The 69248-nt window shown below is 34.5% G+C and overlaps 4 non-coding genes across 4 annotated transcripts; 2 read left to right on the top strand and 2 right to left on the bottom strand.

The window, feature by feature from the left end:
- The first annotated feature begins 8171 nt into the window (after positions 1–8171).
- On the top strand, positions 8172–8244 carry TRNAA-AGC. The gene has a single exon. It is a non-coding gene; the product is annotated as a tRNA-Ala (tRNA).
- Positions 8245–26043: 17799 nt separating this feature from the next.
- On the bottom strand, positions 26044–26183 carry LOC111471730. The gene has a single exon (XR_002715242.1). It is a non-coding gene; the product is annotated as a small nucleolar RNA Z247 (small nucleolar RNA).
- Positions 26184–34164: 7981 nt separating this feature from the next.
- TRNAP-AGG lies at positions 34165–34236 on the top strand. Its single transcript has one exon. It is a non-coding gene; the product is annotated as a tRNA-Pro (tRNA).
- A 34821-nt stretch (positions 34237–69057) lies between these two features.
- On the bottom strand, positions 69058–69129 carry TRNAQ-UUG. The gene has a single exon. It is a non-coding gene; the product is annotated as a tRNA-Gln (tRNA).
- Positions 69130–69248: the final 119 nt, after the last annotated feature.

Consider the following 69248-nt stretch of genomic DNA (forward strand, 5'->3'; position numbering starts at 1 on the left):
ATAAGAGTAGTTTTTCTACCGTTGTGAGTAAAAGAGTATCGATTTGCATACCCATCATACATTACCCGACGATCAAATTGCCAAGGCCTCCCCAGTAGTAAATATCCGACATGCATGGATACAACATCACATAAAACATCATCAACATATTTTCCAATAGTAAAGGAAACAAGAGTTTGTTGAGTTACCCGTACTTCCCCACAATCATTCAACCATTGAAGCTTGTAGGGTCTTGGATGTGGTTGTGTCTTTAAATTAAGTCTTTTGACCAGAATGGAACTCACAAAATTGGTGCAACTACCGCTATCAATTACAACACTACATGGTACAGATTGAACAAGACACCGAGTTTGAAACAAGTTCTCCCTTTGGTCTAGGCCGTCCTCCTTAATGTGGGTGTTTAGAGCTCGTCGAGTAACCAAAGATATATGTGTAGGGTCCTCTTCACTAAACTCCTCACTCTCATCAGTTTCCTCATTTATGTCGTCATGTGCCTCGTCATCCGTAACAATTTCTCCCTCCTTGATGGTCATAATTCTTGCATTTGGGCAATCTCTACTATAGTGTCCTACCCCTTGACATCTCCAACACTTTAAATCTCTATTTCGAACATTAGACTTTTCTACTTTTTCTTTCCCTGTTCTAGAACTCTCCCCTTTCTCAAATTTAGCTTGAGGCTTCACATTAATCTCTTGATTTCTATGCGTATAATCAATGTTCTTACTATCCCTTTTCCATGTAGAAGTAGAATTGGGAAAAGTTTTAGAAGAATACCGTTGAGACCTTCGTTGGATTTGTCTCTCGATCTTAATTGCAATGTGCAACAACTCCTCAATATTAGAATAAGGCTGTAAATCAGTCTTGTCCGCAATTTCTGTGTTTAACCCATTAAGAAACCGCGCCATGAGAGCCTCCATGTCCTCATCGAGTTCAAGTCGATCCATCAATGTATTCATCTCCTTGTAATAATCCTCCACAGATTTCCGTCCTTGTTTCAATGCTTGAAGCTTTTGCGCCATGTCTCGGTGAAAATATTGTGGAACAAAACGCTTCCTCATGGACTCTTTGAACTCGACCCATGAATCAATTGGTGCTTCAAGATTTCTTCTCCTACTTGACATCAATTTATCCCACCAAATTTGAGCATATTGTTTGAATTGAGCAATGCATAACAGTACCTTCTTTTCATCACTAAAATTATGACAGTTGAACACCGACTCCACCGTTTTCTCCCATTGAAGGTACTCCTCTGGATCGGTTTTGCCATAAAACTTGGGAAGTTTTAATTTGATGCTCCCCACGTTACGATCAATTCTATCATCATAAGGAACTCGTTGTTGTAAATTATGATACCTTCTTCCATGGTCTCTCCCTTGCATCAAGCCATGACCAACCACATGTGGATTATCCTCGTGGTGATCAGAATTGTCGCCCTCATATGTATCGGTTGAGGGCGTAGGTAGTGGAATCCTCTGTCGAGCTTGATTTTGAATCTCCAATCTGCCTATTCGATCAGTCAACTCTTCTATTCCTCGAATTAGTCTTTCCATGGTTCGTTGTTGGGCTTCTCTCAATCGTGCATCAGTAATGTTAGTATTGTCCTCTGGATTTTCCATGCTACAAAAAAAAAAAGGTAAAAGAAAGAGAAAAAAAAAAGGACCTCACAAGCACTCCCTCACGTGTATTCACTCGTAAATGTAGTTCACTCGTGTTTAGCACTCAACACTCGAATCAATGTGTCACTCCCTTACAAACTCACCCTCACAATTGAGCACACACAAATCACACTCCCAAAAACAAATTGGGATGTGAGACAAGCTATGTTATAGAGCTAAGTGCAATTCAAAGTGAATAGACAGCACACTCAAGACATACACAAGGGTATTGAAGGAGCAATCCGAATAACGACAAAGAAACGAATTAAAGAAAGAAAATGATTAAGGACTAATGTAGACGTAGTAACATATGAGAGTTACATATAATAATCAAGAGGAAAAAAAAAAGACATTTAACATCAATATGCTTTCTTTCTTTCAATGATTTTTTTTTTTTTCTTCTGATTGGTAAAATATAATCAATTTACCAACAAGAAAATTGATTTAGAAGATCTTAAAGAAGAACAAAGTGTTGATAAGATCCAGATCTAACACTTTAAAGAACATAAGATTTTTTTTTTTTTTTTTTTTGTTATATATTTTTGTGATAGAACATGAACATTCTACACAAACTGAGAAAAAAAAAATATAAGAGAATTAAAAGAGATAAGCACAATGAAACATATATCCGATCTTGAGCCTGAAGCTCTGATACCAAATGATATGGAAAATCAACCCAAGGGAAAGTATGGAACGGATTACCTTGATGATCAAGATCAAGAGTAAAGAAAACTCGTTTCTAAACTCGTGATTCGAATCACTCCACAAGAGGTTTGATCAATACCACTTGAATGACTCTACATGCAAGTTCTAAACACAAGAATTTGCAAAGAAAGTTTAGCTCTCAACAAAGCTAAAATAGAAATTCTTTTCTTAATTCCAAAATCTGATGTCTAATCAAAGAAAAGAAGGCTTTATATAGCCCTTACAACCTTAACCTATGGATATATAACTCCCAAATTAAATGGGCTAGTTAATGGTGGAATATAGTAACCTATGTGGGTTACAATATAACCTTAACTCCTATATTTAAAACTAGCTTAAATATGACAAACAAATATTTAAACTATAATAAAATAATACAATTAATAAAATGTGCTTATTGACTCATCCTTGGACTAGCTTCATAAATTCAGTGGAGTTCATTAAATGCAACTTAAAGTGCATTTAATTCATCTCTTTCTTGAAGCTCAACTTTGCACAACATATAAGGGAGGTCTCCAGCGTCTTCTAGAATTTCCTTTGATGAGCTCACCATAGCTTGAATATAACTGTATAAGGTTTGTTGTAGCTTCTTAGCTCTCGTCCTTGTAATTGGACCTTCAGGTATGGAAATTCCTTGGTCGTGGTTCATATCACCGCCTTTCTTATCTAGTGTGATTCAATCTTTCAGCTCAAACTTTTCTCTCGTCCGACAGAAAAGGTAGGAGTACGACTACCTTTTCCTTTTCTTGCCCGAGCCAAGGGATCATTCAGTTTCTACCAAAAAGTTCGTTATCTATTAGTTATCGTAATCGAATGTATTTCTCATTTCATGTTAGATCCTCCAAGAGCTTCCTAGTCCGTAGTAGACGAAACCTTGGACTTCTATTTGACTTATAGCATTGTTTGGTGAGCTCGCCATTAAGGGTTGGCCTTACAGGAGATCGAGCAGCCTTTCTTTCCTTTCCTGGTATGCTTTCCCGCTTGTCGTGTAACTAGCCAACTAGCCAAACTGAGAGGGAGAGGGATCATGTCAATCAATTTTTATGTGCATTTTGTCCGTCCTGTACTTGCCTACTTAGCTTTCTTAGCCAACATCTCCGGTTTCCCCCGAACCAAGAGGTTCGCTTATCCATATCCAACAGTCACACTTTCAGCTCAAAGACTTATTTTTTTTCATAAAGTCGGTTCATAGATCAAGAAAGAATGAAGCTGCTTACAAGGACGGTTACGCGATACGTCTTTTCATACTCGCCTTTTCTTTAACCCTACTATCAACCGAGCCATTCTCGTTTGTTGCTTTAAGGGGTCTCCCCATTGTAGATTACTCGGATTGGTTCTCGCATCCCTGTGCCAAAAAGTATGGGCGAGTTTGGTTTGAGCGTTCATCGATTGGGTGGATCCATATGCTCCGGAGGGGTGAGACGTGGTGTAGCGCATCTGTTTTGGGTATGTTGTCCGCAAAAGGTTTTAGGAAATGGGTACAAATTTTCTACATAGGTCATCTGTGGTCACAATCCTTTTAAGGAAGATGCTCCCAAATAATCGGTGAACAATAGCCTTTAAAAAAGTTTCAGAGAGCAAGAAGAGATAGAACAGAGAATAGAAGTGAGTCGTGCAAGGAAGAAGGAACTAGTAGGTTTAATTTGGGTTCGTTTGAACTAAAACACGAACCAAAATTTTTCAAACAAACCCAAATTTAAGACTCTCTAGCCCAAAGTCCATATGTGGTAAAAAAAAAAAACTTTCCGTGGCCCAACCCTTATTCGCAGTCCACATCCAACCATTTCTTTTTCAACCTACACATTTGCTCCATGCCAAACTCACGTAACTAGTCAGAAGATGTGGCCCACAATTGAAAGGAAGACAAGTGTCACAATCGCACTCTTACATGACGTTCAACATCATCAAAGAGAAGACGACATCGGGCCTATTGAAGGTGTTGTCAAATATGTACGAAAATACGTCGACTATGAACAAGGTGTATTTGATGCAGAGGTTGTTCAATCTACAAATGTCGATATGTTGTAAATCATATAAATTAGTTCAACATGATTGTAAGTCAATTGAGTTGGGTGGAAATTATGTTAAAAAATGAAATTAAAGCATTGATTTTTGTGTAATCTTTACTCGAGTCGTGGTATACTGTTGTTGCTGCAATCAACAGTTCACGAGGATCTAATAAATTGAAATTTAATGAAATTCAAGATGTCAGCGAAAGCCCAAACGAGAAATTGAAGATTCATCAGACAATGCTCTCATTGTTGATCGAAGGGGAAAAAGTAAATCAAAGAGCCCAAACAAACATGGGCGATCAAAATTAAGAAACCGTGAAAAATCTCCAAACAAACAAAACGAAAAGAGTTGAAATTGTGGAGAAAAATAACACTTTCGGACAGATTGTACAAAATTGAAGAAAAGAAACATCACAAATTTGAAGATAACAATAATTCCATATGTTCAGCAGAAGATACTGAGAATACTTTAATCCTTAGCGTGAATAGCTCAATTGAATTTTGGATTTTAGATTCAGTTGCATCGTTTCATTCGTCTCCAAGTAAGGAATTTTTTCAAAACTTAGAATAAGGAAATGTTAGGAAGGTGTATATTGCCGACAACAAAGCATTGGAAATTGAAGGGAAGAGAGATGTCTACATATAAACTCTAACAGAAAATGAGTGAGTGGACATTATAGAATGTCATAAATATTTCAGATCTCAAGAAGAATCTGATCTCTATTGGTCAGTTGAATAGCATAGGTTATGCAGCCGAGTTTGGAAAGAGTTTGGGAAAGATTGTGAAGGGTGTCATGGTGGTAGCATGACCTAAAATATGGAACCCTATACACCAACTAGAGTGTATAAAAAAGGTTGTTGTTGCTAAGAGTGTTTCCAATTCAAGTAACACCAACAACAACCAAGTTTTTACACCCTACAACAGTGTCAATAGACTTGCACATATGAGCATCAAAGAAATGAAGATGATGGGTGCAAATTTAGTTTTAGAAGGCCTAAAATCTATCGATATGGGTGTTTGTGAGAGCTGCGTTATGAAAAAATATAAACGAGTTAGTTTCACAAAAGCTGCTAGAGAATCAAAGAAAGTGCGATTGGAAATGGTCCATACAGACGTTTGGGGACCATCTCTAGTTTCTTCATTTATAGTACCAAAATTTCACGGATTAGATGTCTCGCACTCTGCAACGAAAACTCTCTGTTTTCCTAAGGCNTCAACTAAATCCATATTATGCAAAGAAACAAGTTTACGACTCATAAAAACAGCTACCTAAATTATGTACTAAAAATTTGAAAACATAAGTTATAGTTGATAATTACACAAAAATTTCCCTAAATTCATGAATTCGTGTCCAATTAGTTAATCCTAAAGATAGTAACTAGCATATAGTAATTGAAACTCCACATGAAGTAATTTAAATTTCCCCAAAGTTTATCTCATCTTTAATGAAGCATGAATTGCATTGAAGTTCATGAAATACTTATAGACTCCAACTCTGAGTACTATTAATGTGTTTCATTGAGTTTGTCATGAATGAAACTAAGGTGCATTCAATACAACTTTATTTTCTTGTCATACGAGACAAAATGGAAAAATTAAATCAAACAAACGGATGAACTGAACCGAATCAATCCAACCCAAATTGATTTAGTTTTTTTTTTTTTTTTTTTTTGTTGGGTTGTTGGTTTATTTGATAACCCCTTTATATTATAACAATGCGCTCCAACTACTAAGAGAAAATATATTTGAGTAAAAGCTAAAAATATTTGATGTTCAAGAAAAGGCATTTGGTTTAGTGGTGTGATTCTCATTTGGGGTGCAAGAGGTTATGAGTTTAATTCTTGAAATGCCCCTATGTCTAAATCTTTTCTTATCAAAGGACTTCATATTCGACATCAACCTAACTTCATATTCGACATTTTATACTTACCATCATGCTCTTAATACTCATAGTCTTTCTTAACATCCCATCTCTCGGCTTTATTCTCCAAGACACATTATTTTATACTTACCATCACGCTCTTAGTACTCATAGTCTTTCTTAACATCTCATCCCAAGGCTTTATTCTCCAAAACACATCATTTTATGCTTACCATCATGCTCTTAATACTCATAGTCTTTCTTAACATCCCATCCCAAGGCTTTATTCTCCAAGACACATCATTTTATACTTACCATCATGCTCTTAATACTGAAAGTCTTTCTTAACATCCCATCCCAAGGTTTTATTCTCCCAGACACATTCTACATCTAAGGACTTCATGTGTTTCCTGCAATAAAACAAAATACGACCTTAATACCTAGGCCTAAGGCTTCATACATACGTTTCAAGTGGTAAAACAAGGGTATTTGGTCTAGTGGTATGATTCTTGCTTTGGGTGTGAGCGGTCTCGAGTTTGATTGTAGTACGAATTGTGGGGATGTAGCTCAGATAGTAGAGCGCTCACTTCTAATGTGGAAAGTTACGGGGTTGATACCTAGCATCTCCAAAATGAATCAATCACTAAATATATTATTTCTTTTCAATTCTTTCTCATTTACGACATAATGAGCCGGAATAGTTTTTCATGTCACTATTTTGAAAATTACTTCTTTTCAATTTTTCCTTATTCATGACATGTTGAGTAGCGATATTTGTTCATTTTCTCTATTATTGATGATGGAAAATTTAGGGTTTTGTGATGCAAGAATTGTAGGGATGTAGCTTCGCTTAGCAAGCGAGAGGTACGGCTTAGCATACGAGAGGTACGGGGATCGATACCTCGCATCTAGGGGCATTTAGGGTGTTCATTTCCCATGTGGAAAGTATGGGGATCAATACCTTGCATCTTCAATTGAATCGATTACTAAATATATTATTTATGTTCAATTTTTTCTTATCTTTTCAATTTTTTTCTTATTTAGGACATAATGAGCTGGGATAGTTTTTCATTTTCACTATTACTGATGACGAGGTGCTTAAGACTTTATGATGTAAGAATTGTGGGGATACAGCTTAGATGGTAAAGCCCTTGCTTTGCATGCAAGAGATATGGGGATCGATACCCTGCATTTCTAGATTTTCTTCATTTTCACTATTATTGATGATGGGAAATTTAGGGTTCTATGATGTAATATTTTATTTCTATTCGCTCATTTAGCATGCGAGAGGTACAGGGATTGGATCGATACCCCATATCTCCAAATGAAACTATTCGCTATTACTATTTTATTTCTATTCAATTTTTTCTTATTTATGACATAATGAGTAGCGATATTTTTTCATTTTCACTATTATTCATGACGAGACATTTATGTTTTTGTGACGTAAAAATTGTGAAGGAGACATTTATGTTTTTGTGATGTAAAAATTGTGAAGATGTAGCTTAGACGGTAGAGCGCTCGCTTTGCATGCGAGTTGTACGAAGATTGATAACCTGCATCTCCAAAAGAAAGTATTTAATTTGTTATAATATTTTTTCATTTTCACAATTATCGATGCCCCTCATCACCAAAACAAACTATTTGTTATTAATATTTTGATATTTTTTTATTTTCACTATTATTGATGATGGGACATTTAGGGTTTTAAGATGTAAGAATCATGGGGATGTAGCTCAAATGGTAGAGTGCTCGCTTTGCATGTGAGAGGTATAGGGATTGATACCCTGCATCTCCAAAAAATAAGACTATCTATTATTATTAAATAATATTGTTTCTTTTCAATTTTTCCTTATTGACCTGTTGTGTAGCAATATTTCTTCATTTTCACTATTATTGATCACGAAAAATTTAGGGTTTTGTGATGCAAAAATTGTGGGGATGTAGCTCAGATGGTAGAGCGCTCGCTTAGCATGTGAGAGGTACGGGGATCGATACCCTGCATCTCCAAAAGAAAGAAATATTTTTTTTAAGTATGAGTTAATTTAACATGTAATGTATAAGGTGGGTACGAGAAAAAAAGAAAACATACTTTTATAAGGATTAATTTAACATGTTATGTATAAGGTGGGTACGAGAGAAAAAGAAAACATACTTATATAAGGATTATTATATCATTATGGCTATGCCATTTTTATAGATGAAAGAGAGTAATGTCCCACAAGCACATATAGAGAGAGGACTTATTGGCTATGCCATTTTTATAGATAAAAGAGAGTAATGTCCCACAAGCACATATAGAGAGAGGACTTATTGTAAGTAAAGAAATAAATCTAGTAGTTATACTGCTACTTGTGGAGAGGGAATTTGATGACTTCCACAAATGATAAGAGCTTATAGGATGGCGGTAGCGTCCAATGCATATGACGGAACTTCTTAACAATTGCAATATCTTACCAATGAATATAATTGTCATTTATAGCTTCCATCACAACAATATAAAATTTGGGGTCAAAGCCTATTTGGAACTGAAAAGATCGTTCACCACAAGCTTGTAAATTAAATTATATCTACCACCTTTGAAATTTTCCACGGCAAACCTTCCAACAGCTTGCACTTCATTGTTGACATCCTTAATTGGAACTAGATTTGAAGGCAAATCTTCTCCACAACTCACTTTGGAACACTTTTATAGATAGTTTCAACAAACTTCTTTGCTCGTGAATACTTTGGAGTTCGATATTTATAGTTGTGGAGAACGCTATTTAAATTGATATGATCGAATCTTACAACAAAGTCTAATTGAGCCTCCCTCTATTAGGAGATAGCTTCGAATCAAATTCTTTAGTTTGGACAATGATTGCATTGTTTTAGTCAAACAACCGAGACTAGTGTATTACCAATAGTATAAATATTTTGTACGTGTATTTTCTTACATATTAACAATTGTATACAAATAATAACTAAATTTATGAGTAGAAGTTTGGATGGAGTTTTATTAAATAGGTAATCTTAAATTATATCTAAAAATATATAAGGTTTTTTTTTTATACATTTACTAAAACAAAACAAAGATTCAAGAAGATGTCATTCATGCCATGTTTTAATTTTTATTGTTTCTTATTTCTCAAAGATTAAAAAAAAAGAAAGTTATCCTCTCTCGCATATGGTTCGTTATTTGATTATTTTCTCTTGAGTGAATTTTAAGTGAAACACATTCTCTACCCAAGTAATTGCAAGATGCAAGCTTCACACTAAGAGGAATCAAAGTCCCTATCAACGTCCTTAAGTGTCAATTTTTATTCTCCATCTCAACATAAATTAAACTTATTTTCGTGAAGATATCTATTTATAAAAGCAAAATATCTCAGAGTCACAAAAATAAAAATGAGATATAGATACGAGACATAAATATGATACCAAATATATATGGTAACATGTCATTTGTCAAAAACTAGGACACCAATGTGACAATGATACATTAATTAAAAAGAGTTATTTCAAAAAATTTATCAATTTTATATTAGAAAAAATTCATATAAATAAGTTTATATGTTTGTATACTTAAAAAAAAGCTTAAGGTACGTTTCACTCTCAAAATATATTCAAAGTCAAGGGTATGATACAAAATGCTGGATTATAAATTTGTAATGCATCCATTATATTAACAAGTGTTCAGTACATGCCCAACACGTGTCAGATTAGTGAAACTAAGTTATTCTCATGCTTTCTTTACACCAATTTAAAGTAGTTTGAAAACTAGCTAGTCAAATATTATTATTGACTAACTACAACTTTAATTTTGTCCTTTAAGGATGGTTTTGACCAAAGAGAAATAAAATCCTTAATTTAGTGCATGATTGCAAAGATGGACATGAGAATGAGTTATTCTCATATGGAAAGAGATTTAACCATAAGTTATATCTCATATCCTCTCTTAACCAATTATTTAGTTTTATTTAGTATGTTTCAGAAAGATAGGTCCATCAATAGCAAACAAATAAAATAAAATAAATAGAATAGATTATATTAGCCAAAAGTAATGGCTAACATAATTTTAAAAAAAACATAAAGGAAGAATTGATTAAATTGGCTAATTGCTAACATAATTAAAAAAAAAAATGTAACAAAAACACACAAGGAAGATTAGGAACACAAGTAAAAAAAAAAAAAAAAAATACAAACCGCCAAAATTCAAATTTGAAAAATGTTAAACAGTTTTGATATATAGACATTTCAAGACTTTACTGCTGCAATATTCCCATGAAATCTAACACTAAAGCATCATAAAATTTAGAGAAACGATCGAAATGATGAATGGGTCCTTGACGATAGGAATGGAAATGGTGAATGGGTCCTTGACGATAGTCGACCGCTATACTCTGGTTTTGGATGTAAGTGATGATTATCGGCAATATGAGTTGTGTCAATACCACACCGTTATCAAGAGGAAGTAAAGTAGAGTATAATAGATCAAGCAATCCATTTGTTGAGAGTACTGTAAGAGGCACACAAGTAAGAATGTTGGATATAACTACTCTTTCACATCAGAGGAATGAGTCTCATAGATCCAACTACAATATTAAAGAAACTTCGGGTGGTAGTGATTGCTTACATTGGTGTCTCCGTGGTATCTCAGAAACATATAACATGATGTATTTTTTAGAATCTTCGGGTGGTAGTGATTGCAGCCTCTAGTGAAGATGATCACTCTGAGGTGGGTTTGTTAGTGAATATGCAATTATATAATCAGGGTTTTATATCAATGGTTCCATTTATATCTATAAATGGAATTTGTGGTGTATTTTTTAGAAATTCAACAATAATCATATGTTATTTGGTTACCATTTTAAAGAAATTCAACTTTTGACCTTTTGTGAATGCTCAAAGCTACTTGCAAAGTATTGTCGATTATGATCCATAATACTCACCGGCTCGAAATTGAGGTTTGTTCATGTTTGAAATTGTGACAAACCAAAAGACAAATGCTTATTAATATTGTTTGTGATTGTTGTTGTGAATTCTTCATCTTTGAATACATATTTTGGTTGGCTCATGAATTTTTCCATCTTTTAAAAATATTATTTTTTTAGTTGGAGCCTAATTTCATAATAGGTGATTGAATCACAATATTGCAATATTTGAAGTTACTTTTAAGATTAAAGGTCGATGAATAAACTAATTACTGCAAGTTCTTTTTATGCATTTTATTTTGATCTAGCACATAAAGTAATTACTGAGTTTGACAAAATTGAAATAAAATCAAATAAAATCATTCAAACAAATCAATAAAATTGAAAAAAAATTTAGCCTTATGACACTTCCTTCAACTCGAAGGGGCCGTAAACCAAGGATTCCTTCGCCCAAGACCCATGATCTAACTCCCAACATGAAAATGATAAGCTATAGAATCATTCCAAGAACCTCAATGGATGGGTTACAAACTCACATTACCAATCTCGACAACTGGACGTGTCACCGGCGTTAGAAGAACGACTGCATCAGAGAAAGTCATGGGGATAGAAGATCCTGTTGAAGGATGATAGACCAACCGTAATCTCCAGCCCAACGAGCAAAGCTTTTGTAGAAGCAAGAACCCTTGTATTAAAGAAATTAACACCTTCTTATACAAAATTTGGATAAACCAAGAGATAAAGGTAGAATTAAATTATGAGATTCAAGAGTGAGAAGCAAGATTTGGAACCTTTTTCAAAATTGAGTCACTCCACAATCGAACTTGATCAAGGCTTGACTGAATAACTCAGATGCAATCTACCACAAGAATTGCATCAAACTTAAAAACGACAAAGATATAATCAGATTTCTATAAGGGAGAACGTCTCAACTTAAGAGATCAATTTCATTGATCACAAATATGCTTTTACATAATAATTTGGTGGTATTTATAGTCTCCCCACAAAAAAAAGTTAGTGCCCGTGATTTAATCTCGATCCCTTTAAATCTCTACAGAAGACGAAGTCAATTTGAGCATTACAAACTTTATGAAATTAAAATAATAAATAAAGTTTTCTAACCACTCATGAAATGATGCTTGCAACTTCATCCGCTACTTCAACCGTGCAAATATTTACTTATGAAATGACGGTTGAACCTAGCCTATCCAATTTTGTAGATGATGTATGAATGCTTGTTGAATCTTCTTGGCCTTGGGTTGTGTAATAGGTCCAGTTGGAACACCGTGATTCTTATCATCATCCCCCTCTTCCAAAGGATTCGTCCTCGAATTAGAAAAATCATCATTTACATCAAAAGAACTCAACTCATTAATATTGAAAGTAGAATGTACACCGTGATTCTTATCATCATCCTCCTCGTCAGGATTCATGCCCGAATCAGAAAAATCATCACCTACATCAAAGGAACTCAACTTAGCAACATTGAAAGTATAATGTATTGACAATTCTATGGGAAGATCAATTTTATTGTTCCATGCAATCAAATGAGTCATTTTACTAAATGTCTTATAGAGCATTTATAGTCAAATAAAGAATTAGGAATCCACGCTATCTTTCGATCTACAGACTCACTCCGAGTTGAATTGAGCTATCTATGTTTAACATTATAATGAAAGTTCATGAGTAAAATTATTTAAGCTAAATCATTGAAATTTTAAAAAGAAATCATCTCTAAATTTAGATAAGATAGTAAGTTATACTACTTGAATCAGATGTGGTGAAGGTAAGATAGTAAGTTATACTACTTGAATCAGATGTGGTGAAGGTCGAACAAACACGTGACCTTCAAATCTTCAATATTAGGCTCTCCCAACTAAGCTATCCCCTGTAACATTGAAAATGAAAATTCGGAAATTTTAAAAATAAATAATCACTAATTTTAGATTGAATATTCACGTTATGGAAGTTGAATTAGGTGTGGTGAACGTGGATCGAACACGTGACCTTCAGATTTTTAGTCTGACGCTCTCAAAACTAAGTTAGCCACACTAATATTTGAAAAAAAAAATCATAAGTAAAGGTATTTCCGCTAATTCATTATATTTTAAAAACAAATAATCACTAATTTTAGATTGAAGAAAGTTATGCAACTTAATAGATTTATGCAACGTAAACCAAGTGTGGTGAACGTGGATTAAACATGTAACCTTCAGATATTCATTCCCAACTGAGCTATCCCCTCTAACATTAAAAATCAAAATTCACGTGTAAGGGTATTTCCGCTAATTCATTATTCATTGAAATTTTAAAAATAAATAATAACTAATTTTTGATTGAATAGTTAGCTAATGTAAATGGAAACTAGTGCGGTGAACGTGAAGATTAAACATGTGACCTTCAAATCTTTAGTTTGACACTCTCACAACTGAGCTATCCCTGCTAAGATTAAAAATAAAAATTCATAAGTAAACTATTTCCACTAATTCATTATATTTTAAGAAGAATTTATAATCAACTAAACTATAAGATACAATGAATGTCGATCAAACACAAGACCTTCCAATATTCAATCTGATGCTCTCCCAACTAAGCCATCCGAGATAACATAAAAAAATGAATAATCACATGTTTTAGATTGAATAGTCAAGTTGTGCAACTTAGTCAACTTATGCCAGTTGGATAAAAAACGTGACAGATCTTCCTCTAATTCATTGAGATTGAGATTTTAAAAAGAAATAATCGCTAATGCAATGAACGTGGATCAAACACGTTACCTTTAAATCTTCAGTATGACGCTCTCCTCACTAATATTAAAATTGAAATTTCAAAAAGTACAGGTAAACTTATGCAGTTGGATAAAAAACGTGACAGATCTTCCTCTAATTCATTGAGATTGAGATTTTAAAAACAAATAATCGCTAATGCATTGAACGTGGATCAAACACACGTTACCTTTAAATTTTTAATATGACACTCTCCTCACTAATATTAAAATTGAAAATTCATATAGTAAAGGTAAAATTATGCCAGTTGGATAAAAAAAGTGACAGGTCAATATTATGCCAACTTGAACAAAAAAAAAGTGAGATCTTCCTCTAATTCATTGAGATTCGCTAATGCCACTAATTTTCAATATTATGCCAACTTGAACAAAAAAAAAAGTGAGATCTTCCTCTAATTCATTGAGATTCGCTAATGCCACTAATTTTCAATATTATGCCAACTTGAACAAAAAAAAAAGTGAGATCTTCCTCTAATTCATTGAGATTCGCTAATGCCACTAATTTTCAATATTATGCCAACTTGAACAAAAAAAAAAGTGAGATCTTCCTCTAATTCATTGAGATTCGCTAATGCCACTAATTTTCAATATTATGCCAACTTGAACAAAAAAAAAAGTGAGATCTTCCTCTAATTCATTGAGATTCGCTAATGCCACTAATTTTAGAGTCAAAATATTATGCAACTTGAACAAAGTGCGGTGAACGGATCGAACACGTGACTTTTAGATCTTCAGTCTGACGCTCTCCCAACTGAGCTATCCCCCGCACGTGGATCGAACACGTGACTTTTAGATCTTCAGTCTGACGCTCTCCCAACTGAGCTATCCCCACAATCATTCGAAATAAAAGTTCATTAGTAAAGGTATAATGACTAATTTCCTATTGAATAGTCAGGTTATGCGAAATAGATGTGGTGAATATGGAGATCGAACACGTGACCTTCAAATCTTAAATTTAATGCTCTCCAAACTGAGCTATCCCTGCTAACATTAAAAATGAAAATTTTTAAGTAAAAGTATTTACGCTAATTAATTGAAATTTTAGAAAGAAATAATCAGTAATTTTAAATTGAATAGTCAAATTATGCAAGATCGAACATGAGACCTTTAGATCTTCAATCGAATGCTCTCTCAACTGAGCTGTCCACACTAACATTAAAAATGAAAATTCATCAGCTAATTCATTTTAATTTTAAATAGAAATAATCACTAATTTTTAATAAGATATTCAAGTTATCCAACTTGTATAAGGTGAGGTGAACTAGAACACGTTAGGTATTTCCGATAATTCATTGAGATTTCAGAAAGGAATAATGACTAATTTTAGATTGTATAGTCGAGTTATGCAACTAGAATAAGGTGCAGTGAACGTGGAGATCAAACACGTGACCTTCAAATCTTCAGTCTGATGCTCTCGCAATTCATTATATTTAAAAAAGAAAATTCATAAGTAAAGGTACTTCCGCTAATTCATTATATTTAAAAAAGAAATAATCACTAATTTTAGATTGAATAAGCAAGTTGGGTTTTTAGATTCTATAGTCAGGTAATAAACTTGTATTAGGTGCGTTGAACGTGGATAAAACATGTGTGACCATCAAATCTTCCGTCTAACAATCTCCCAACTGAGCTTCTCTTGCTAACATTAAAAATGAATATTTATCAGTAAAGGTATTGGGTACGCTTCTGGAAATTCAACAAAAGGCAATAGTATTAGACCGAGATGCCAGATTTAAATCACGCTTCTGGAAAATTCAACAAAAGCCATTGGGTACGCAGTTATAGTACGACATTCCACCCATAAACAGATGGTCAAACTGAAATGCTCAAGCAAATATTGGAAGACATGTTGTGGGCATATGTGATGGATTTAGTAGGAAGCTGGGATAAGTACATACCCCTTATGAAATTCGCTTATAATAATAGTTGCCAAGCAACCATAAAAATGGCCACATATGAGGTTCTCTACGGACGAAGATTTTGATCCCCTATCTTATGGGAAGAAGGACGGCAAACGAAAACTATTGGGCCAGAGCTATGCAAATTACCAACGCCGCAATCCAGAAGATTAAAGCTAGGATACAAACTGCACAAAGCCGAGAGAAAAGCTATTCAGACCGAAGGTGCAAGGACATGGAATTGTTGGTAGGGGATCATATATTCCTAAAGGTATCACCCCATGAGAGGGGTGCTCAGGTAGGGTAAAGAGGGGAAGCGAAGCCCTAGGTTTATCCGTCCCTTCGAGACATTAGAAAGGATTGGATCTAGAATCGGGCAATGCCCAAATTTGTCTGCAAAACGTAATATCTTTCATGTATCCATACTACGGAAGTATACCTTAGATCCTTCGCACATACTGGCTCATGAAACTCTCTTCTTGAGAGATGACCTAACGTATAAAGAAGACACGATTCAAATAATAGACAAGAAAGTCAAAAGATTGCGAAACAAGGAAATCGCTCATGTTAAGGTCCTATGGAAGAATCATAGAGTAGAAGAGCCACTTGGGAAACAGAAGGCAAATAAGAACCTTGTACCCTGGCCTATTTTAGAATAAGCACTCTCGATGACCGAAAGTTTTCAAAGGAGAGGAGAATTTGCAACACTCAAGGTCTCCAATAAAAGACCGTATATAATCCCTACTAAGTTGTATCTAGAAGCAAAGAACAAGTAGAATTGAAAAAACATTGAGAAAATGGTACTTTTTCTAATTTTTATAAACTTCCCGAATCATTAAATTTTTTATAGAATAATAATTACAAGGGGCTTAAAAAACGAAGGCTCCGATCGGAGAAGACTTTTATGGCAGATGATTCAAAAAAATCAAGAATGAAATTATAGAAATTCTAGATGTTTCAATGGTAGTGGAAAATCCGTCTATAAATTATGAATTAGGGTAGACTATTAGGGGCAAGAAGCAAGCTTAATCGGGTACCCAATCGAGAGATACAAGTTTTTTGTTTTGGGGTATCGTGTTCATGGGTTTACCTCGAATTCGAGAACTATAGACCACTATTCATTTCCAAACTTGTTCCTGCACCTTCTAAATAAGTTTACCATAAGTTTGGTGAAGAAAAGAGGTCCTCAAAGTGCTAGTTGGTTTTCACACAAATCAGTCCATGTTAGGTTACCCTCTAATGTTTTCCTAAGCTAAAACCTCAACTCCTAAAGCCTATCCCAAGACATTATGTATAAACCTAGGTTCATCAATAATCCATGTACCAAGTACCTAGAACTATGTGAATAACATGCTAAATAAGTTGCTAGGATCCATACCCATAAGTAACCATTATCTGCCATTATGATGTGTACTGAAAGGCCCCTATTCCTCTTTAGGTAGGATGTCCTGCAATATGTATCATGTGCTGGATGTTATGATAGGCCAACCTTTCCCATCAACTAAACGAGATGTCCTGCACCATGATTTACCAGTAGGATTACATGATTATGACGACACCACTCATGTGTTCATGGGGAGAAAATTGAAGGTTATTTTAGGGGAAGGTTTTCAGGATCAGTATATGATACATGACACGATGACCTCTTAGTTCTAAGATCCTGAAAAGATAACAAGAAGTAATATCCTAGCTTAAGGTCGCGATTAAGACCCTATTAGTAGGCTACTTACTAAGTTTTACTCACTCCATGTTTATCATTTTTTTTTCTTCAAGTAACTAAGAGTTGGCCGTGGATAAGAGCAGACTTTGGAGTGTTGAACATGGACTAACCTCTGTTTTTAAAATAGTATTTTTTGTTCTTCTTTTGAGTCTGCTTCTTATTTTGTGTTTGTAAGGATTATGTATATGTAACACCCTAAACATGAAGAAAATTAGCTCCCATAAGAAAAAGCCACTCATGAAAGACCAAGGATAGAAAGAAAAAAAATTAAAGTTTTAAGCAAGAACAAAGGACTTAGTCAATGAGTACCCTAACAAGTGATTTCAAGAAGTTAAAAGTCCTTTTAAAAAGGATTGGAAAGGAAAAAGTAAATGAAAAGGGGAAAAAAGTCATTTTATCAATTATAAAAAATCTTTCCAGATTTGCAATTCTCTATCTAGAAGAAATCTCACGATTCAAAATAAGGGGGAAGTGATAAAAAAAAAAATGAGGAATTTGTAGAAAAATTATGGATTTTTCGAGAAAAATACTAATAAAATATTCGAAAAGTGGCAAATTACCAAAATACCCCTGAAAGAATGAATAATTATAGAAATGCCACTCTAATTAGAATCAGAGCTCTCAATGTCGGTTTAAGCTCCTCCTATAAAGAATGAAGTAGGAGCAACAATACGGAATAAGAATCGAGAAAGGTTGATCCCCCAATCGAATGCATTAAGCGTTTAGATTATGGGTCTCCTACTCTCGGATTTCTTTCAAATTCGAGAGCAATCCTCCACCATTTCTCTTCAAACTTCTAAATAATGAAGATTCTGGAGCTCTTAATGTCGGTTTAAGCATCTCCTATAAAGTCTGAAGTAAGAACAACAATACAGAATAAGAATCGAGAAAGGTCGATCTCCCAATCGAAGGCAATGAGCGTTTAGATTATGGGTCTCCTACTCTCAAATTTTTTCCAAATTCGAGAGAAATCCTCCACCATTTCTCTTCAAACTTATTCCTACAGTTTCTCAACAAGATTACCCAAGTTCTATGAATAAATAGTTTGTGCACCTCCAAGGAATGCTTCCATAGAAGACCACAAGGAAAAATAACCTCGAGAGCGTGCCGAATTGAAGGAAATAGGTTTCAAAATTAAATTGGGGATAAGAGTCGAATTCCTATCTACGATCTCTTTTCCTTCAAATTAAGGATTCTTCTAGCTTCTGAGGAAGAAGTTGAGTAAACTTGATGAAGGAATCGAGAGCTGAAACATCGTAGAACAAGCTATCCAAGAGATCGAAAATCTGGCGTTTCGAGTGAGTTGCATACTGGGAACGATTTTTTGAAATTAAGGTCCTTGACTCAAAGACATTCCTCGAAACCAATTCCTTTAGCTTGAAGAAAGGATATGGAAGAGGTTCAATGAAGAAATAGGGTCTTAAATCCCCTAGAATCGGCTACCCAATAAAAAATCCTTTGGTTTGTCTCCATCGATAAATCAGATTTTGGATGAACTTTGGAAGTGAAATAAGCCACTATATGAGCTCCGCTGAGATTTAAGTAACGTTAAAATAAACCACTATATGAGCTCCGCTGCCTATCAAATTTTAATACTGAGCATATTATAGTATGTTAAGGTTAGATATGAAGTTTGGTGGTCATTGGATCAGGATGAGTAGGTAAACCAAGAAATTGTGTAAAATGACCACAATGCCCCGAAGGTAATTTACCTTCGGCTCATGACCTAGATGACCTTCAAATGCCATGAAATTCATTAGTAGATCTTATTTTATGAAATGTTATACGAATTCTTATCCCAAGAGGTTATATAAGGTAATGAAGTTTGGGAGTTATTGGAAAACTTTAGTTAGCGAAACCAAGGTATGGGAGAAAATGCTATCCATATGACTTTTGCCATGAAGCACGATGTTTATAAGTTTTGTAGTCAATGTTGCCAATGTTTGCTGCACACACAAAAAAGATAGGGATGTTAAATTTTTAAGTCACTTTTGTAAAGTATGGTAGATAAATTAGGTACCAAATTTGTTTTCAACTGCATGTCATCCTCAGACTCATGAGAAAACTTAGGTGGTTAATAAAATATTATGAGCATGGGTTAGGACTATTATTTATAAGAATATTAAGTCATAAATTGTAACAAATTATTGTTTTCAACTGCCTGTCATCTTTAGATTAATGAGCAGATGATTAATAGAACATTAGGAGCATTGCTTAGGGCTATTATTTGTAAGAATATTAAATCTTGGGATGAATGTTTGCCACTCATTATTCTCTTCTTGAGGTTAAGGACGGAATGAAATCATTTTTCAACCCGATAATTGGGTTTGGATACATTTTCGCAAGGAGTAATTCTCATCTCAAAGGAAGACAAGGTTGCATCCAAGAGGGGATGACCCTTATCAAGTCCTTGAAAGAATTAATAACAATGCATATAAAATGATCTTCCATGAGAATTTTCAACACATCCTACTTTCAATGTTGCTGACTTGAGTCCTATTGATGTAGGTGATGATTTTCTGATTCGAGGACGAATCCTTTTGAAGAGGGGGAAGATGATAAAGATCACGGTGTTCCAAATGTTCCAACTGGACCTATTACACGATCCAAGGCCAGGAAGAATCAACAAGCATTCATTCTTCATCTACAAAATTTGATAAGCTCGGTTCGACTATTATTTCATGTGCTACAATCTTATTAGATTGAGGAAGAACCATTTGGAACTTCAGAAGTGAATATTTACATGGTTGAAGAAGCACATGAAATTACAAGCATCATTACATACATGAGTTGTTAGAAAACTTTATTTATTTATAATTTCATAAAGTTTGTAATGGTAGAATTGTCAAATTGACTTCGTCTTTTGTGGAGATTCAAGGGGATGGAGATTACATCCTGGCCACTAACTTCTTTTGTGGGGAGACTATAAGTACCCACAAATTATTATGTAAAAATAAGATTTGTGATGAATGAAATTGATCTCTCAAGTTGAGAAGTTTCCTTCAAAATCTAAGCATCATCTATGTCATTTTTAAGTTTCATGCCATTCTTGCCCTAGAATTGCATGTGAGCCATTTAGTCAAGCTTTGATATTGTGTGGTTGAGTCAAATTCTCAACCTTTATTTTTGGGATTTCTTTTCTCCATATTCATTGTAATTTATCCTAATACAAACAAGTTTATTTTTCTAGGGAATGTATTAAGCAAAAAGAAGGACAAAATAAAAATATTAAATACATTTTCAACTAATGCATTTGGTTAGAGAGATATTATGGTCAATATAAGAAAAGTATAGCATTAACTAATTTTCATGGACACATGGATCCTTACCATACTAAAATGACTGTTTTTATTGTTATCAAACAAATAACAATTCATAGGAGCTAAATCTTCCAATTGATAATTAGGCGAGAGAAAGAACTTGAATTCATTTTTATATCTATCACTAGTTTTTCTTATTTGCATTGTAAAATTATCTATTTCTATGGATATCATTTCTATTTCTAGAATTGAAACAAATTAGAATTCTGAACTCTCACGACTTCTGGGTGATAGGAAAATTTTCCGAAGCAAATCATAATGATTTTTGGTTCTCTTTTCATTCATTTTTTGATTTATTGCAATGAATTTACTAAAACTCTTCTTGTAAGGATAGTCTTTTTCTTGATATCTTTGATTAATTTAGTACTTATTTTTATGAACTAATAAAATACCTATGGTTTGATATATAATAAATTGTCCATCATTTTGTACAACATACCAACATGTTCAATAATAAATATTTATTTTTTAATAATTCATTATTAACTTGAAACTGCTTGGGAACTATCAGAATCTCCAAATTCATTTCTCATCTTTAAATACAAGATACACTAATTTTTATGAGATTTATCCGTTTAAGCTAGAACAACTTAGTATTTCTTCCTTAGTTCTCATCCCATAAAAAAAAATATTTTTTTTTATTGTTCAATGGGTTGAATTCTGAGATAATTAAAATCTTCATTATAAATTTTTTCAATGAGTTCAAAATTATTACCCTAGGTTTAGTATTTTGATTAGAGATTCCTCTTTCTTATTCTTAATCAAATTTTTGAGTGGGCTTGACTTAGTTGATACATGATTTATGTTGTCTTTCATTTTCTTTTCGTTTGTTTGAAAAATTATATCGATCAATTCCGATTCTTTCTTTTTCTATTTATTGTTTTCTTATTGAGATGTTAATATTTCTTAACAATATTAATTGAAATACATCCAAATGATTTGAGAACAAATTCTAAAAACACAATGATAAATTTCAAACCTTAAGGTGCATAAAGCATATGGACTAGCAACGAAAAACGATAGATTAGTAAGAAAGACATTTGGTCAAATAGTATGATTTTCAATTCCTGTGTAAGAGGTCCTGAATTCCATAATCAGAATGCCCCACAAGCTCTATCAAATGGTTTTGTGTGTTGTAAAAACAATAGTAAAAAAACTTAACATGATAACTGCAAATAAATGATCTCCAAAGAAAACAAAAGTATTTTTAGTGGTAGAATTATGTTCCTTAGACTTTATTGCCTTAGTATAACAAGTAATGGGAAAGTATATATGGGATGCCTTAAAGAAAGTAATCTAGTATGTTTTTATATTTAGAATTTTCATGATTGTCATTTGTATGAAGTGACAGGTCTGCTACTCGAGACACATTACAAAATAGAAAAAGTAGTATAATATATTAAAAAGATAATGCTTCTAAATATTTGTATGGAAATTAGAATTTTATAAAAAACATTTAACTCTAAATTCTTTTTATCAAATCATTTTTGTTTTGGATTGGATATCTTATTTATTCTAAAACCTTATACAAAGGTTTGTAGTTAATTACCACTATCAGAATTTCTGGTTTCTTTTCACCATGTTGTTAACCTAAAATGTCAGACATGACCACATGCTCTTTGAAGACCTTATCAGCTTCCTCCGCAAAATATCACCTAAAATGTCAGAGTATTTAATGTTTGATGCTTTTGACTTAACCCTAGGGTTTTATTTACGGTGAACTTGTGGTAATTTTTGTCAAATTATATATTTGAATACCTTATCAGATTGCACCTAGAATTGCTAAAGGAAGGAGCTGACAATGACTTTGTCATGATATTGGCGAGCTGATCCTTGGAAGAAATTAGTCGATACTCGTTCACGAACGAAGTGATAACCAACCTCAACATGCTTTGTTCGTCGATGAAAGATTGGATTGGCGAACAGGTAGGTGGCACCATTGTTGTCACACCACTGGCTAGGCGCTCGCGCTTGCGAGATCCCGAGCTCACGCAAGAGAACTTGGATCCAAATTAATTCGGTAGTGGCATCAGCAACTGCCTTATATTCGGCCTCAGTACTAGAATGAGAAACTGTTGATTGTTTCTTCAAACTCCAAGAGATAAGATTGCCACCAAAAAAGATCACATAGCCTCCAGTGCTTCGACGATCATCAAGATTCCCGGCCCAATCAGCATCTGAAAAGGAACTCAACAAATCAGTGCTGGACTTTGTAAGACACAAACCCATATCAATAGTGTCATGTAGATAACAGAGAATTCGTTTGACTGCCGCCCAATGTATAGATGTTGGGGAGGACATGAACTAACACACTCTATTGACACAGAATGATATATCAGGACGTGTCAGAGACAAATATTCGAGAGCACCAACGACACTCCGATAGCGAGTAGTATCCTCAGGCGAAAGCTTTTCACCACCATCCAATAACAACTTCTCACTAGTAAGCATAGGTGTGAGCACACCTTTGGAGGTGAGCATATTGGTTCTAGATAATAAATCTTGAATGTATTTATGTTGTGTTAGAATAAATCCATTAGAAGTATGGCGGACCTCAATCCGAAGAAAATAACTCAAAATTCTAAGATCTTTGACGGCAAAATCATCCTGAAGCTGTGTAAGAAGTTTCTCAGTAGTCGTAGAAGATGAGCTAATAATAATAATGTCATCAACATAGATGAGGATATACATCTGAATGCCCGTCTTGTTAAAAATAAAAAGAGAAACATCAGCCTTTGAAGGTGTAAAATCCAGTTGTAATAGTTTGGAGCGAAGACGAGAAAACCAGGCACGCGGAGCTTGTTTAAGACCATAAAGCAACTTATCCAGCTTGTAGTGATAACCAGGGTGTTGAGAATCCACGAATCCAGGGGGCTGCTTCATAATATCTTCATTAAGAAAGCCATGAAGAAAAGAATTTTGAGTATCAATCTGCCGAATAGCCCAACCACGAGAAATAGCAAGAGACAATAAGATTCGAATGGTAGTGGGCTTAACAATTGGACTAAAGGTATCATCCTAATCAACGCCATACTGCTGTTTAAAACATTTAGCAACCAAGCGTGAGGGGAAAACTCATTTGCAATCAATAATGTTAAGACAGCACGAGGAGGAACTAAGTGTCATGTCTTATTTTTTTGAAGTGCCTGAAATTTATCATTCATTTCCTGACGCCAGAGGGGATGCTCCATAGCAGTAATATGTGAAGTAGATTCAGAGGCAGAAGACCGAATTACAAAATATGTTATTGTTCCATCTCTACGCACCTTGGGTTTCTTGATATTATGCTTCAATCGAGTACTATACGGATGAGTAGTAGGTGCAGGATCCACATTTGAGGGGACAGTCGTATCAGCCGTTGCGAGAGGAGCAACCGATGCTACAGTAGTTGGTTAACCATCGTTCAAAGATTTGACCAGGCATTGTGCAATATCATCTGCTGGCGGAGGAGCCGAGGCCTCAATTATTGGCAGAATAACCAACGCCGATTTGCATGGCAGCGACACGGAGGATTGCTGCGGCAATTCCGAAGCTGATGTAGACACCAAATTTTTTGCATCCAAAGAGTTAGTAGGCACAGACATATGCATGTGATCATTCTCTAAATTAGTACTGCTATTACCCAAATGATTGGGGAAGAATTAGGTGAAGCTCTCTTGAATGGAAAAACATTTTCATCAAATATGACGTCTCTAGACATATTGACACGACCAGATTCGGTGTCAAGACACTTATACCCTTTTATGTAAAGAACTGTAGCCTAGAAAGACACATTCTTTTGATAAAAAAGAGAGCTTTTGTTTGTTATAAGGACGGAGATGAGGCCAACAAGCACACCAAAATTTTTGTAATAAGGAGTATTTTGTTAGGGTATGAAAAAGATGCTCTAAGGGGGTAGGCCAGTTTCAACAATATGATGGTACTTGCGTTCAGTAGGCCCATTTTGTTGGCGTGTGTGAGGGCACGTAACATGATGAGCAATTCCAAGGGAACGAAAAAATGTGTTATGAATTTTCAGATATTTCCCACCCCAATCAGATTGACACACTTGATTTTAGTATCTAGAAGGCGCTCAAGATGAGCTTGGAATTGCAAAAATATACGAGGAGCTTTTGTACGATCATGCATCAAATAAATCCATGAAAATTTACTGAAATCATCAATGAAGCTAATATAATATTTAAAACCCCCAACAGATGGAGGTGCAGGGCCCAAAACATCCGAAAAAATAAGTTCCAAAGATGACGAAGACCTATGGGAAGAACTAGTATATGGTAACTGATGACTTTTTGCTGATTGACACGCATTACAAATTGACAAAGATGACTCACTAGCACAAAGAATATTATTGAGACGCAAAATTGATTTTACTACTTGAGATGAAGAATGTCCAAGATGTGCATGCCATTGGGCATGAGTAGTAGATCTGCTCACCAAGGCATGCTTGAGATCATCGACATCGGATGGCTTAATAGGATAAAGACCAAATTTACACCTCCCATCTAGGAGACTTTTCCTTGACCGTCGATCCTTAATAGAAAAATGTCAAGGATGGAATTCAAAAAATACGTTATTATCACGAGAAAATTTATGAACGGAAAGAAGATGTTTGGAAATTTCAGGCACATGCAAAATGTTACACAATGCAAGAGGACGAGTAGCAGTATTAATTAGAGAATGACAAGTATGCAAAACACGCAAACATGCTCCATCGCCAACTTTAACTTGTTCACCTCCATGATAGCATTCACGCACAGCAAGACGATCCATGTCACTGGTGATATGATCCGTCGCGCCTGTGTCACTGTACCAATTTGGGTCAATCTTGTAAGAGGAAGTAGCCGATAGTACCGTAGTTGGAGTAGAAGAAGGTTCATCTTGATAGGACTCATCCATCCTATGCCAGCAGCGGATAGCAGTATGCCCCACTTTGCCGCAGATCTGGCAGGAAGGACAAGCAGAAGGGTCACGACGATCACCAGCAGGACGAGAGGGTGCATAACCTTGAGAACGACCACGACCACGATCCCTATGCCCACGATTCTTCTGCTGACCACCACGACCAACATAATTGGCAGAAGATCCAAGATTTAACTGAAGTTCAGCACGACCAGTACAATTGGCAAAAGATCCCGGATTTAACTGATGTTCAGCCTGGTGTTGTAGTTGGCGAGCTTCAAACGTCATTAGATGTGCAAACGCATCATCAAGCGTGAGGGCTTCACTCTTGGTAGTCATTGAGGTGACGAAGGGATCCTAGTCAGGGCCAAGACAAGCGAGAAGATACGCGATCACATCATCATCCTGCAAGGCAGAGTCGGTGGCAGCCAGCTCGGTGCCCAGCCCTTTGATCTTGCAAAAATAATTTGCAGCAGATTGATCTCTTTTCTTGGACGTGGCGAGCTCAACACGAATATAAGTAGTGCGAGCACGAGTTGACGACAAAAATATCCGCTGCAGAGTATCCCACGCCTCCTTGGACGTAGTAGCAGCAACTACATCGTGAAGAATCTCCTCAGACATGGAGGAGAGAAGGCCGCTAAGGACCTATTGATCCTGATCATACCACTGATATAGGCAGGATTAGAGACCAGCTCAGCACCAGCAGCAGTTGAGGAAGGGACCAGCTTGGCAGGTGCGGCATTCGTGCCATCAAGGTAGCCCATAAGCTTCGTACTCCGTAGGTAGGGGAGGAGCTGGGCGTGCCATATGATGAAGTTGTTTTTGGTTAGACGAATTGTGATAGCATGGTGTAGAGAGATTGGGCCAAAGGTCGTCATGGTAGTTGAGATGGTATTGGAGATGGTAGATGGGGAGGAGGAAGAAGATATGGTAGACATTTAAAAAATAAATGTTAGCTCTGATACCATGTTAAGTTGAATGGCACAATGACCTCACCTAGGGTCACGACCTCATGTATTTATAGATGTGTATAATGAAGATTACATTCTAAATCATAGATTTAGTAACAAACCATAAAATCATATATTTGATAACAAATCAGTAAAACATAGATTTGGTAACAAACTAGTAAACCACTAGATTATCTTACTATATACAGATATGATTTATACTACGTTTAACAAGGTTGAGGTGATTCAAATGGTTGATGTGATAATCCAGTCATTTTTAAGGTCTCTTTTGTTGAACGCCATCATGGCTGAGATGACTGAGATGAGCACCCGAGTGAGTTTGACAAGCAGGGTCGTAGAGAACCACACCCCAAGCCAAGCTCATGTTGGGCAACAAACTCTAAATCCAAAAACACACTCTTAAATGGGAACCGGGATGCTAAGGAATTAAAAAACTTTATTTTTGACGTAGAACAATATTCGAAGGTTACAGGAACTTGCTCATAGGATCTAAGAGTAACGTTGGCCACAATGCATCTCATGGACGTTGGCGTTCGAAGGATGATGATATAAAAAATGGGTCATGCATCATAAACTCATGGGAAGACCGTTGATGGAATCGATGCATTCGAAGCTCCCCTGGATGGGTTGCCAATTAAAGACCTTACGTTTGATGTTGACTCTTTTGAAGAAAAAACCAAACGATCGAACACCTCGAAATGTCGTGGTAGCTCTAAGAACTCTATCATACGACCTAAGAGTTGAGGGCTACAGGAACTTTCTCATATGACCTGAGAGTTACATTAGCCGCAATGCATCTCATGGACGATGTAAAACTATGGTAGTGCTCGAAGGTGAATGGTATAAAAAATGGGTCATGAACCATAAACTCATTGGAAGATCGTTGATGGAATCAATGCAATTGACGCTCCCCTAGATGGGTTGCCAATCAAAGACCTAACATTTGATGTTGACTCTTTTGAAGAAAGAGCCACACAATCAAACAGCTCAAAACGTCGCGGTAACTCTAAGAACTTTAACACACATAGGGAAGGACGTGTCGAAGAGTTAGACATTAAGCAAAAGATCATGCTAAAACTCTTTAGCGATCTGACAAAAGACTTCAGGACATCTACACCAAAAATTCATTGTTGTCCAGCGGTTAGGATATTTGGCTTTCACCCAGCACGCCTGGGTTTGATTATCGGCAATGGAATATTATTTTCTTATTTCATCTTATTTTACAGTTTCTATCTTTGATTAAACAGACTTTTATGAACTTCGTACCTTTGTTAGAGTTATATTATATATATTTGGTTCAATTTCAACTACTGGGTTGAGGTGATTCAAATGGTTAATGCGATAATCGGACTATTTTCGAGGTCTCTCTTGTTGAACGCCATCATGGTTGAGATTAGCACCCAAGTGAGTTTGACAAGGAGACCCGAATTTAAACTTTACCTACGTTTGAAAGGCACTATAATAGTCAAGGTCAATGGTATTTTAGATTAAAAAGATTTTTATGAACTTTGTACCTTTGTTAATGTTACTTTGAACGTTTATTTGTGTACTTTGTACGTTTATTTGTGTTACTTTGTACCTTTGTTAGTGTTATGTTGTAGACATTTCGTCAAGTTCAACAAGTGGGGTTGAGGTAATTCAAATGGTTAATGTTACTTTATTTGATTTAAATTGTTAATGTGATAATTTAGTTGAACAGTTACCGGTTATTTCCAAGGACTCTCTTATTGAATGCCAATAAGGCTGAAATGATTGAGATGAGCACCCAAGTGAGTTTGACAAAATTGAAATAAAATCAATAAAGTTGAAAAAAATTGGAAAAAAATGAGCCTTATGACACTTCCTTCAACTCGAAGGGCGGTAAACCAAGGATTCCTTCGCCCAAGACCCACGATCCAACTCCCAACATGAAAATGATAAGCTATAGAATCATTCCAAGAACCTCAATGGATGGGTTACAAACTCTCATTACCAATCTCGACAACTGGACGTGTCATCGGCATTAGAAGAACGACAGCATCAGAGCAAGTCATGGGGATAGAAGATCTCGTTGAAGGATGATAGACCAACCATAATCTTCAGCCCAACGAGCCAAGCTTTTGTAGAAGCAAGAACCCTTGTATTAAAGAAATTACCACCTTCTTATATAAAATTTGGATCAACCAAGATATAAAAGCTAGAATTAGATTATGAGATCCAACCATGAGAAGCAAGATTTTGAACCTTTTTGTAAATTGAGTCACTCCAAATCAAACTTGATCAAGGCTTGATTAAATTACTCAGATGCAATCTACCACAAGAATTGCATGAAACTTAGAAACGACAAACATATGCTCACATTTCTATAAGGGGGAACGTCTCAACTTGAGAGATCAATTTCATTGATCACAAATATGCTTTTACATAATAATTTGTGGGTATTTATAGTCTCCCCACAAAAGAAGTTAGTGACCGTGATTTAATCTCGATCCTTTTAAATCTCCACAGAAGACGAAGCCAATTTGAGCATTACAAACTTTATGAAATTAAAATAATAAATAAAGTTTTCTAACCACTCATGAAATGATGCTTGCAACTTCATCCGCTACTTCAACCGTGCAAATATTTACTTTTGAATCTCCAAATGGTCTTGACTTAAACGATTCAGATTGTAACACATGAAATGATGGTTGAATCTAGCCTATCCAATTTTGTAGATGAAGTATGACTGCTTGTTGAATCTTCTTGGCCTTGGGTTGTGTAATAGGTTCAGTTGGAACACAGTGATTCTTATCATCAACCACCTCTTCAAAAGGATTCGTCCTCGAATTAGAAAAATCATCACCTACATCAAAAGAACTCAACTCAGCAACATTGAAAGTAGAATGTACACCGTGATTCTTATCATCATTCCCCTCTTCAGGATTCGTCCTCGAATCAGAAAAATCATCACCTATATCAAAAGGACTCAACTTAGCAACATTAAAAGTAGAATATATTGACAATTCTACGGGAAGATCAATTTTATTATTCCATGCAATAAAATGAGTCATTTTACTAAATGTCTTATAGTGCATTTACAGTCAAATAAAGAATTAGGAATCCACATTTTACTAAATGTTTTACTAAATGTCTTATAGTGCATTTATGGTCAAATAATGAATTATCTTTAGTCAAATAAATAATTCATCAGTAAATTATTTACGCTAATTCATTGAAATTTTAAAACGAAATCATCTCTAAATTTAGATAAGATACTAAGTTATACTACTTGAATCAGGTGTCGTAAAGGTCGAACGAACGAACACGTGACCTTCAAATCTTCAATAGTACGCTCTCCCAACTAAGCTATCCCTTGTAACATTGAAAATGAAAATTCTGGAATTTTAAAAAGAAATAATCACTAAATTTAGATTAAATAGTCAAAGTAATTTTAAAAAGAAATAATCACTAATTTTAAATTGAATATTCGGGTTATGCAAGTTAGTCAACTTGAATTAGGTGCAGTGAAAGTGAATCAAACACATGATTTTCAGATCTTTACTGACGCTCTCCAAACTGAGCTATCCCCGGTAACATTAAAAATAAAAATTCATCGGTAAAGATATTTTCACTACTTCATTGAGATTTTAAAAAGAAATAATCACTAATTTTAGATTGAATAGTCAGGTTATGCAACTTAGTCAACTTGAATCAGGTGCAGTGAACGTGGATCAAACACGTGACCTTGAATGAAAACTCATTAGCAACGGTATTTAGGTAATTCATTGATATTTTAAAAAGAAATAATCACTAATTTTAAATTGAATAGTTAGGAGTCAAGTTATGTGACTTGAATCAGGTGCGGTGAAGAAGGTGGATTGAACACATGACCTTTAGATTTTCAGTCTGACACTTTCAAACTGAGTTATCCTCGCTAATATTTGAAAAAAAAATCATAAGTAAAGGTATTTCCGCTAATTCATTATATTTTAAAAAAAAAATAATCACTAATTTTAGATTGAATAAATTTATGCAACTTAATGGACTTATGCAACATAAACCAAGTGCGGTGAACGTGAATTAAACATGTAACCTTCAGATATTCAGTCCCAACTGAGTATCCTCGCAAAAATTAAAAATCAAAATTCATGTGTAAAAGTATTTCCTCTAATTCATTATACATTGAAATTTTAAAAGTAAATAATAACTAATTTTTTATTGAATAGTTAGCTTATGCAAATGGAAACAGGTGCAGTGAATGTGGAGAGTAAACACGTGACATTCAAATATTTAGTTTGACAATCTCCTAGCTTAAGGTCGCGATTAAGAACATAACAAGAAGTAATATCATAGCTTAAAGTCGCGATTAAGAACCTACTAGTAGGCTACTTACTAAGTTTTACTCACTCCATGTTTATCATTTTCTTTCAAGTAACTAAGAGTTGGTCGTGGATGAGAGCAGACTTTGGAGTGTGGGCCATGGACTAACCTCTGTTTTTAATCTAGTATTTTTTGTTCTTCTTTTGAGTCTGCTTCTCATTTTGTGTTTGTCACGAGTATGTATATGTAACACCCCAAAAATGGAGGAAATTAGCTCCCATAAGAATATGCCACTCATGAAAGACCCAAAGGATAGAAAGGAAAAAAAGTAAAGGATTAAGCAAGAACAAGAGACTTAGTCAAGTCAGTACCCTAACAAGTGATTTCAAGGAGTTGAAAGGCCTTTTGAAAAGGATTGGAAAGGAAAAAGTAAATGAAAAGGGCAAAATAGTCATTTTATCAATTATATAAAATCTTACCGAATTTGTAATTCCTTATCTTGAAGGAATCTAAGGATTCAAAATAAGGGGAAAATTATCAAAAAGCCATGAGGAATTTGTAGAAAAACTATGGATTTTTCGAGAAAAATAATAATAAAATATTCGGAAAGTGGCAAATTACCAAAATACCCCTAGAAGAATTGATAATTACAGAAATGCCACTCTAATTAGAATCAGAGCATCTACCGTGACCATCCGAGTAAAATCCTTCGAACTCAAATCTCAACCATTGGATCTCCTCCAAAATTTGATATGATCTAGAACGAACACGCACGGATCATTACATCCAACGACTAGTATTCAAAGCCAAGGTCGATAAGGCTATGATCAGAGTTGATATCTCCAAAAAATTATCCAGAAAGTTCGATCTCTGAATAACGAAGATTCAAGAGCTCTCAATGTCGGTTTAAGCTCCTCCTATAAAGTCTAAAGTATGAGCAACAATACGGAATAAGAATCGAGAAAGGTCAATCCCCCAATCGAAGGCAATAAGCGTTTAGATTATGAGTCTCCTACTCTCAGATTTCTTTCCAATTCGAGATCAATCCTCCACCATTTCTCTTCAAACTTATTTCTACCGTTTCTCAACAAGATTACCCACAAGTTCTATGTAGGAATAAAGTGTTGAAAGTGCCTCGAAACCATTCCTTCCCAATTCAATCTGCCATTGAAGAACTTCAAGAAAAACTTGAAAATCCAATCCGAGGATACATGATGATTCGTCGAGCAAGAATGATTCTAATCAATTTCTGCACCTCCAAGGAATGCTTTCATAGAAGACCACGAAGAAAAATAGCCTCGAGAGCGTGCCGAATTGAAGGAAATAGGTTTCGAAATTAAATATGGGGATAAGAGTCAAATTCTTATCTACGATCTCTTTTCCTTCAAATTAAGGATTCCTCTAGCTTCAGAGGAAGAAGTTGAGTAAACTTAATGAAGGAATCGAGAGCTGAAACATCTTACAATAAGATACCCATGAGATCGAAAATCTGGCGTTTTTAGTGAGTTGCATACCGAGAACGTTTTCTGGAAATTAAAGTCCTACACTCAAAGACGTTCCTCCAAACCAATTCCTTTAGCCTTAAGAAAGGATATGGAAGTGGTTCAATGAAGAAATAGAGCCTTGAAACCTCTAAAATCGGCTGCCCAATAAGAAATCCTTTGTTTTATCTCAAGCGATAAATCAGATTTTGGATGAACTTTTGAAGCGAATATCTTAGGCTACGATCCACGGGAAGGTATCAAATCAATCCCTAGCCCTTCCTTGTAACACACATCTTTAAGTTTCAGGAAGAAATCGAGGAGAGAAACTCTGTAAATGTGGATGTTAAAATATTTTTCATCGGTCTCCATCATTAGTTGTGAGTGGCTCTAGCATTGACAATGGTGTTCCTTCCTATTTTGTGATTTGTCCAGACCTCGACATACATAATATATATATATATATTCATTTAACTATAACACATATGGTCCATGGAAGAATTATAATGGCTACTACCTAAATTATAACATAAAGTTGATAATTGATGTCCAATTAGCCAACCCTAAATTTGTAATCATTGTGGATTGATTGAAATAACAATGGAAGTAATTTAAACTCCTAGTACCTTAATTGAAGTTGGTCTCTTCTAATAAAACATGAATTTCTCTTTAATATCATTAATACAATTATGCTTCATTTTAAACCTACCAAACATGAAACTAAAAATAAGTTCAATTTAACTTCATTTTATGGTCATCTTAAATGACGTGTAGGATATATTCTTGATTTACCTTGATATTTCATATTAGTTAAGCTTTTTTCAAAATCACAATTAGACAACAACAAAGATGAACTTGGGTCGGTTTATTATTTTAAATAAAATTTCTTTCTCCAATCCTATTCCTAATAACTCTTCTACTAAATTCATATTATGCTAAGAAACAAATTTTTTACTCGCAAGAAGTAAAATTTGCAACTTTAACTAAAATTTCATCCAAACAAATTTTATGGTTAGAAATTCTAGTGTTCATCCATAATATACAACCACTACCTAAATTATGACAAAAAAAATTTGAAAACATAAGTTGTAGTTGAAAATTACAAAAAACAATCCTCTAAATCCAAGAACTCTGTCCCATTAGTCAATCCTAAAGATAGTAACTAACCTAGAGTAATTGAAGCTCTACATGAAGTAATTTAAAGTTCCAGTTACTTAACTAAAGTTTATCTCGTCTTTAATGAAATATGAGTTGCACTTAAGTTCATGAAATGTTTATAGACTCCAACTCTTAGTACTATTAATGCAATTATATTTCATATGAGTTTATCATAAATCAAACTAAGGTACATTCAATACAACTTCATTTTCTTGTCATACGAAGCAAAATAGAAGAATTAAATCAAACAAATTGATGAACTGAGACGAATAAATCCAACCCAACCCAAACTGATTTGTTTGATTCATTTGTTGGGTTGCAATTTATTTGATAACACTTGCATATTAGAACAATTCAATATTACATACCTTACTTACAAGTAAAATACTAGACCATCAACTTTTTGTTTTATAGTCCAACAACCGCTCAAGAAAATAGATTTTAAACTTGAGAGAAAAAAATATATTGAGTAGGTATTAAAAATGTTGCATTTTTTTTAAAGGGCATTTGGTCTAGTGGTATGATTCTCGCTTAGGGTGCGAGAGGTCCCGAGTTCAATTCTCGGAATGCCCCTATGTTCAATTCATCAAAAGATGAGCCTCAAAGAATGCAATTCAACGAAGTGTAATATTCTTGCTCTAAATATCATTTTATCTTTTTCACTTTCAATAGGCATGCCTATACAAATCGTAACTTTCGATATTTGCTTTACTTGTGTACTCCACTATATGTGTCTCAAATGGAACTATCAAACTAAAGCTGATCTAAAATATAATAATAATAATTGCTCATGGATTTTATTAACAAAGAAAATAAATGAAATAATGATGATAGATTCCATAAAAAATTTAATATATAGTCCATAATAAGGGCATTTGGTCTAGTATGATTCTTTCTTTGGGTGCAAGAGGTCTTGAGTTCGATTCTCGAAATGCCCTTCCAGAAAAGAAAAAAAAGCACAATTTTTGAAAGAAAAATAAATGAAAAGAAATAGAATAGTTGTAAAATAATTATCAATGGGGCCTAACCCAAAGGAATGCGTGGCAATGCACAACTTCAACTAGTATAAATTTCATATATATTGAGGCACGAAAAATATATAGACTAGCAACTAAGAACTTTCAACTATTATAAATTTCATATATATTGAGGCACGAAAAATATATAGACTAGCAACTAAGAACTTTAGATCTACTATAAACGCATTTGGTCTAGTGGTATGATTATTTTTTTGGGTGTAAAGGCCTCAAGTTCGATTCTCAAAATGCCCCCAACAATACTATATCAAAATGAATTAGGCAAGATAATATGATTTAAAATGTGGTTTTTAAACATTGAACCAAGAAGATGAGAATAGAGAATGAAACATAATCTTGGAAGAATAAAGATCGTTTCGAGCCCGACTTCAAAAAGAGCATTACACAAATTGTTCTATTGTATTCTTTCTAGAAACTTTCCATTATGTTGTCCACTGTCGTCACAATTCTTTTAAGGAAGATGCGCCCAAATAACCGATGAAGAAGTTTCAGAGAGCCATAGGTTCGAATCCTGTCACCTTGATGTGGTATTCTCAGGGGCCGAAGTGCAAAGCCCTATAGCCTATCTGTGGTCAAGAAGGCAGGCGAACCGTGCACACTGAAAAAAAAATGAAGATCTCCTTTTCTATCATACGAATTGTCATTCTTTTGTATTTTGAAACCCCTTATTGGTATAATATATCGAGATAATTATTATGAAAAACCTATTCCACTAGTGTGACTTAGAGACCATTTCTTTGTGGTATCAGTCATGCTATTTGAATAGCCTGAAGTCATCATAGCCTCTCCACCGGTTCAGAAGACTCCTTTGGCATCAATGTGCTCCAATGAAAGAGATCAGACCCTTTTCTGAACCAGAACTGGGCACAAAACACCGAGGTAGAAAGTTGAAAGCGAGCTCTTTTCGCATATACGCAATCTCAAAGCCCAATTAGCTCAAGAATTGTCTCCTCGACCCTGGCGAGTATGAGTGCTTGGTAAGAGAGAATGTCGAATGAGAAATACATTTGATTACGACAACATTCGCAACTACCAAAGTGCACTAAACCTAGTAGAGATCTTCGACCTAACGATAATGGAACTTCAAGCCCATTTAATAAATCAGCTTTGTACCTTATTGTTGACCAAACCGGATGCACGCCAGGCCCAAATTCTTTCTCAATCACTCGGAGACGAAAGGAAGATCAGATCTGAAGTTTACGAATCGAAGAGAAAGTGGATCTGAGTTTTACACGCTTTTATTTTCAAAAGCTTCGCTTGCCTACGGTACTTTATTCAGAATGTGCAACAATACGGTCATCTCTCAGCCGTGTATAGAGAATTCCTTGATCATTTCCTTGGCGGATAACACAAATGAAAACGTTCAGATTCAATCTTTTTGTTTAATTCGTAAATAAAACAAAAAATGCGGTTAAATATATTGTATATATGCAGTGCATTCTCCCTAATTTGAATTCGAACACTTCGAACTCACTCGTCACACTGTTCTATGGTTTAGTTCGATATGAGCTAGTAGAGGGACCTAATGGACCTATAGATCATGGGCTCCAATGATTCAAGATTAACCGGTTAAACTCATTAACCTTGTTAACCAACATTCGTTAACTACTAGAACATTCCACTATAGCCTAGTAGTTGCACTCCCCTCACTATAGATATATTTTTGTCCATTTGATATAACCATGATTAGTAAGTCTATCCTTCACAGGTTGTTCGTAACTAGAGCTGGGCCAATTTACCGTTTTACCCCTGAAGTTACTTCTTGTTTCTTATGTCTCACTGATCCTCTAATAAACAATTGGTTTGTGGTCCAACCAGTAAACCGAATCCCTCTCAGGCCAATGAGAGGGTGGAGCCCCTTGTTCAAGACCTAGAGTCAGCCCCACGTCCCCAGCCATTTACCCAGTCTTACCCCTGAAATGGGAGGCTTATTGAGTCAGCGAACTTAAGCCACTCTCACCCATGCAAATATAAGGATAATTTCGAATAAAAAGGAGTTCATGGTTAGCTTAGAATTAAGATCGAGTTACCTAGGTCATCGAATGAAAAGAAAATCAGTCTCAATAGTAAATGACATTATGAAGTGAGAGTGATTTTCTTCATGGTTCGATCTTATGCAATACTCATTGCATAGGACGCCCCCAGACACATATCTCCACATGTACAATTTTACTGATCACATTGTTTATATCATATACAAAAGTGGGCCGCATCCATAGTGTCCCCAGAGTAAGGTACTCAGCCTTATCAACTCTTATGTCTCTACATATAGTTCAAGTAATCATACTATAGCTAGAGTGTTCTTAGTTTATTGGATTTAGATTAATGATCGTAAAATTCATTTTATTCAATAACAATCTTTATTGAATAAACAACAATAATAACTTTATTCAAGTAATCATACTATAGCTAGGGTTTTATAATGTTAAAATCATGGGGATGTAGCTCAGAGGGTAGAGTGCTCATTTTGCATGCGAGAGGTATGGGGATTGATACCATGCATCTCCCAAAATATGGCTATCTATTATTAAATATATTATTTCTTTTCAATTTTTTCCTTATTCATGACATGTTGGGTAGCAATATTTCTTCATTTTCACTATTATTGATGACGGAAAATTTAGGGTTTTGTGATGCAAAAATTGTGGGGATGTAGCTCAGATGGTAGAGCGCTCGCTTAGCATGTTAGAGGTAGGAGATCGATACCCAAAAGAAAAAATACATATATAAGGATTATTATATCATTATGGCTATGTCATTTTTATAGATAAAAAAGAGTAATGTTGTTGATAGATAAAAGAGAGTAATGTCCCACAAGCACATATAGAGAGAGGACCAATGAATATTATTGTCATTTATAGCATCATGACAATAATATAAAATTTGGGGTCAAAGCCTATATGGGACTAAAAAGACCGTTCACCACACGCTTGTAAATTAAATTATATCTACCACCTCTGAAATTTTCCACGGCCAACCTTCCAATAGCTTGCACTTCTTCATCGTTGATATCCTTAATTGGAACTAGATTTTAAGGCAAATCTTCTCCACAACTCACTTTGGAACACTTTTATAGATAGTTTCAACAAACTTACTTTGCTCGTGAATACTTTGGAGTTCGATATTTATAATTGTGGAGAACGCTATTCAAAATTGATATGGTCGAATCTTACAACAAAGTCTAATTGAGTCTCCCTCTGTTAGGAATAGCTTCGAATCAAATTGTTTAGTTTGGACAATGGTTGCATTGTTTTAGTCAAACAACCGAGACTAGTGTATTACAAATAGTATAAACATTTTGTACATATATTTTCTTACATATTAACAATTGTATACAAATAATAATTAAATTTATCAGTAAAAATTTGGATGGAGTTTTATTGAATAGGTAATCTTAAATTATATCTAAAAATGTATAAGATTTTTTTTTTATACATTTACGAGAACAAAACAAAGATTCAAGAAGATGTCATTCATGCCATGTTTTAATTTTTATTCTTTCTTATTTCTCAAATATTAAAAAAAAAAGTTATCCTCTCTCGAATATTGTTCGTTATTCGATTATTTTCTCTTGAGTGAATTTTAAGTGAAACACATTCTCTACCCAAGTAATTGCAGGATGCAAGCTTCACATTAAGAAGAATCAAAGTCGCAAGTACAACGCCCTTAAGTGTCAATTTTTATTCTCCATCTCAACATAAATTAAACTTATTTTCGTGAAGATATCTATTTATAAAAGCAAAATATCTCAGAGTCACAAAAATAAAAATGAGATATAGATACGAGACATAAACATGATACCAAAAAAATATGGTAACATGTCATTTTTAAAAAACTAGGACACTAATGTGACAATGATACATTAATTAAAAAGAATTATTTCAAAAAATTTATCAATTTTATATTAGAAATAAATTCATATAAATAAGTTTATATATTTGTATACTTAAAAAAAAGCTTAATGTACTGTTCACTCTCAAAATATATTCAAAGTCAAGTGTCTGATACGAAATGCTGGATTATAAATTTGTAATGTATGTATTGTATCAACAAGTGTTCAGTACATGCCCAACACGTGTCATATTAGTGACACTAAGTTATTCCCATGGTTTCTTTACACCCATTTAAAGTAGTTTGAAAACTAGCACGTCAAATATTATAATGGACTAACTACAACTTCAATTTTGTCCTTTAAGGATGGTTTTGACCAAAGAGAAATAAAATCCTTAATTTATACATGGTTGCAAAGATGGAAATGAGAATGAGTTATTCTCATATGGAAAGAGATTTAACTATAAGTTATATCTTATATCCTCTTTTAACCAATTATTTAGTTTTATTTAGTATGTTTTAGAAAGATATGTCGATCAATAGAAAAAAAATAAAATAAAATAAAATAAAATAAATAGAATAGGATAGATTAAATTAGCCAAAAGTAATAGCTAACATAATTTAAAAAAAAAACATAAAGGAAGAATTGATTAAATTGGCTAATTGCTAACATAATTATATAAAAAAAAACACAAACAGCCAAAAATCAAGATTTGGAAAGTGTTAAATATATAGACATTTCAAGACTTTACTCATGCAATATTCCCATGAAATCTAACACTAGAACGTCATAAAACTCAGAGAAATGATTGAAATTGATGTCATGGTTCATATAGGTTGACTTTAATACAAAGGACAAATCGAACTTTCTTAAGGATAAATTGGGGACACTAGCCTAAGCTAATCAGGTAGGTGGCATTACCATCCATATGGTTATATTTGATGTTGACTGTGCCCGTGGTTCTGCAAGTGTCATATATATTGATATGTGTGAAATGTTTGTGAATCGATATGCTTATGATATGTTATAATATGTGAATTGTATGATAATACTTACGGTACCATGTGTTCAATGGTATATTTGGTTACGTAATGTAACGATAGGAGTAAGACATGTTCATGAAACGTTATGGTTTGGTTACGTATCGAAGTGCTATGGTCATGACAGATTGATAAAAACAATATGGTCACGATGGATTCATAAAAAAATACGATTAGGTTATGGGTAGAAAGGGATATAGAATGATAGCGTTAGGATACGTTCCTATAACGTTATGACTAAGGTACGTTCAGGTAACGACACAACTGTGTATGTCTAAGGACGTTAAATCTATGATAAGTTTGGGAAGGATATAACCACAAAGTGTTTACGATATGATATGATTATGATACGACATGTGAAGGATAGATATATATCCAACAAGTGTCAAAGAGGGACGTGAGAATAAATTATTCTCAAGCTTTCTTTACATCGGTCAAAGAGTATTTGATAAGCTTTCAAAATTAAGGGTTTTCTTTTTTCTTCTTCCTTCTTTCTCCTTTTTCAGTTTTTTTTTTTTTTTTAATAAGAAAAAGTTAAATGTGAGAATGAAGAAGTTAGAAAGAAGAAAGAAATGAATGTAATAAAACTTTTCCATCGTTAGGAATGGAAATGGTGAATGGGTCCTTGACGATAGTCGACCGCTATACTCAAGTTTTGGATGTAAGTGATGATTATCGGCAATATAAGTTGTGTCAAGCGATCCATTTGTTGAGAGTTCCGTAAGAGGCACACAAGTAAGAATGTTGGATATAACTACTCTTTCACATCTGAGGGATGAGTCTCATAGATCCAACTACAATATCAAAGAAACTTCGGGTGGTAGTGATTGCTTGCATTGGTGTCTCCGTGGTATCCCAGACACATGTAACATGATTTTTCTTGCTCAAATATAGCTTCATTTGTCTTAAAAGTTCACTTTTGAGTAATTTAGGAACGCTTCTTAATTTGCAGATGATCACTCTGAGGTGGGTTTGTTAGTGAAGATGCAATTATATAATAAGAGTTTTATATCAATGGTTCCATTTATATCTATAAATGAAATTTGTGGTGTATTTTTTGGAAATTCAACAATAATCATCCGTTATTTGGTTACCATTCTGAAGAAATTCAACTTTCGACCTTTTGTGAACTCTCAAAGCTACTTGCAAAGTACTGTCGATTATGATCCATAATACTCACCAACTCGAAATTGAGGTTTGTTCATGTTTGAAAATGTGACAAACCAAAAGACAAGATGCTAATTAATATTGTTTGTGATTGTTGTTGTGAATTCTTCATCTTTGAATACATATTTTGGTTGGCTTATGAATTTTTCCATCTTTTAAAAATATTAATTTTTTAGTTCGGGCCTAATTTCATAATAGGCGATTGCAATATTTTAAGTTACTTTTAGGATTAAAGGACGATGAATAAAGTAGTTACCGCCAATTCTTTTTAAATGCATCTAATTTTGATCTAGAACATAAATGCTTCCTAATTATTTTATTTATTTTTTATGAATTAGGTTATGAAGATCATTTGAATTATAAACGCTTTAATTCAAACAATATTTAATAACTAATCATTTTAATATTTATACTCAAATATACTAACAAGTACTAGTAACACCAATCTCAATGACATAAAGAATACAACTATTATCTCGAACTATAAAGAATTTAATTCCAACCTATTCTAATGGACAAACGCTTTATTAGACTCTATTGTAAGATTTCACTTCATCAATTTAAGTAGCGTTCAACTACAACTATAAATATCAAGTTCTTAAGTATTCATGAACAAATCGGTCTAACAATGTCTCTTCGAACTATTTACCAAAGTTGTTAGAATGAGCCGTGTGGAATGGTTGCCTTTAGATGCTCTAGTACCAATTAAGGATGTGAATATCCTAGTAGTGCAAAATGCAGGAAGGTTCGTAGTTGAAAAGAATAACGAGAATAGTGGACATCGTTTCATCTACAAGTGTGTGGTGAATGGTCTGGTTGGTATGACTAGAGAACGTTGTCTTCGTAGAATTTATATTATTGTGATAGAAGTTATAAATAACGATGATATTCCTTGGTCTTTTATTACAAAGGTGTAGAACTTTCTTTTTGTGCATATAATATATCCATCGCCACTTATAAGCTCTCATCTTTTAAAGAAGTTCTCGAGTTCCTTGTCCCCAAGTAGCAATAAAACTACTAGAATGCTATCTCTACTTATAATAAGCCCTCTCTCTCTCGAAATATACGTGTGTGTTTGTGGGTGTATTATTCTCTTTTATTAATGAAATATGGCATAGTCATAATGATATTATGAGTATCTTTTCTATCCCTCCCTTCCTTATGGTTATATAAAGAATATGAAGTGTACAAGTAATTTGTTACTTTTGAACTTAAAATGCTTATAATTCAATTTATCTTTGTTATCAACAATAATTATCAAACGGTATATAATTTTGTCTAAGTAAGGTCGCTTCTCATTCCCTATATGATATCATAACACAAAATCGAGCGGAAGGGTTAACGATAAAATGATAACAAAAACTCATTCGTCGAACTAACTATAAATGAAGGGTTGGTTGGAAACCATGTCTATACTTCTTTTCTTTAATCACCGATAACTAAAGATATATAAGAACAACAGAATATGACATGCCCAGTCAAAACATAAAAAATTTCTTGCCATGTTATAGTTAATGAATATGGTTTTCACAAAGATCTGACGTCACACTTCATGATTGGGGACCAATACAGTGAGCTATGGTCGTCCATACCGTCCTTTGGTCCAATTATGTTAAGCAAATGTTGCAGCAAACAAAGAGTTTTTAATAAGTTCGCTATTGCAAAGAGCTCGGTTTAAGGCACAAATGTCTCTAATGTGAAAGGCGCACCAATTCAATGAGATTTAAGTAACCATGAATAAGACACATGATACAGCTCGTAAACGAAACGATGTCCATGACTCTTGTTATTTTCTTCCACTACAAACCTTCTAGCCTCTTGCACTTTTTTGTCATTGACATTCTTAATTGGAATTAGAATTGAAGGAAACACTTCTACACAACTCATTATGGAACACCTTTGATAGATAGTTTCAACAGATTTACTTTACTGAGGAATACTTTAAAATTCGATATTTATAGTTGAACGCTACTTAAATTGATGAAGTGAAATCTTACCACAGAGGTTAATAAATGGTTTGTCGATTAGAAGAGAACTTGGAATTAAATTCTTTATAGTTGGGATAAGGTATGTTTTAGTCAAACCAAGTATACTTTTTAGTTTTAAAATAAATTAATTTTTTAGTTTAAAATAAATTGATTTTTTAGTTTTAATTTTATTCCAAATAAATTAATTTTGATGTGGTGTTATGTATTTTAATAAAATAAATATTAACTTAATCAACAAAAATTTGTATTTTTTTTTTAAATTATATGCTAAATTAATAAAAAAAAAACCATCGAACTTTGCACTTTATCTAAAAAAACTCATAATTTTAAAAAAAATATTGGTGAATTAAAAAAAAAATGTCAAAACTATGTTTAACTTTTAAAAGTGTTTAAAAAAAGATAGATGAGGAGAAAATTGTGTTCATGGGGGAGAAAATTGAAGGTCATTTTAGGGGAATGATTTTCAGGATTAGTATAAGATCCTGAAAACATAGCAAGAAGTAATGGTTTCGGAATTACTAAGTTTTACTCACTCCATGTTTATCATTTGTTTTCAAGTAACTAAGAGTTGGTCGTGGATGAGAGCAGACTTTGGAGTGTGGGCCATGGACTAACTCTGTTTTTAATCTAGTATTTTTTTTTTTCTTCTTTTAAGTCTGCTTCTTATTTTGTGTTTGTAAGAGTATGTATATGTAACACCCAAAAAATGAAGGAAATTAGCTCCCATAAGTATAAGCCACTCATGAAAGACCCAAAGGATAGAAAGGAAAAAAATTAAAGGATTAAGGAAGAACAAGATACTTAGTCAAGTGAGTACCTTACCAAGTGATTTCAAGGAGTTAAAAGGCCTTTTGAAAAGAATTGGAAAGGAAAAAGTAAATGAAAAGGGCAAAAAAGTCATTTTATCAATTATCAAATATCTTTCCGGATTTGTAATTCCTTATCTAGAAGGAACCTCAAGATTCAAAATTAGGGGAAAATGATAAAAAAATGGATGAGGAATTTGTAGAAAAATTGTGGATTTTTCGAGAAAAATAATAATAAAATATTCGAAAAGTGGTAAATTACCAAAATACCCCTGGAAGAATGGATAATCACATAAATGCCACTCTAATTAGAATCAGAGCATCTACCGTGACCATCTGAGAAAATTCCTTCTAACTCAAATCTCAACCATCAGATCTCATCCAAAATTTGATATGATCTAGAACGAACACGCACGGATCATCACATCCAACAACTAGTATTCAAAGTCAAGGTCGGTAAGGCTATGATTGGATTTGATATCTCCTAAAAATTATCCAAAAAGTTCGATCTCTAAATAATGAAGATTCTGAAGCTCTCAATGTCGGTTTAAGCTCCTCCTATAAAGTCTTAAGTAGGAGCAACAATATGGAATAAGAATCGAGAAAGGTCGATCCCCCAATCGAAGGTAATAAGTGTTTAGATTGTGGGTCTCCTACTCTCAGATTTGTTCCAAATTCGGGAGCAATCCTCCACCATTTCTCTTCAAACTTATTCCTACAGTTTCTCAACAAGATTACCCACAAGTTCTATGAAGGAATAGAGTGCTGAAGGTGCCTAGAATCCATTCCCCTAATTCAATCCGCCATTGAAGAACTTCAAGAAAAACTTGAAAATCCAATCCGTGGATACATGATGACTCGTCGAGCAAGAATGATTCCAATCTGTTTCTGCACCTCCAAGGAATGCTTCCATAGAAGACCACGAAAAAAAATAACCTTGAGAGCGTGCTGAATTGAAGGAAATAGGTTTCGAAATTAAATTGGGGATAAGAGTCGAATTCCTAACTACGATCTCTGTTCCTTTAAATTAAGGATTCCTCTAGCTTCAGAAGAAGAAGTTGAGTAAACTTGATGAAGGAATCGAGAGCTGAAACGTCATAGAACAAGCTACCCACGAGATCGAAAATCTGGCATTTCAAGTGAGTTGCATACCTAGAACGATTTCTAGAAATTAAGATCCTACACTCAAAGACGTTCCTCCAAACCAATTCCTTTAGCCTGAAGAAAGGATATGGAAGAGGTTCAATGAAGAAATAGGGCCTTGAAACTTCTAGAATCAACTACCCAATAAGAAATCCTTGACTTTATCTCCAGCGAAAAATCAGATGACTTTGGAAGCGAATATCTTAGGCTACGATCCACGAGAATGTATCAAATAAATTCCTAGCCCTTTCTTGTAACATCCATCTTTAAGTTTCACGAAGAAATCGAGGAGAGAAACGCTGTACATGTGGCTGTACAGATTGAGTTTCAGATGGCGGAGATGCGAAAAATGCGCATCTTCTTCCTATTTAAAGGAAGAAAACGATGATACGCAGTTCAACTAAATTGTCCAAGTCAACTCAAAATTTGATCTTTTCACAGGTTTTCTCAATTTTAACCCCATTCCGGACCGATTCTCATGAAAAATATTATGATTGTTAGACGAACACGACTCTCCACAATGGTATGATATTGTCCACTTTGAGCGTAAGCTCTCATGGCTTTGCTTTGGGCTTCCCAAAAGGCCTCATACCAATGGAGAGTGTATTGAGGTTTTCTCAATTTTAACCCCATTCCGGACCGATTCTCATGAAAAATATTATGATTGTTAGACGAACACGACTCTCCACAATGGTATGATATTGTCCACTTTGAGCGTAAGCTCTCATGGCTTTGCTTTGGGCTTCCCAAAAGGCCTCATACCAATGGAGAGTGTATTGCTTTGATTATAAACCCATCACCATTCCCTAAATTAACCGATGTGGGACTTTCATCATCCAACACCTCCCCTCGAACAAAGCACGCCTCCCCTTAATCGAGGCTCGACTCCTTTGGAGTCTTAGTCATTTTTGACTGCCTTCGTACCTTCGAGGAGGCTTGACTCCTTTTGGAGTCCTTTGTTCGACATTTAAGGATTTGTCAATCTATTGACACGGCTAAGTTTAGGGCATGGCTCTGATACCATGTTAGACGAACACGACTCTCCACAATGGTATGATATTGTCCACTTTGAGCGTAAGCTCTCATGGCTTTGCTTTGGGCTTCCCAAAAGACCTCATACCAATGGAGAGTGTATTGCTTTGATTATAAACCCATCACCATTCCCTAAATTAACCGATGTGGGACTTTCATCATCCAACAATGATTTCATAAACTGACACAATAGGGAGTATGTGGAAGTAAATTTGAAGTAATTCAGATACTGAAAGCTCAAGAATGGAGGTCCCAAACGTCGACGACGAGGCAAGTAGCCCCCTTGAACTCTTTGTTAAGAAATACTGGTAGAAATCTCTTGGATTTGCCTCCTTGGACTCTTTGTTAAGAAATACTGGTAGAAATCTCTTGGATGGATTTGCCCCCTTGGATTCTTTGTTAAGAAATACTGGTAGAAATCTCTTGGATGAATTTGCCCCCTTGGACTCATTGTTAAGAAATACTGGTAGAAATCTCTTGGATGAATTTGCCCCCTTGGACTCTTTGTTAAGAAATACTGGTAAAAATCTCTTGGATGGATATGCCCCCTTGGACTCTTTGTTAAGAAATACGGGTAGAGATCTCTTGGATGGATTTGCCCCCTTGGACTCTTTGATAAGAAATACTGGTAGAAATCTCTTGGATGGATTTGCCTCCNTCTTTGTTAAGAAATACTGGTAGAAATCTCTTGGATTTGCCTCCTTGGACTCTTTGTTAAGAAATACTGGTAGAAATCTCTTGGATGGATTTGCCCCCTTGGATTCTTTGTTAAGAAATACTGGTAGAAATCTCTTGGATGAATTTGCCCCCTTGGACTCTTTGTTAAGAAATACTGGTAGAAATCTCTTGGATGGATATGCCCTCTTGGACTCTTTGTTAAGAAATACGGGTAGAGATCTCTTGGATGGATTTGCCCCCTTGGACTCTTTGATAAGAAATACTGGTAGAAATCTCTTGGATGGATTTGCCTCCTTGGACTCTTTGTTAAGAAATACTGGTAGAAATCTCTTGGATTTGCCCCCTTGGACTCTCTGTTAAGAAATACTGGTAGAAATCTCTTGGACTCTTTGTTAAGAAATACTGGTAGAAATCTCTTGGATTTTTCCCCCTTGGACTCTTCTTGTAGAAATCTCTTGGATTTGCCCCAGAAATACTGGTAGAAATCTTGGATTTGCCCCCTTGGACTCTTTGTTAAGAAATACTGGTAGAAATCTCTTGGATTTGCCCCCTTGCACTCTTTGTTAAGAAATACTGGTAGAAATCTTGGATTTTCCCCATTGGACTCTTTGTTAAGAAATACGGGTAGAAATCTCTTGGATTTGCCCCCTTGGACTCTTTGTTAAGAAATACTGGTAGAAATCCAGCCCCCTTGCACTCTTTGTTAAGAAATACTGGTAGAAATCCAGCCCCCTTGCACTCTTTGTTAAGAAATACTGGTAGAAATCCAGCCCCCTTGCACTCTTTGTTAAGAAATACTGCACTCTTTGTTAAGAAATACTGGTAGAAATCCAGCCCCCTTGCACTCTTTGTTAACTTTGTATTTGCCTCCTTGGATGTATTTGCCTCCTTGGACTAGACTCTTTGTTAAGAAATACTGGTAGAAATCTCTTGGATTTGACCCCTTGCACTCTTTGTTAAGAAATACTGGTAGAAATCTCTTGGATTTGCCCCCTTGCACTCTTTATTAAGAAATACTGGTAGAAATCTTGGATTTGCCCCCTTGGACTCTTTGTATTTGTCCCCTTGGACTCTTTGTTAAGAAATATTGGTAGAGAAATACTGGTAGAAATCTCTTGGATTTGCCCCCTTGCACTCTTTGTTAAGAAATACGGGTAGAGAAATACTGGTAGAAATCTCTTGGATTTGCCCCCTTGCACTCTTTGTTGGATTTGCCCCCTTGGACTCTTTGTTAAGAAATATTGGTAGAAATCTCTTGGATTTGCCCCCTTGCACTCTTATTTTCCCCCTTGGACTCTTTGTTAAGAAATACTGGTAGAAATCTTGGATTTGCCCCCTTGGACTCTTTGTTAAGAAATACTGGTAGAAATTGCCCCCTTGGACTCTTTGTTAAGAAATACTGGTAGAAATCTTGGATTTGCCCCCTTGCACTCTTTGTTAAGAAATACTGGTAGAAATGACTGATAGAAATCTTGGATTTGCCCCCTTGGACTCTTTGTTAAGAAATACTAGTAGAAATTGCTCTTGGATTTGCCCCCTTGCACTCTTTGTTAAGCACTCTTTGTTTGCCCCCTTGGACTCTTTGTTAAGAAATACCGGTAGAAATTGCTCTTGGATTTGCCCCCTTGCACTCTTTGTTAAGAAATACTGGTAGAAATCCAGCCCCCTTGCACTCTTTGTTAAGAAATACTGGTAGAAATCCAGCCCCCTTGCACTCTTTGTTAAGAAATACTGGTAGAAATCCAGCCCCCTTGCACTCTTTGTTAAGAAATACTGGTAGAAATCCAGCCCCCTTGCACTCTTTGTTAACTTTGTATTTGCCTCCTTGGATGTATTTGCCTCCTTGGACTAGACTCTTTGTTAAGAAATAAATACTGGTAGAAATCATTTGCCCCTTGGACTCTTTGCATTTGCCCCCTAAGTAACATTGAGTTAAGACCCTTGCCCCTTGGACTCTTTGCATTTGCCCCCTAAGTAACATTGAGTTAAGACCGCCCCTTGGACTCTTTGCATTTGCCCCCTAAGTAACATTGAGTTAAGACCCTTGCCCCTTGGACTCTTTGCATTTGCCCCCTAAGTAACATTGAGTTAAGACCCTCCCCTTGCACTCTTTGTTAACTTTGTATTTGCCTCCTTGGACTAGACTCTTTATTAAGAAATACTGGTAGAAATCATTTGCCCCTTGGACTCTTTGCATTTGCCCCCTAAGTAACGTTGAGTTAAGACCCTGAACTGATCAAATAACTCGAGATTTAAGTAAAATGCTCCGTAGCTAATATAGAGCATATGGAATTTGATGGTCATTCGATAAGAATAAATAGGTAATAGGTAAACAAGAAATGTCTTGTGTTGTCATTCCTTATTTTGTTATTTCTTAAAGATCCTACCGGGAGTTGAACCCAGGTCGTTGGTTTCAAAGTCAAAAGTGCTAACCACTACACCATAGAACACCTTGTAAAACTTTGTTTTGGAATGGTTTTCCTATTTTATGCAGATTCCACAAGAAGAGAGATCCTATCATGAGTCAAACTCAAGTTATTGGATTCAAAGTTCTAGAGCTATTTTATCTAACTCATTGTAATCTTGAGCACGTTTAGAGTGGTTGCAGAAGTTACCTCCAGTGTTGATCGAAGCTCTTTGAGAACATGTAATTTTATATATTTCTTATAGTTAATTTATATATTGTTGTATATTACAAACAAATTGAAATAATATTTTACATCTCGGTCTTTCTTTCTTCCATGCAAAACTTAACATGAAAACTATATTATTTCAATATTCCTTCGAGAAACAAGGGTTGAAAACTATATTATTTCAAACCCTCCATTATTGCGTCTACCTTGCATAAAAATGCTTCCCCTAAATCATGTTACTAACTAGTTGGTTTGGTTCGGTTCAATTCTTGGGACCACTATATTGAATCGACCTATCTCAATTAAACTCTTGATAATATAAAAATCATAAGTTTCTTAAATTACGTTAACTTAAATGTTTTGTCTATGAACAAAGTGTCTGTCTAAAATAAAAGGGCCCAACCAAATTCAAATTGGTGACCTCTTAATCTGCAATCAAATGCTCTACCACTGAGCTATGGATCCATTTTGCACGATTTCAACCTTAGTTATCCCTTCTACAGAGTGTCAGTCCAAATGTGTAAAAAGTGTTTGTCCAAAATAGAAGAGCCCAACCAAGTTCAAACTGGTGACCGGTCAAATTCTCTACCACTGAGCCATGGATCCATTTTGTAGGATTTTAACCTTAGTGACAACTTAGACATAGTGTCGGTCCAAAAAGTGTAACAAATTTCTATCCAAGATAGAAGGGCCCAGCTAGGTTCGAATTGGTGACCTCTTGATCTGCAGTCAAATGCTACCAAATAACTCTTAGATTGAACTTGGAATCTAAGATCGTCACTCTTAGATTCCAAGGCGACTCACTCAAGAATTAGCTTGATCATGACTAATCCAATGAATAGATTTTAACACCAAACCTAAAACAAGGTTTGAAAGAAACATAACACCCAAATGGTTTCAAACACAAAGTTTTTGTATTCCATAATGTTTTCAAACTTGAATATTACAAGCATTTAATACACTAAAATGATAATTCAAACATAATGTAGTTCATCTACAAACTACCAAAAGCTATTATTGAAGAAAATAAGACATAACATAAATAATCTTAAATGTAATTCAACTCCAAAGGATAAAATGTCTTCAAATTACATTCAAATATCAAAGTGATATTTTATTGCCACTCAATTCTTTTCTTGATTTATTGTAATTGAACTTAAAAGTGTAACAAATACGCTCGATTTATTTTAAATTTCCTTTAAAAATTTTGTACACAAGAGTACAATGGAAATAATATATATTTTTTACTGTTTTGTAATTTGTATGGTATTATTCGAGGCTTTTGAATGAAATATGATAATTTATAGTGTTTGATGCTTTTTGATTTAACCCTAGGGTTCTATTTACGGTGAACATGTGATAATTTTTGTCAAATTATATATTTGAATACCTAATACATTAAGATATAATATTTTATTAAATAATATTAAAATGTCGTAGAATATCATAATATATGTTTAATTAATATGAATCTCATTCAAATTTCAAATATATATTTTTATTTAATGTTTATGATACACATTAATTATTTTAATATTTAACATATAAAATACGTTAATATGTTTTGATATTATACTTCAAGACTATAGGAACTTGCTCAGAGGACCTGAAAGTTACGTTGGCCCAATGCATCTCATGGACGATTCAAAACTATGGTGGCGCTGGAAGGTGAATTGTATATAAAACCTGGTCGTGCACCAAAATATCATGGGAAGACCATTGATAGAATTGAAGCAATCGACCCTCTCCTGGATGGGTTTCCAATCAAAGACCTAATGTTTGATGTTGACTCTTTTGAAGAAAGAGCCACACGATCGAAGAACAAGAAACGTGGCGGTAGCTTTGAGAACTCTATCACACACATAAGAAAACGTGTCGAAGAGTTAGACGTTACACAGAAGATCTGGCTTTCATCAAGGAGACCCGAGATTGATTCTCGGCAATGAAATATTATTTTCTTATTTCTTTTATTTTATAGTTTCATCTTTTGTCACCAATTATATTTAAACTGTACCTAGGTTTGAGAAGCACTATAACGGATGAGTTCAATAGTATCTTAAATTCAAAAGACTTTTATGAACTTGGTTTGAGAGGCACTATAATGGTAAGTTCAATATTATCTTAAATTAAAAAGACTTCTATGAACTTTGAACCTTTAATAGTGTTATGTCATAGATATTTGGTTCAATTTCAACAAGTGAGGTTGAGGTGATTCAAATGGTTAAGGTGATAATCTCGTCATTTTAAAGGTCTCTTTTGTTGAACGCCATCATGAAGTTGAGATGACTGAGATGAGCACCCGAGTCAGTTTGACAAGGAGGGTCGTAGAGAACCACACCAAGCCAAGCTCATGTTGGGCTTAACAAACTCAAAATCCAAAAACACAAATCATTAAATGGGAATCGGGATGCTAAGGAATTAAAAAACATTATTTTTGACGTAGAACAATACTTGAAGGTTACAGAAACTTGCTCATAGGACCTAAGAGTTATGTTGGCCACAATGCATCTCATGGACGGTGGCGCTCGAAGGTGGATGATATAAAAAATGGGTCATGCACCATAAACTCATGGGAAGACTGTTTATAGAATCGATGCAATCGATGCTCCCCTAGATGGATTGCCAATTAAAGACCTGACGTTTGATGTTGACTCTTTTGAAGAAAAAGCCATACGATTGAACACCTCGAAATGTCGCAGTAGCTTTAAGAACTCTATCATACGACCTGAGAGTTGAGGGTTACAGAAACTTTATCATACGACCTGAGAGTTACGTTAGCCGCAATGCATCTCATGGACGATGCAAAACTATGGTATTGCTCGAAGGTGAATGGTATAAAAAATGGGTCATGCACCATAAACTCATGGGAAGATCGTTGATGGAATCGATGCAATCAGCGCTCCCTTAGATGGGTTGCCAATCAAAGACCTAACATTTGATGTTGACTCTTTTGAAGAAAAAGTCACACAATTGAACAGCTCGAAATGTCGCGGTAGTTCTAAGAACTCTAACACGCACAGGGAAGGACGTGTCGAAGAGTTAGACATTAAGCAAAAGATAATGCTAAAACTCTTCAACGATCTGACAAAAGACTTCAGGACATCTATACCAAAAATCCATTATCGTCCAGCGTCTAGGATATCTGACTTTTACCCAGGAGACTCGGGTTTGATTCCCAATGGAATATTATTTTTACATTTGTTAGTGTTATGTTATAGACATTTGGTCAAGTTCAGCAAGTGGGATTAATGTGATTCAAATGGTTAATGTCACGAACTTTGTACCTTTGTTAGTGTTATGCTATAGACATTTGGTCAAATGGTTAATGTGACTTCATTTTATTCAAATGGTTAATGTGATAAATGATTGAGATGAGCACAAGAGTGGGTTTGACAAAATTGAAATAAAATCACTAAAAAAAGATCAATAAAATTGGAAAAAATTGGAAAAAAAAATTAGCCCTATGACACTTCCTTCAACTCAAGCGTGGTAAACCAAGGATTCCTTCGCCAAGACCCATGATCAAACTCCCAACATAGAAATGATAAAGCTATAGAATCATTCAAAGAACCTCAATGGATGGGCTACAAACTCACATTACAATCTCGACAACTGGACGTGTAATTGGCGTTAGAAGAACGACCGCATCAGAGCAAGTCATGGGGATAGAAGATCCCGTTGAAGGATGATAGACCAACCATAATCTTCAGCCCAAGAAGCCAAGCTTTTGTAGAAGCAAGAACCCTTGTATTAAAGAAATTAACACCTTCTTATACAAAATTTGGATCAACCAAAACATAAGGATAAAATTAGATTATGAGATCCAAGAGTGAGAAGCAAGATTTGAAATCTTTTTCTAAATTGAGTCACTCCATAATACTTGATCGAGGCTTGATTGAATAAGTAAGATGCAATTTACCACAAGAATTGCATGAAACTTAGAAACTACAAAGATATGCTCAGATTTCTATAAGGGGAACGTCTCAACATGAGAGATCAATTTCATTGATCACAAATACGCTTTTACATAATAATTTGGGGGTATTTATAGTCTCCCACAAAAAAAGTTAGTGGCCGTGATTTAATCTCGATCTCTTTAAATCTCCACAAAATACGAAGTCAATATGAGCATTACAAACTTTATGAAATTAAAATAATAAATAAAGTTTTCTAACCACTCATGAAATGATGCTTGCAACTTCATCCGCTACTTCAACCATGCAAATATTTACTTTTGAATCTCCAAATGATCTTGACTCAAACAAATCAGCTTGTAACACATGAAATGATTGTTGAACCTAGCTTATCCAATTTTGTAGATGATGTATGAATGCTTGTTGAATCTTCTTGGCCTTGGGTTGTGTAATAGGTCCAGTTGGAACACCGTGATTCTTATCATCATCCCCCTCTTCAAAAGGATTCGTTCTCGAATTAGAAAAATCATCACTTACATTAAAAGGACTCAACTCATCAACATTGAAAGTAGAATGTACACCGTGATTCTTATCATCATCCCCCTCTTCAAGATTTGTCCTCGAATCAGAAAAATCATCACCTACATCAAAAGAACATAACTTAGCAACATTGAAATTAGAATGTATTGACAATTCTACGAAAGATCAATTTTATTGTTTGATGCAATAAAATGAGACATTTTACAAAATGTCTTATAGAGCGTTTATAGTCAAATAAAGAATTAGAAATCCACGCTACTTGAATCAGGTGTTGTCAAGGTCGAACGAACACATGACCTTCAAATCTTCAATATTAAGCTCTCCCAACTAAGCTATCCCCTCTAACATTGAAAATGAAAATACTTAAATTTTAAAAAGAAATAATCACTAAATTTAGATTAAGTAGTCAAGTAATTTTAAAAAGAAATATCACTCATTTTAGATGGAATATTCAAGTTATGCAAGTTAGTCAACTTGAATTAGGTGAAGTGAATGTTGATCAAACATGTGACTTTTAGAACTTCACTAACACTCTCCAAATTGAGCTATCCCCGCTAACATTAAAAATAAAAATTCATCGGTAAAGATATTTTCAAAGCTTCATTGTGATTTTAAAAAGAAATAATCACTAATTTTAGATTGAATAGTCTGGTTATGCAACTTAGTCAACTTGAATCAGGTGCGGTGAACGTGGATCAAACACGTGACCTTGAGATCTTCAGTGATGCTCTCCTAATTAAGCTATCCCCGCTAACATTAAAAATGAAAACTCATTAGTAAGGTATTTAGCTAATTCATTGATATTTTAAAAAGAAATACTCACTAATTTTAAATTGAATGGTGAGGAGTCAAGTTATGTTTTAGCTAATTCATTGATATTTTAAAAAGAAATAATCACTAATTTTAAATTGAATAGTGAGTAGGCAAGTTATGTGACTTCAATCAGGTGCGGTGAAGAACGTGGATCGAGCACGTGACCTTCAGATTTTCAGTTTGACACTCTCAAAACTGAGTTATCCTCACTAATATTTGAAAAAAAAATCACAAGTAAAGGTATTTTCGCTAATTCATTATATTTTAAAAAGAAATAATCACTAACTTTAGATTGAATAAAATTATGCAACTTAATGGACTTATGCAACGTAAACCAAGTGCGGTGAACGTGGATTAAACATGTAACGTTCAATATTCAGTCCCAACTGAGCTATCCATTATTCATTGAAATTTTAAAAATAAATAATAACTAATTTTTGATTGAATAGTTAGCTTATGCAAATGGAAACAGGTGCGGAGGTGCGGTGAACGTGGAGATTAAACATGTGACCTTCAAATCTTTAGTTTGACACTCTCCCAACCACTAATTCATTATATTTTAAAAAGAAATAATAACCAACTAAACTATAAGATGCCATAAATGTAAATCGAACAAGACCTACCTTAAAGATAAAGATTGAATAGTCAAGTTATGCAACTTACGATGCTAAATAATCAAATTAAGCAATGTGAACCATGTGGGATGAACATTGATCGAAAACGTAACCTTCAGATCTTCAATCTGACGCTCTCCCAACTGAGCTATCCACGCAATCATTAGAAATAAAAATTCATTAGTAAAGGTATTTTAACTGATTTATTGAGATTTTAAACAGAAATAATGACTAATTTTTTTATCGAATAGTCAGGTTATGCAAATAGAAATAGGTGCAGTGAAAATGGAGATCAAACACGTGACCTTCAAATCTTAAATCTGACACTCTCCAAACTAAGCTATCCCCACTAACATTAAAAATGAAAGTTTTTAAGTAAAGGTATTTCCGCTAATTAATTGAAATTTTAGAAAGAATTAATAACTACTTTTAGATTGACTAGCCAAATTATGCAACGTGAACCATGTGCGGTGAACATGGATCGAACAAGATACCTTCAGATCTTCAATCTAACGCTCTCTCAACTGAGCTATCCACACTAACATTAAAAATTAAAATTCATCAGTAAACGTATTTTCGCTAATTCATTGAAATTTTAAATATAAATAATCAGTAATTTTTAATAAGATATTCAAGTTATCCAACATGTATAAGGTGCGGTGAACTAGAACACATTAGGTATTTCCAATAATTCATTGAGATTTCAGAAAGGAATAATGACTAATTTTAGATTGAATAGTTGGGCTATGCAACTAGAATTAGGTGCCGTGAACGTGGAGATCAAACACGTGACCTTCAAATCATCAGTTTGACGCTCTCCTAACAGAGCTATCCCCGCTAATATTAAAAATGAAAATTCATAAGTAAAGGTATTTTCGCTAATTCATTATATTTAAAAAAGAAATAATCATTAATTTTAGATTCTATAAGCAAGTTAGGTTTTTAGATTGTATAATTAGGTAATAAACGTGTATTAGGTGCGTTGAACGTGGATAAAACACGTGTGACCTTCAAATCTTCAGTCTAACAATCTCCCAACTGAGCTACTCTTGCTAACATTAAAAATGAATTTTCATTAGTAAAGGTATGGGGTACGCTTCTGGAAATTTAACAAAAGAAAATAGTATTAGACCGAGATGCCAGATTTAAATCTCGCTTCTGGAAAATTCAACAAAAGGCATTGGGTACGCAGTTATAACACGACATTCCACCCATAAACAGATGGTCAAACAGAAAAACAAAAGGCATTGGGTACGCAGTTATAACACGACATTCCACCCATAAACAGATGGTCAAACAGAAATGCAAAAGGCATTGGGTACGCAGTTATAACACGACATTCCACCCATAAACAGATGGTCAAACAGAAATGCACAAGCAAATATTGGAAGACATGTTGAGGGCATATGTGATGGATTTTGCAGGAAGCTCGGATAAGTACCTACCCCTTATGAAATTCGCTTATAATAATAGTTGCCAAGCCACCATACAAATGGCCACATACGAGGTTCTCTATGGACGAAGATTTCGATCCCCTATCTTTTGGGAAGAAGGGGGGCAAACGACAACTATTGGGCCACAGCTGGTGCAAATTACCAACGCCGCAGTCCAGAATATTAAAGCTAGGATATAAACCGCACAAAGCCGAGAGAAAAGCTATGCAGACCTAAGGCGCAAGGACATGGAATTGTAGGTAGGGGATCATATATTCCTAAAGGTAGCACCCCATGAGAGGGGTGCTCAGATAGGGTTAAAAGGGGAAGCTAAGCCCTAGGTTTATCCGTTCCTTTGAGATATTAGAAAGGATTGGATTTGTGGCCTATAGAATCGGGCAATTCCCAAACTTGTCTGCAGTACATAATATCTTTCATGTATCCATACTACGAAAGTATACCCTAGTTGAAAATCTGTCTATAAATTATTAATCAGGGTAGACTATTAGGGGTAAGAAGCAAGCTTAATCGAGTAACCAATCGAGAGGTACAAGTTTTTTGTTTTGGGGTATCGTGTTCATGGATTTACCTCGAATTCGAGAACTATAGTCCACTATTCATTTCCAAACTTGTTCCTGCACCTTCTAAATAAGTTTACCCCTAAGTTTCGTGAAGGAAAGAGGTTCATCAATAATCCATGTATCAAGTACGTAGAACTATGTGAATAACATGCTAAATAAGTTGCTAGGATCCATACCCATAAGTAACCATTATCTGCCATTACGATGTGTACTAAAAGGCCCCTATTTCTCTTTAGGTAGGATGTGCTACAATATGTATCATGAAAAGGATGTTATGATAGGCCTACCTTTCCCTTCGGCTAAACGAGATGTCCTGCACCACGATTTACTAGTAGGATTACATCATTATGACGACACCACTCATGTGTTCATGGGGAGAAAATTGAAGTTTATTTTAGGGGAAGGTTTTCAAGATCAGTATATGATACATGACACGATGACCTCTAAGTTCTAAGATCTTGAGGTCGCGATTAAGAACCTACTAGTAGGCTACTTAATAAGTTTTACTCACTCCATGTTTATCATTTTTTTTCAAGTAACTAAGATTTGGTCATGGATGAGAGCGGACTTTGGAGTGTGGGCCATGGACTAACCTCTGTTTTTAATCTAGTATTTTTTTTCTTCTTTTGAGCCTGCTTCTTATTTTGTGTTTGTAACGATTATGTGTATGTAACACCAAAAAATGAAGGAAATTAACTCCCATAAGAATAAGCCACTCATAAAAGACCCAAAAGATACAAAGGAAAAAAAATTAAAGGATTAAGCAAGAACAAGGGACTTAGTCAACTGAGTACCTAACAAGTGATTTTAGGGCAAAAAAGTCATTTTATCAATTATCAAAAATCTTTCCGGATTTGTAATTCCTTATCTAGAAGGAATGCAAGATTCAAAATAAGGGGAAAATGATCAAAAAAGCGATGAGGAATTTGTAGAAAAATTATGGATTTTTCGAGAAAAATAATAATAAAATATTTCAAAAGTGGCAAATTACCAAAATACCCCTGGAATAATGGACAATTATAGAAATGCCGCACGGATCATCACATCCAACGACTAGTATTCAAAGCCAAGGTCGGTAAGGCTATGATCGGAGTTGATATCTCCGAAAAATTATCCAGAAAGTTCGATCTCTAAATAACGAAAATTCTACAGCTCTCAATGTCGGTTTAAGCTCCTCCTACAAATATTAAAGTAGGAGCAACAACACGGAATAAGAATCAAGAAAGATCGATCCCCCAATCGAAGGCAATAAGCGTTTAGATTATGGGTCTCCTACTCAAAAATTTCTTCCAAATTCGAGAGCAATCCTCCACCATTTCTCTTTAAACTTCTAAATAGCGTCTCTCTTATAGCTCTCAAGGTAGGTTTAAGCTCCTCCTATAAAGTCTGAAGTAGGAGCAACAATACGGAATAAGAATCGAGAAAGGTCGATCACCTAATCGAAGGCAATAAGCGTTTAGATTATGGGTCTCCTACTCTCAGATTTCTTCCAAATTCGAGAGCAATCCTCCACTATTTCTCTTCAAACTCTATCAAATGGTTTTGGTTGTTGTAAAAACAATAGTAAAAAAATTTAACATGATAACTGCAAATAAATGAAATCCAAAGAAAACAAAAATACTTTTAGTGGTAGAATTATGTTCCTTAGACTTTATTGCCCTAGTATACCAAGTAATGGGAAAGTATATATGGGATGCCTTAAAGAAAGTAATCGTGTATGTTTTTATATCTAGAATTTTCATGATTGTCATATGTATGAAGTGACAGGTCTGCAACTCGAGACACATTACAAAATAGAAAAAGTAGTATATTATATTAAAAAGATAATGTTTCTAAATATTTGAGTTCATAATTATACAAATATTATCATAATAAGGTCAATGAGGGGAATACACCAATTTTTGGGCAACAAAGTGAACACAAAGAAATTAGAAAAGAAATATGAAAACTTGAGTCGTGAAAAGTGTAAATTGGAAAGAATCTTAGTGGCCGAGGACAACGTAGTGTTATGAAAACTAGCTAGATTGAATCTTCAAATATTAATGTAAATTTTGTGAAAATTGAGAGAAACCTTTTGAGCATGTTTGCAATGGCTTAGACATACAGCAACAACGTGATGCTTCAAATACTCTTTCTTATGATTACATACTAATGGTTCATGAGGTCAGAAGTCTTTCTTTAATGTTAAGGATATTTAATCCTAAATTATAACTTATCATATATATCATATTTGATCTTTTATTATAGTATATTTGTCTTCTAGTACAGCTCACCATAGGTATGATGTTTGCCTTTTGTTACAGGCTCTTTTCATTTATTGTTATTTCCCTATCCTTTATAATTTATTTGATTATTTAAGAACTTCATTTAGGTGTGGTGGTTTCAGCAAATACATAGAGATTATAAAACGTAGGGTAGTGTGGTTACCAACAATATGAAGTTAACATGACAATAATAATAGGTTCTAAAACACAAAAACATGTGGATAAACTTCAAATATTGAGGCGCATAAAAGATATGGACCAGCAACTAATAATGATAGATCCACTACAAGGCATTTGGTCTAGTGGTATGATTCTCGCTTCGGGTGCGAGAGGTCTCGAGTTTGATTCTCAAAATGCCCCCAACAATTATATCAAATTGAAGCATGCAATATAATAAGATTTGAAATAGGTTTTTCAAACCTTGAACCAAGAAGTAATTCAAATGGATATTTAGAAAGAAAAAAAAAACTATATTTAATTATAATTTTCAAGTGTCTTTACAACATGTTAATTGAAGAGAGCAAACAACAAGAATAAACAAACAAAAGAAAATTTGTGTATGTATGATTCTCTTCAAATCTTGGAACTATGAGGATTCCTCTCCTTTCTTGACACCAAGACTTACTTTTTCGGGACTTGGACCATAAACAGTCATCTACTCTTACTTCTACTCCTTTCTCTAAGAATCAACATAGCATAATCATTCCACGAAGGCCAAGGTAGTCTTATAAAAAAAGATGAGGGTACCACTTTCAAATCATTCCATTAGGACTTCCACTTTCTACTGCAGAATTTCTATGTGAATAGAGAATGAACCATATTCTTGGGAGATAAGATAGAGTCTCGAGCCTAACTTCAAAGGCATTACACAAATTGTTCTATGATATTTTTTCTAGGAACTCTTTGTTATGTTGTCCGCTGAAGGTTTCAGGAAAGGGACACAGATTCTCTATTGCACTAATCTCTCAATAGAAGTTTTACCTAGGTCATTTGTCATCACAATCCTTTTAAGGAATATGCGCCCAAATAACCGGTGAACAATAACATTTAAAGAAGTTTCAGAGAGCGAGAAGAGGATTGTGATAGAAGTTGCTCTAGGTAAAACTTCTTTAAATGTCTTAGTCAATCATGACTTCATAATGAGGAGTCTCTTGGACAACAATAACATATGGACAACAAATGTCTTAGCCAATTGTGATGGTCATGATTGCTCAAGGCGTGTTGCCTAAATAAGCGGTAAACAATAACATTGCCAAAATAACCGCCTTAGACAATAAATCGTTTACAAGAATGACTGAGACATGCAACATGCAACCATAGAAAACACGCCTTAGGCAATCATGACTGTGACATCTGCCCCCACACAATTTATTGGATGAGGCTGAATTTAGGTCTCTCAATACGCTTCTAGCTGATCTCATAATGAGGAGTCTCTTCCAACCTACTAGGTGCTATTGAAAACCACTTCTCGGTTTGTTGAGTCTTCATGTCTTCTCTGTTCCTGTCTTTCCTACTTTCTTCGCTTGAAACTTTTTCTTATTTGTATGACGTCATACCACCTTCTTCTACTTGATGTCTTCTTGGTCGAAATAATAACGTTTCAAGTTTCTAACGTGGACAACAAGGTTAGTCCGCATCCATAAGAGCAATTGGATTTTATATGATGTCTTCGTAATCTTATGGATAACTTTAACTAGTTCATAATATTTTCACATCAGTCTTTGGTTTTTGTTGGTTTGAACTCGAAGTTGATCTGACCTTAACTTATATGAACTCTTTATTTTTCTTGAAATTATTGTGGTTGGCGCTTCCAACTGACCCTTCTCTTCATCCGTCTAGATGGTATTTTTGTGTGAACATGTGTTGCTTCAATGGTTTTTTTTTTCTCTCTTATTAAGTATCTGACCTTGTTTTTGTCTCTCCTGGTGGGGATAAATCCATTATCTGACCTTGTTTTGCGTCGTGGTGTTTATGTAGTGGCAACAAGGTTTCTATTGAGGTTGGCTCACTCGAGCTCCCCTTTTCAATTACAACAATAGCAGCAAGCATAGATTCATCATGACTATAATTCTTTCTCAACTGTAGTATCGACATCTTTTTCAACCCTCTTTGTTGATGGATGTTTTTCTGAATGATCGTCGGGTTAGACTCCATTACTACTAGACATTTTGCTAGGGGCATGTAAATGACTTTGTGTTTCAGCAGGGCGTTCATTCCTGACACGACGTCGAAGTCATCCATTTCAACTATCACTAAACAATTTGCCTAGTCCAAGGCTCCAGCTTGATTAGAGTGTTGGATTTGTATAGCAACCCTAGAGAGGGGGTGAATAGGGTTTTAACGATAAAAGTGTCTAAACTTGATTAATTTTTCTAATGATGAAACTTTTTTTTACAAATAAGTAGAAGATGATAATTACTAGACCAAAACAATTCAAGTCAAAACAATAATCAAGTAGAACATGCAATAAATCACAATAATAGTTTTGAAATTAAATAGAAAAGAATTAGAGAAAATGACACCGTCGTTTTATAGTGGTTCGGTCAAACTCAACCTACTCCACTCCCCAAGCGCCTCTTGGGAATTTGAATAAAGAACTTTCTCGACTCTTTCCACGGATCAGAGTCAAACCGCTACACCGCGGCGAAAATTCAGTCAATTCCTTGAGAGCTGCTCCTTCCCTTCCTCGGTAAAGCAGCTTCGATTCCCTCTTTTTACGAGTTCAAGAGCAAACTCAATTCTTTCCACGACGCAGGATCAAACCGATACAAATATTTGAGTTTGAAAGTAACACACCACAACTCTCTAAAAGAGTAGATTTACAATTTGGAACACTCACAACTATTTTCTAACAATACAATAATAATCCCTCTCAACAATAAGATGAAGAGAAATAAACTTGTAAGCTTGGAGAGAGCAACAAACAATGGAGACTTTGAACAAATGAGGATTGGAGAATTTATGGAAGTTATGTGTTTAAAATGTGGGGAAGTTGATGAGTTTATATAGAGAAGAAAAGTGGAAAAATGGAGGAATTAATATTGACCATTGGATTGTGTTGGAATAATGGAAGGTGGAGATTAAAAATAAATAAATAAGAAAATTTTCCAAATTCATTTATTTAAAATTTTTAATATAATATAATAATAATAAAAACCATGTGAGTAACTACCAAAATTTTAAAATATAGTAATTTAATAACATAATATAGTAATAGTAAAAATTGATGTAACGGTTAGATTCAAATTTATATTTTGGAAAAATAATTTTATTTAGAAATATAATAATAAGAAAAACTCCACCATTTGTTACTCTTCCAAAATTATAAATGTGATGCTTTGATATATTTTGATTTGTCAATCATTTTAATTTTGCTGTCACATCATCACGTCGGGTATGTTGTGTCGACTGTAATTTCTTCGTTTTAGCTCTGATTTGAGTAATTGAAAAGTCGTTGAAATCGTTATTCCCGACCTTATACTGTGGACATTTCAAAATATTGAATATAGTTAATAATTAAAAGTAGGTTTGTTATCATCAAAACATCGATCAATTAATTGATTGAAATTAATTAAAGTGAGATCAACGGCCAAAAAGAACATAGAGTTCTCATTGTGACTCTTAAGACAGGTAAAGCTTACAATTTGACGGCGTTCATCTTTTCTGTATCTTGATGCCAAAGGATGTTAAAATATTTTGCATCAGTCTCCATCATGAGTTGTGGGTGGCTCTAGAGTTGACAATGGTGTTCCTTACTACTTTGTGCTTTATCCAGACCTCGACATACATAATATTTATATATTTATTTAACTATAACACATATAGTCCATGGAAGAATTGTAACTCTTATGCTCATTAATATTATAATGGCTACTACCTAAATTATAACCTAAAGTTGATAATTGATGTCCAATTAGCCAACTCTAAATTTGTAATCATTGTGGAGTGATTGAAATTACAATGGAAGTAGTTTAAACTCCTAGTACCTTAACTCTATGTTATTGTCAACTTGAATGATGTGTAGGATATATTCTTGATTAACCTTAATACTTCATATTAAATTAAGCTTTTTTAAAAATCACAATTAGACAACAACAAAGATGAACTTGGGTCTCTTTATTATTTTAGAGAATTTAATTCCAACCTATTCTAATGGACAAATGCTTTATTAGACTCTATTGTAAGATTTCACTTCATCAATTTAAATAGAGTTCAACTACAATTGTAAATATCAAATTCTTAAGTATTCATGAATAAAATCGGCCTAACAATGTCTCTTGGAACTATTTACCAAAGGTGTTAGAATGAGCAGTGTGGAAAGGTTGCGTGTAGGATATATTCTTGATTTACCTTAATATTTCATTCCAAATTAAGCTTTTTTAAAAATCACAATTAAACAACAACAAAGATGAACTTGGGTCTCTTTATTATTTTAGAGAATTTAATTCCAACCTATTCTAATGGACAAACGGTTTATTAGACTCTATTGTAAGATTTGACTTCATCAATTTAAGTAGCGTTCAACTACAACGGTAAATATCAAATTCTTAAGTATTCATGAACAAAATCGGCCTAACAATGTCTCTTGGAACTATTTACCAAAGGTGTTAGAATGAGCAGTGTGGAAGGGTTGCCTTTAGATGCATTAGTACCAATAAAGGATGTCAATATCCTAGTAGTGCAAAATGCAGGAAGGTTCGTAGTTGAAAAGAATAATGAGAATAGTGGACATCGTTTAATCTACAAGTGTGTGGTGAATGGTCTGGTTGGTATGACTAGAGAACGTTGTCCTCGAAGAATTTATATTATTGTGATAGAAGTTATAAATAACGATGATATTCCTTGGTCTTTTATTACAAAGGTGCATAACTTTCTTTTTGTGCATGTGATATATCCATCGCCACCTACTTATAAACTCTCAACTATTAAAGAAGTTCTCGAGTTCCTTGTCCCCAAGTAGCAATAAAACTACTAGAATATTTTCTCTACTTATAATAAGCCCTCTCACTCTCTCGAAATATGTGTGTGTGTTTGTGGGTGTATTACTCTCTTTTATTAATGAAATATGGCATAGTCATAATGATATTATGAGTATCTTTTCTATCCCTCCCTTCCTTATCGCTATATAAAGAATATGAAGTGTACAAGTAATTTGTTACTTTTGAACTTAAAATGCTTATAATTCAATTTATCTTTGTTATCAAACAGTATATAATTTGGTCCAAGTATGGTCGCTTCTCTTCTCATTTCCTGTATGTTATCATAAAACAAAATTGAGCTGAAGGGTTATGATAAAATGATAACAAAAACCCATTCATCGAACTAACTATAAAGGAAGGGTTGGTTGGAAACCATATCTATACTTCTTTGCTTTAATCATCAATAACTAAATATATAAAAGAACAACAGAATATGACATGCCCAGTCAAAACATAAAAAATTTATTGTCATGTTATAGTTAATGAATATGGTATGCACAAAGATCCGACGTCACACTTCATGATTGGAGACCAATACAGTGAGCTATAGTCGTACATACCGTCCTTTGGTCGAATTATGTCAAGCAAATGTTGCAGCAAGCAAAGAGTTTTTAATAAGTTCACTATTGCAAAGAGCTCAGTTTAAGACACAAATATCTCTGAAGTGAAAGGCGCACCAATTCAATGAGATTTAAGTAACCATGAATAAGACGCATGATACAGCTTGTAAACGAAACGATGTCCATGACTCTTGTTATTTTCTTCCACTACAAACCTTCTAGCCTCTTGCACTTTTTTTGTCATTGACATCTTTAATTGAAATTAGAATTGAAGGAAACACTTCTCCACAACTCATTATGGAACACATTTGATAGATAGTTTCAACAGATTTACTTTGCCATTAATTTTTTAGTTTAAAATAAATTGATTTTTTAGTTTTAATTTTATTCGGAATAAATTAATTTTGATGTGGTGTTATGTATTTTAATAAAATTAATATCAACTTAAGCAACAAAAATTTGTATTTTTTAACAAATTATAAGCGAAATTAATAAAAATACCATTGAACTTTGAACTTTATCCAAAAAAATACTCATAATTTTTTATTTTTTTTTAAATAAGCTTCAAAACTACTTTTTAACTTTCAAAAATGGTTTAAAAAAAGAATGATGGAGAGAATTGTGTTCATGAGGAGAAAATTGAAGGTTATTTTAGGGGAAGGTTTTCAAGATCTGTATAAGATCCTGAAAACATATCAAGAAGTAATATTCTAGCTTAAGCATGCGATTAAGAACCTACTAGTAGGCTACTTACTAAGTTTTACTCACTCCATGTTTATCATTTTTTTTTCAAGTAACTAAGAGTTGGTCGTGGATGAGAGCGGACTTTGGAGTGTGAGCCTTGGACTAATCTTTGTTTTTAATCTAGTATTTTTTGTTCTTTTGAGTCTGCTTCTTATTTTGTGTTTGTAACGAGTATGTATATGTAACACCCAAAAATGAAGGAAATTAGCTCCCATAAGAATAAGCCACTCATGAAAGACATAAAGTATAGAAAGGAAAAAAATTAAAGACCAAGGAGAGACTTAGTCAAGTGAGTATACTAACAAGTGATTTCAAGGAGTTAAAAGACCTTTTGAAAAAGGATTGGAAAGAAAAAAGTAAATGAAAAGGGAAAAAAAAATCATTTTATCAATTATCAAAAATCTTTCGAAATTTGTAATTTCTTATCTAGAAGGAATCTCAAGATTCAAAATAAGGGAGAAATCATAAAAAAGGATGAGGAATTTGTAGAAAAATTATGGATTTTTTTGAGAAAAATAATAATAAAATATTCAGAAAGTGGAAAATTACCAAAATACCCCTGGAAGAATGGATAATTACAGAGATGCCACTATAATTAGAATCAGAGCATCTACCGTGACCATCTGAGAAAAATCCTTCGAACTCAAATCTCAACCGTCGGATCTTCTCCAAAATTTGATATGATCTAGAACGAACACGCACGGATCATCACATCCAACAACTAGTATTCAAAGCCTAAGTCGGTAAGGCGAATATCAGAGTTGTTATCTCCGAAAAATTATCCAGAAAGTTCGATCTCTAAATAATGAAGATTCTGCAGCTCTCAAGTTCTATTTAAGATTCTCTTATAAAGTCTGAAGTTGGAGCAACACTATGGAATAAGAATAGAGAAAGGTCGATCCTCCAATCATAGGCAATAAGTGTTTAGATTATGGGTCTCCTACTCTCAGATTTCTTCCAAATTTGAGGGCAATCATCCACCATTTCTCTTCAAACTTCTAAATAATGAAGAATCTGGAGCTCTCAATGTCGGTTTAAGCTCCTCCTATAAAGTCTGAAGTATGAGCAACAATATGAAATAAGAATTGTGAAAGGTTGATCCCTCAATCGAAGGCAATAAGCGTTATGATTATGGGTCTTTTACTCTAGGATTTCATCCAAATTCCAGAGCAATCCTCCATCATTTCTCTTCAAACTTCTAAATAACGAAGATTCTGGAGCTCTCAATGTTGGTTTAAGCTCCTCCTATAAAGTCTGAAGTAGGAGCAACGATATAGAATACGAATCGAGAAAGGTCGATCCCCCGATCAAATGCAATAAGCATTTAGATTATGGGTCTGCTACTCTCAGATTTCTTCCAAATTCGAGAGCAATTCTCCATCATTTCTCTTCAAACATATTCCTACAGTTTCTCAACAAGATTACCCACAAGTTCTATGAAGGAATAGAGTGCTGAAAGTACCCAGAAGTCATTCCCCCAATTCAATCTACCATTGAAGAACTTCAATCGAAACTTGAAAATCCAATCCGAGGATACATGATGACTCATCGAGCAAGAATGATTCCAATTAGTTTCTGCACATCCAATGAATGCTTCCATAGAAGACCACGAAGAAAAATAACCTCGAGAGCGTGCCGAATTGAAGGAAATAGGTTTCGAAATTAAATTGGAGATAAGAGTCGAATTCCTATCTATGATCTCTTTTCCTTCAAATTAAGGATTCCTCTAGCTTCAGAGGAAGAAGTTGAGTAAACTTGATGGAGGAATCGAGTGCTGAAACGTTGTAGAACAAGCTACCGACGAGATTGAAAATCTGGCGTTTAGAGTGAGTTGCATACCGAGAACGATTTCTGGAAATTAAGGTCCTACACTTAAAGACGTTCCTCCAATCTAATTTCTTTAGCCTGAAGAAAGGATATGGAAGTGGTTCAATGAAGAAATAGGGCCTTGAAACACCTAGAATCGGCTACCCAATAAGAAATCATTTGTTTTATCTCTAGCGATAAATCAGATTTTGGATGAACTTTGGAAGCGAATATCTTAGGCTACGATCGACAAGAAGGTATCAAATAAATCCCTAGCTCTTTCTTGTAACATCCATCTTTAAGTTTCACGAAGAAATCGAGGAGAAAAACGCTATAAATGTGGCTGTACAGGCCGAGTTTCAGATGGTGGCGAGTCGAAAAATGCGCATCTTCTACCTGTTCAGAGGAAGAAAACGATGATACGGCCAGTTCAACTGAACTGTCCAAGTCAACTCAAAATTTGATCTTTTCTCTAGGTTTTCTCAATTTTAACCCCATTTCAGACCGATTCTCAAGAAAAACATTATGGTTTCATAAACTAGATACAATAAGGAGTATGTGGAAGGAAATTTGAAGTAATTCAGATACTTGAAGCTCAAGAATGGAGGTCCCAAACGTTGACGACGAGGTAAGTAGCCCCCTTGGACTCTTTGTTAAGAAATACCTGTAGAATTCGTTTGGATTTTCATATGAACCCTAAACCAAGTATGAATTAAGGATATATGAAAGAAAAACTCAAAGAACTGTGAGTTAAGACCCTGAACCGATCAAATAGTTCTAGATTTAAGTAACATTAAAATAACCCACTATATGAGCTCCGCTGCCTATCATATTTTAATACTTTCTAGATTTAAGTAACATTAAAATAACCCACTATATGAGCTCCGCTGCCTATCATATTTTAATACTGAGCATATTATAGCATGTTGAGGTTAGATATGAAATTTGGAATAACCCACTATATGAGCTCCGCTGCCTATCATATTTTAATACTGAGCATATTATAGCATGTTGAGGTTAGATATGAAATTTGGTGGTCATTGGATAAGAATAAGTAGGTAAACCAAGAAACAATGTAAAATGACTATAATGCCCCTAAGGTAATTTACCTTCGTTTCATGACCTAGATGACCTTCAAATGCTATGAAACACATCAATAGATCTTATTTTATGAAATGTTGTATGAATGACCTTCAAATGCTATGAAACACATCAATAGATCTTATTTTATGAAATGTTGTATGAATCCTTATCCCGAGAGGTTATAAAAGGTAATGAAGTTTGGGAGTTATTCGAAACCAAGATATGGGAGAAAATGCTCATCATGATCCATATGACTTTACATTGTAGGATATAACTAAAGTTGTATCCATGAAATAATAGCTTCCCCACATGTACCCTTGGTCTCTAGTAGATACTATGTGCACAATATCATGTTGGGCTATTCCTAAGAACTTATAAGTTCCTTTACATTGTAGGATATAACTAAAGTGGTATCCATGAAATAATAGCTTCCCCACATGTACCCTTGGTCTCTAGTAGATACTATGTGCACAATATCATGTTGGGCTATTCCTAAGAACTTATAAGTTCCAAGCTTGACCCAAGACGTTATGCATAAACCTAAGATCACCAAGAATCCAAGAAAACACCTAGGTTAATGCACAAATATCATGCTTAACAAGTGCTTAACAAGTTGCTAGGGTTCATGTCTGAAGTAACACCCTTTTTAAAAAGGTCTTAGGTTGTCGTTACTTATTCTGGGATTTTGCATCAAGGTGATTTCTTAAAGGTCCTACCGGGAGTTGGACCCAGGTCGTTGGATTCAAAGTCTAAAGTGCTAACCACTACACCATAGAACCCCTTGTAAAATTTTGTTTTGGAATGGTTTTCCTATTTTATGCAGATTCCACAAGAAGAGAGATCCTATCACGAGTCAAACTCAAGTTATTGAATTCAAAGTTCTAGAGCTATTTTATCT

This window comes from Cucurbita maxima, unplaced genomic scaffold (assembly GCF_002738345.1).
Source record: "Cucurbita maxima cultivar Rimu unplaced genomic scaffold, Cmax_1.0 Cma_Scf00056, whole genome shotgun sequence".
In the NCBI taxonomy this organism is placed as follows: Eukaryota; Viridiplantae; Streptophyta; class Magnoliopsida; order Cucurbitales; family Cucurbitaceae; genus Cucurbita; species Cucurbita maxima.